Here is a 61702-nt window from a genome sequence, read left to right as displayed (position 1 = left end):
TTTCTCTCCATGTTGTCCCTGTTGATGTGCACGCACAATCTTTGCTGTTGCTCAGACTGACGGGCTCAGAGCGTCAGAGCGTCGGCACGTTGACGGATGGTTTCTTCACTACATCGTTTTAAATGACTCTAAAACAATCCTAAAGTTTGCACCTGATCCTCCTCCTCGTGTTCGCCATCCACTCCGCTCACTTGCTCTGCGCGTCTTTAAAGCACTTTGTCACTTGATGCACTACAGCACTGACCTCTGCCCCCTCCCGTCGGTCGCGTCTCGTCTCCGGTATCGTCGGAGTGCTCATGCAATGCAACTGAATGTGCTGTTGACAGAGTCTCAGTTTGGAGTGATTGTCCCCATCGGTTTCTGTGTATGTGACATTTTACTTTGTCATAAAAATTTGAGGGTTTATTTTTTATGTCCTTTCTTTGTCCTTTTTTATTTGAAAGTAAAGATGTATATTGCACTGTGTTGTACTGGCCAGTGTCCTAAAGTGAAAACATTCTTAATAAAATTTACTTGACTCGAGATGCACGCCTCTGTCTGGTGTTTCTTCTTCCAAACTGGTCATTAAAAAGTAATATTTCTTCCATATCTGTAGGTATTTTTGTGATCTTTGACTGTTCACGGTGGCTGAAGATCCATTAAATGTCTTAAAATGTCTATAAAAACAATTTTAATGTGTTTTCAAGGTTTGAAAAATGTTTGGATTTTGGATAAAGTGTTCAAAACTGCAATTATATTACTTTAAGTAGTTCACTTTTTAAATAAAAAATAAAATGAGTTGGATATTTTGGATATTTTAATTTCAATTAATCTGTTAGTCGTTTTCCTGATTAATCAATTAGTTGTTTGATCCAGAAAATGGTGAAAAATGTTGATCAGTGTTTCCAGGAGCCGGAGGTGAAGTCCTGTCTTGTTTTGTCCATGATATAAAAAATATATTCACCTTCAAGAAGCTGAAATCAGAGAATTTTGACATTTTTTTCCCTTAAAAAATGACTCAAAATGATCAATTAGTTATTGAAATAATAGCGATTAATCGATTCAAAGTCCTCTTACAGACAGGAGACACATTTAGAAACATGAAACTTTTCCTGTAGAATTCTATCACAGAACATCATTTTGGTTGATTATAGTCAGTAACATCTGATTTAATGTGATGAAGGTGTGAAATAATCACTTTGAGGATATGTATCATAATATAAAACAGTTCTTGGTAGAACCTCCTGAGCATAGAAAAATGTTCTCGGTAGAACCCTGTTTTGTTCTAGATAAAACCCTTGGAATATAAAAATGTTCTCGGTAGAACCCTGTTTTGTTCTGGATAAAACCCTTGGAATATAAAAATGTTCCCGGTAGAACCCTGTTTTGTTCTGGATAAAACCCTTGGAATATAAAAATGTTCTCGGTAGAACCCCCGGTTGAAAGAAAGAGCTGACACTTGCAATCCCAGTTCAAACTAGTAGTTTAGTTCAGGTCATGTGATTGTCTTTTCAGTGTTGTGTGTTTGTACTTTCTGTAGATTATTTTATGGTTAGAGACTCTCTTCACCTCCTTACATTCATGTTTTCAGTTTAATTCATTTCACATATAATTCACAATAAACAAGTAAAAGATGAATTTGACTGACAGGTTTGATATTATTATGAATATTCTGTAGATATCGTGACACTATTGTTAGAGTGAATTCTTTTTAGAGAACATCATGACAGTCCTGTTGTGAAAGAAACTATTTGCTTCTGCTGATAAAAACTGACCCAGATTCAGGAGGAGGCTGTGAGGAAGTTTGGTGTGGTTCAGTCTGGGTGTAGTCCCAGTGTGTGTGTGTGTGTGTGTGTGTGTGTGTGTGTGTGTGTTTGTGCTGAGCAGAGCTGTTTGCTGAATCCTCTTGGCTCTCTGTCCCTGTGCCCGCACACAGTGCTCGCTGGCAGCCGTGCGGATGGACGGGCAGGCCAGCGTGTGCCAACACAGCTGCCTATTGAGAGGCAGCGTTACGGACACAATGTGAGCGACAGACTTGCTGTATCAACAGCTTCACCTTTTCTGCTGTTGTGGCCAGAAATAAACCATAAATACCCCCCCTGTCCCTGCCCTCTAATGGCTCAACCCCACCAAACACCCAGTGGCACAGAAACAGAGGGACACGACCACTTCTAGCAGGCAAACCCAGGTAAAAAACCTCACTGTGGCCTAATAACAAGTCCAGTCTGATGGAGGTAGAAGGTGCTGCAGCCAGTGAAGACCCAGGTTTGGATGATTTTGGTCTCATGGATTGTAATGGAACCAGATAATGGGCTGATGAGGGTTAACTTTAAAGGATGAGGATGAAAGAACAGAATATTTTCAACCAGAGTTGACACAATCTGATTCAGTGGTGTAATATTGAGCTCTCCTCCTCCTGTGTGTGTATCTGTGCTCGTGTGTGTGTGTGCATGATGGATGGTGCTCTGTCTGTGCGTGTGCTGCTGCCAAAAAGTGGAGGAGACGTGGATCAGGAGGATGTCGGAGCAGCAGAGTGCCCCAGAGCAGCTGGCTGCTGGGAAGAGCCAGGGTGGAGCCGGAGCCACATACAAGGTACCAGAACAGAGAACCAGGACCGCTCACTGACTCCAACCAAATCACAGCAAATCTATCTATAATGACATTTAAAAACACTCTACAATAAAATTAAAAAAGATAAATGAAACGGTCGCCTCCACAGGGAGGTGTTCCAGACACGTCCAGCTGGGAGGAGACCACGGGGCAGACCGAGGACCAGGTGGAGGGATTGTATCTCCACCCTGGCCTGGGAACGTCTCAGGTTCCCCCAGTCAGAGCTGGTTAATGTAGCCGGGGAGAGGGATGTCTGAGGTTCCCTGCTGGAACTGATACCTCTGCAACCTGATTTTGGATGGAAATAAAATAACAACAAAATATCAGCAGAAATAACATAATACCATCTCATACACAAACAAAGGAACAAGATAGAAAATGTAAAACAAAAAAAATAAAAGTGAAAACTTGAAGACCCTCAAAAGCCTCAACACAGCATAAAAAAAACATACATACATTTCCATCTCGATAGTTTTGTTGTGATTTACAGAGTTTTGCAGATACTGGACTGGATCGCACATGAAATTTTGAATTTGAAGACCTGAACAGCAGCATTTCTTTCCAGATATTATTATTCAAGATAATCTACAGACCTTGTTGTGAGCAGAAAGACAGTAGTTCCTACATGAAACTGCTCACAGATGCTGCATTTCCTTAAAATATTTATGTAAATGATATGAACAGTTTTATAATGGAATAAATAAATTTATCACACTTTCCCCCAATATAGTGTAAATATAAATAATGGCAGTAACATCACGTTATCAAAGGAGCACGATCTGTTGGTTGTCCAATGGCGTTTGTTTGTCTTCTCAAATGAGTGACACAGTGACAGAGTAAAACTTTGTACCAACCTTTCCTTCCAACTCGTCATAAGTAACCCGACTCTGGTTAAGAGAGGAGTTAATGCTTCCTCACACAGACTTATTCAGATATTTACAGTCAAGGATTTTTTTTAAACAAATCATAAGGAGTGGAATAAAGTTTTGGAAGCCACTCCATTCAACAAACATTGATAAACGTACAAACAGGAAATGTGGGGTAAGAAAATTACACGTCATATCATTTATCAGATATTTTCAGGCATGACTCCTAATAATACAGTAAAGATAAAAAAGGAGGTGGAAAACTTTTTTTTAATTAAAGTTAAAAAGAAACAGCCCAGTTCTGCAAGAAAACTGCAGATCTGATAACTGTGGTTATGTGGTTTTTGGCTTTGGGGGCCCTTTGTAACCACATAGACTACATACAACAAGAAAGTGTGATATCTGCTCAGGAGTCATAAAATCTAATTAGACATTTCCATCCAAAGTCTCTTCACGTGTGCAAATTGGTGCACTTCCTCTGAAACTCACAAAGCTGAACCTTTCAATGAAAACATTTTTCACGGTGGAACGATGAGAGTGAATTAAGGAGGAACAATTTCTTTTTGAGGACTTAAAGAAAAAAGTATGATATTTTATGGTGCCACTCTGTTGTGTTGTGATTGATAAGACTATTTATCATTTTAAAAAATTAAGTTAATGCTCCTCTGACATGTGTGCAGGTCTACTTCATGTCCCTGCATGTTTGAATGGTCCTCTGTCTGATTTGTGAGATTTAAAGACACTTTTTGAAGCTTTTATCCGAAGTGACTCCTCACAGGTGAATTCCCGTATTTCTGCTGTGCGGTCCAGGTGGTGCTGTTTGAGTTCGAGAACTTCCAGGGCTGCAAGGCGGAGTTCTCTGCAGAGTGTAAAGATGTGACGGAGAAGGGACTGGAGAAGGTCGGATCTGTCATAGTCGAGTCAGGACCGTGAGTAACGCACAACTCACTCACACATTCATGTCTTTAAAGGCAAACAATGCAAAAAACACAATTTTGCTGACAAACTCTCCGTATTCTCCAACTGTAAGACAACTTTACCTGTACATCACATCCAAAGTGCTTTAAATACAACGGAAAAAACAAAGTGTAACATAAAGCAATCTAAAAAACATACATTTCATAATTTTTTTGGTCTTTAAATCAATATTACTGATTTCAGCTTCTTGAATTTGAATATTTTCTGGTTTCTTTCCTCCTCTCTGACAGTAAACTGAATATCTTTGAGTTGTGGACAAAACAAGACATTTGAGGACGTCACTTTGAGCTTTGATCACCATTTTTTGACATTTCATGGACCAAACAGCTGATCGATTAATTGAGAAAATAACTGATTAATTGCTGATGAAAATATTGTACCTTTCAGTTCATTCAGAAAACATGCTGTAGTAAGAAAATATGTTTTCAGCATATAGTTTGATCATGTTTGTGTGTCGTCTTGTCTCCTGTCAGCTGGGCGGGTTACGATCGTCACGGGTTCACCGGGGAGCAGTTCATCCTGGAGAAGGGCGAGTACCCACGCTGGGACACCTGGACCAACAGCCAGAACAGCTACTCCCTCCTGTCTCTAAGGCCACTCAAAGTGGTGAGTCAGACAGACAGACAGACAGACAGACAGACAGACAGACAGAACACACCCAGGTTATTATTGTCAAATTAAAGTAAGAAGGAACACTAGATGTCAAAAAACATTTTAGATAATTTATATTATTAATAATAAAAATAAAACCTGAAATAATTAGTTACTTTTAACTGTTGATGTCACGTCTCCAAATTTTCCTCAACCAAAAGTTGAAGGTGTTTTTTTTTTTTTATCTTTTTTTCTCATTTTAAGTCTAAAGTTTCCTGATTCAACAAACATCTCTGCCAGACGACAGACTTCCTCTTGGCTCCTTCCTGTCAAATTTTACTTTATATACCAATATAAATTTAACTTGATGCTCTGAGGACACAACAAATTCATTGACAACGAATATCAGGTTAGAGAATAAAACATCTGCTCAGTTTGATGCAACTTGTGTCATAATCCACCTCTGGTTTTCTATCTGAAAACAACAGATCCAGATCCGGATCCAGATCCAGATCCAGATCCAGATCCAGATAATGACGTCTCTGTGCACATCTAACATAACGACCAGCTCTGTTTCAAGTCCAGAACTAAACCTCCATGTTTATTAACCCAAAAAAATCTGTCAATACTAGAGATAATAATTAATCAATGATCAGTTAATCAGTTGTTAAGAATCTGATTGATCATTTAAAATTTAATCGATCTACTATCAAATAAACATCTGAAACATGAAGCTCTTTAAATGTTTGACAGGCTCCACTCTTAGAAATAAAGGTTCCAAAGGGGTTGAAGGATTGTTGAAATCCTTGAAGAACCCTCTCCTCAAGGGTTTGTCAAAGGTTCTTTGTACCATAATATAAAACAGTTCTCGATAGAACCCCCTTGGAACATAAAAATGTTCTCTGTAGAGCCTCCTGAGTGTGTTCTACATAAAACCATTGGTATATAAAAATGTTCTTGGTAGAACTCCCCGGTTGGATTCTTCTTAGCACCCTTAGAAAGGTAGAGAGGTTCTGGATAGAACCTCCAGGGAAGGTTCTAAGTGGAACCATTGCACCATGAAAGGATTCTCTGTAGAACCTCTCACAGGGGGTTCTAGGTGAAACCTTTCACAGATGGTTCTACATTTAACCCTTTATTTTGGGTTCTAGGTAGAACTGTTTTGAAAGAGTTTCAAGTGAACTTTCATATAAAGTTCTAACAGGAACCAAAAATGGTTCTCCTGCACAGGTGAGCTAAAGAAGATGATGTATAATTTTTTTTTAAATCAAGTTTTAGGAAAAATCTCAGAGTGTAAAGAACTTACCGCCATATTTATAAAAAAATTTATGTGATCAGAAGAGTGAAGATAAATAACAACACAGTTATGTGAACAGAACACAAAAGGAACCACCGCCACAAATCTTTGCATGAATCACAACAGTGTGGATGTAACAATAAATTATTATTGATTATGAAAATGATTTTTTACAGATTCTGAGGTCATGGCTGCTTCCTTTATTTTACTTTAGAGGGAAAACAGAAGAACTTTAAGTTAAAAGCAACTACAGATTTTATATGATTAAAAAATGTAAAAATGTTAAAAATTTCTTGGTGTTACATCTTTACACGACATAACATGGTGATACTTAGGTGTATCGATATTTTCTCACGTGTGTGTGTGTGTGTGTGTGTGTGTGTGTGTGTGTGTGTGTGTGTGTGTGTGTGTGTGTGTGTGTCTATCTGTGCTCTGCAGGACGGTGCTGATCACAAGCTCCAGTTGTATGAGAACCCTGGATTCACTGGGAGGAAGATGGAGATCGTTGATGATGACGTTCCCAGCTTGTGGGGTCACGGGTTCCAGGATCGTGTAGCGAGCGTCAAGGCTCTGAACGGAACGTAAGACCCTCCAAACATCAAACTTTTTATCCATGTGTCTTTTCTGATGTTAATCTGCTCTTAAAACTGTAGGAGTTACCAGCTGTGGCTTCAGCCTACACCTTTATCAGACTGCAGAAGTGTCTGAGTTATCTTATTTTACTTTATTATAATTATGTTAATTACATTAAATTACTTAATTATAATGTGTTTCACTGCAATATTTAGGTATCTGCATTTATTTACAGGAATTTGTAGATTTATAGGTGATGTTCTTATTTCTATTTGCAGGTTGAAACAAATTCTAAATTCTCATCATGTTTTTCCAAATTTATCTGCTCAACTCCATACAAATGCCTCTGTATCGTCTAACATTACTTTGAAGATGTTGTAACACAAGCCTGACACATTGTCTGTCCCCGTCCCTGCAGATGGGTGGGCTACATGTACCCCGGCTACAGAGGGCGCCAGTTTATCTTCGAGCAAGGAGACTTCAAGCACTGGAACGACTGGGAGGCCCCTGCCCCTCAGATCCAGTCAGTCCGACGTGTGCGGGACATGCAGTGGCACAAGAGGGGCTGTTTCATCGTCCCCGACCCCGCTCCTGCCCCCGCCCCCGGCCCCGGCCCCGACCCCGACCCCGCCCCGGCGCCCCCCGCCCCTCCTGCCACAGCTGGAGCCAGCTGAGCAGGATCCTCACCTCACCTGCCTCCTCCTCCCCCCCACGCTGCCCCCAGTGCCTTAACCTAACCACAGCAAACGCTGCTTGTGCCCACAGAGGAGTGCCATGTATGTTTCAGTGGCCAATAAAAGATGTTTGACCCAGAGTTTGTTGGTGATGTTCTACATGTGAGTCTGAGACACCAAAAAACTTTTACTGCTCATGTTTAGTCAGACATCTCCTCGTCATCAGGGTCACATGACAGTGAAATGATGTCATCCTGTATGTCTGCCTGCTATTAAAACAGAGTGTGCTGCATTCTCCTCTACAGTCATCATTGTGCATTTAATGATAATGATCCGTAGCATCAGGAGGAAATATTAACCACATTAGACTCAACTTATCTCAATATAAGTAAGAACTGGTGGAAGGAGTACAAAGTACTGTCACTCAGCTGCAAGTAAAAGTTGTGTTGGAAAAATACTTCAGTGAAAGTTGAAAGTATTTGTCTCAAAAACTACTCAGAGTTTTTGAGTCTAAATTCTGAATCTGTTCTGTTCTGCTCAGTTGTTAACGTCACCTCCATAAACTAGGGTTGATTTTTTTTTCATTTTCCCTGACAGGTAGTTGAAAATTCTAACATTTGATTAATCATTAATCATTTTAAGATAGGATAAGAATTATTTTCTAATTTTCACTTTTTCAGTTTTTTTCTTCTCATCTTAAGTTAAAGTTTCAGCTCCACCAGAAAAACACGACGTCAGCTGATGTGTGATTACTGCCATTTGTAGACTATTGATCAAATATCCATGAATACATTTTCAATTGGTTGAACTCTCAGTGGTGATTAATCAATTAATGATTAATCATTAACATCCACAGTCCAAACCTGTCCTGCTGCAGTGTTTAGTTTCTCATGGTTCTAATTGGTTCATTTGTGATCAGATGATGCTTACTGGCCACAAAAATGCAGATGAAAGGTTTGGATATTAATTCAAATTGTTCTCAGTACTCAATTATAATTTTATGTAAATTTAAGTCAAAGAACAGACTTGATCATTTGAAACTCTACAGTGAGTTTTTAACTGGTTATGAAAAAGTTTAATTCTGATGCCTTTATACAGAAAATCATTTCAGATGAAACGAGCCTGTTTACATTTTCACAGACAAACAGGATGTTAATCAGTTAAAATGAAGCAGGAGGAGAGTTTTATTTAGCTGTTTTTTTTTATTTTTGCTGTTATATTTTCTGGATATTTCAGTGGAAACAGAACTGCTTCTGTCCACAGAGGACTCTGCTTTAAATATGAGTCATCTGATGATGATGATGATGATGAGATCTGTGTTGCCCAAATCCAAATCACTTCCATCTGCAAACATGATTATCTTGTATGATGACATCAGATTAATCATGCAGGCTGTTATTTATTAGACGTTGATGTAATATTCAAAAACAGAAATCGAGGAGAAGACGTTTGTCCACAGTTTTCTCTGCAGCCATTTTGACATGAAACAGTAAAACAGGAGTCATTCATGACCAGGTTTACAAAACATCACATTGATTAAATCCAAAAGGATTATGTAATCTGGATTTAAAAAAAAAGATAACTGCATTCCATTACAGTTACAGATTAAAAAAAACCATAATCAGATTACAGATATATTAAAATTGTGATTATTAGTAAGATTACAATTTTAAAATGAAGAATGATATCCTACCATACACTGCACACACCACTAATGAAAAAATATTTCACTTCACCATTTTTGTCCTTAAATCAATGAATGAATGAATCAATCAATCAATCAATCAATCAGTTGTGCAAAACAAAGAAAGAAACAGCTGGACAAACTAATAAACCGACAACAAACATAAAACAAATCTGCAATGTTTAATCTATTATTAATCAACAGAATTCTCTGATTTCAGTTTCTTAAATGTGAATATTTTCTGGTTTCTTTCCTCTCTGACAGTAAACTGAATATTTTTAAGTTGTGGACAAAACAAGACATTTGAGGACGTCATCTTGGACTTTGATCAACATTTTTCAACATTTTCTGACATTTCATGGACCAAACATTTAATCAAATCACTGAAAAAATAACTGACCAATTAATCAATGATAAACAATAATCATTAACTGCAGCCCTAAAAACACTGTCAAGCCAAACAGTTTCACCGTGTTTTATATTTCGTTAATAAATAATTTAAAAAAATTATTCCAGTACAGTGACTAATTACCTATTTAAAAATGTAGTCAGTAATATAATCAGAATAATAAGTATCACTTGGGTTGCAGCTAATGATTATGTTCATCATTGATTAATCTGTCAAAATATTTCTCCATTAATCGATTGGTTGTTTGGTCCATAAAATGTCAGGAAATGGTGAAAAATATTGATCCATGATGATGTCCTCAACTCAAAAATACCTGCACATGTTCTGAATGTTGTCCTTCACTGTCTGTTGAACTTAAATTAAGTGTAATAAAGTGAAAAAATACTGAAACGTCACACATTATTTTCAGTAGCATGACTTTGATCACGGAAATTCATGATTCATTTAAATGATGAAGCTGCATTTGAACACACCACGAACAGTTCACTGAACCAGTGGAGGCTGGTGAATCTTTCTCCAGGGGGGTTATAATGAAAAACATCTTAAGGTATCGCACCAGTGTATTTTATTATACGAAAAGTACCTTTGAAAGCACCATGACTCCTGGTTCAGGTCGTGCTGAGTCGTGCTGAGTCGTGCTGAGTCATCCTATGTCACTCTTCGCTTTGCACAGCTCAAGAAACTTCACCAGGAGCTTCGTGCAGCCCAGCAGAGACGGAGACTTTCAAGTCAGCGCATTTATAGCAGATTAAAAACACTTTCGTCTCATCGTTGCAGCTCTGAAATCAATAATATAACTGAAACCTCTGAACCTGTGTCATTCTGAAAATCACATATCTCTCAATTTAGTTCATTTTCTAAATTTCACTTCATCATTATGATATCATAATATCATATTTAATATTGACCACTTTGAGGCTCCATAGGACGGGGTAGGTGCATTTTAAAAATCTTAAATAATACTCGCCTAAATGTATTAAAATCAGGTAGCAATTTGAGTGTCTGAACTACTGAGGCCATGTTATGAACATCACTTCATTATTACTGAACTATGAAGTATTTCCTTACTTTATTGTGAAAGAAGAGACAGCAGTTGTGTAACTTCTTTGGTTGGGTCTCACAGGTGTCTGCAGAGGAAGTGTCTTCAGGTGATGCTTCAAGATCATTTTTAACAAACTAGAAAATTAGGTGAATCTGCACAACATTAAACTTTGTCTTTGGTGAAACCAGGAGTTGGTTGAGCAGGGCGTCTGTTGCACACTGAACAACATCTACGACACTCTAAATACCAAGGTGACAAACATCGAGGCTTGTTACGTGATAAATGGCACTTTTCTTTGAATACAGGTGTCAGTCTGAATCTAAAGGGTCAGTTCTCTCATTCTCCACTCAACACATTGTCGGATGACCCACCTTCTCTACGCCCACCACATCCCACAGACCCCAGTGCAACTCGTCTTTATTTACAACCCTGAAAAATATAATACAAAAAAGTCACAGGCCGGCAACACATGCCACTTAATTGAGTTTATTGCAGAAAGTGCCCACCTGGTCAGATAAATGGCAAAAAAAAGTAATTATGCAGAACAAGCTTCTACAAAATGATGTTTAATTACATGTTTAATTACGTGCAGTTCATTACTCTCCAACACTGAAAACATTAAATATTCAAATAAAGCGCCTGTAATGCAAAATGGCACATAAATGCATAACGTCTACCTGGAGTTGGTCCCTGGGTGCTGTGCAGTAGCTGCCCAGTGATCTCAATAACACTGGTTAAATGCAGAGAATGAATTTGACTGAATAATTATACTTTGCATGATTGTATGATCACAGTTAAGTTGACCTTTATCTTTAACTTAAGACAGTCACTTAATTACATTATAAATCTTCTGTACCACAAAACACCTAATTCCATGTAAAATCTGCAGTTTCTATCACAGTTTGCATCTGTCCTATTTATATTATACGTAATACTGCCTAAATGTACACTTACAGTAAAAAATGACATTTGTCCATGTTCACAGAATATCTTTACTTCAGTAGAAGAAAAATTAGCTGCTGTTCCTTTGCAGGATTATTGAAAATATGAAGAAAATATGTCATATTGTTTTCTTTTGATTTTAAATGCGTCTTTCTGGACGGTTTCACCGCCAGCAGGAGACAGAAGGCAGGTATCAACAGCTCCGACTGACAAACACATGAAGGCTCTGGAGCTGCTCTCTCCCAAACAACAGAGACATTAAACTTTAACAATGTTTTTCTAGAAATGAAATATTAAACAAACGTCCATTTGTGTAAATATTCAGCAGTATTTGGGCTGTTATTCACATCTCTGCGGCTCAGTAAAACCCATCTTTTACAGTCCTTCTGTCCCTCTCTGGCTCTCATTGTAGGTGTGGGACTCTTGGCACTGTTTGTGCTGAATCATGTGGATATCGAACAATGACTGGCTGGACAAAACTGACAACTAATGAAATAACTTTGTGGGAGTGTGACACCCCGGGGTGGGGGCAGGCTGCACGGTGACCCCTCATTTCAGCGTGCTGGGCCTATGGCAGGACGCTCAGCAGGCCGGCTTGGACACTGTGGGTACTGTTGGCAGAGTTTCCACCCCTGGGCGTCCCATATATATTGAGCTCATCGTGCCATCACAAACACACTGGCACAGACAGGTACTGGTAAGAGCTTCATGTCCGCTACGTTTGATTTTATATCGTTTTTATCCGTGTTTATTCTCCTTTTACAGCTGTTTTAGGTTTAATCTATGAAAAACTGCATTTTGCATCGCTGTAATTCCATGTTCAGACTTCACAGACGTGTTGTAGAAGAAGAGGGGCTTTTGTATTTGTGTGTTTGAGAAAATAGAATAAATAATCTACGACTGTAGGATTTAAAGCAGTTTGACCTGCTCGTATTTTAAAATCATGTGGACATGCATAGATGTGTCCCAGAAATGAAATGTTTATGTCTGTTTTCAGTTTCATCCTTGCCGATCCATTCACTATGGCCACAGACCACCAGAACCCTGCAACCAAGCAGCAGCAGCCCGGTGCCAGTGCCTTTAAGGTGGGAGGAATATTAAATATCTGGATCCTTGTATCCTCCAAACATCAGATTGGCTCTCTTGAGCTCATCAACACTTGTCTTTTCTTTGGTCCACAGCTGGTCATCTATGAGCAGGAGAACTTCCAGGGACGCTGCCATGAGCTGACTGGTCCCTGTAACAACCTCCAGGAAGCAGGCGTGGAGAAAGTGGGCTCCATACTGGTGCTGTGTGGACCGTGAGTGTGGGTCAGAGACCGACAGATAAACAGAGCATGATTCAAACAGAGGGACAGTCACTCCATGAAAGAGTCTGGGCTGAGAAAAACAAATGAACATGTGCTACACAGATCACACCTCAGCTTTTTGTCCTCAGGGTTATTTAACTACATCTATGTGTGAAAAAACAATTTAGTTTACTGGCATTAAAATAAAAAAATGACTTTAACAAAACAACAAACAAAAGAATAAAAAAGAAATAGCTGAAAAATATACATTTATAATAATTCTGTCTGTAATTAGGGCTGCAACTAACGATTTCTTTCATTGTCGATTAATCTGTTGATTATTTTCTCATTTAATCGATTAGTTATCTGATCCTTAAACACAACGCAAAAATATTCAGTTTACTGTCAGAAGGGATTTTCACAGTGAATATTCTTAACCCAGAGCTACAGTTAGGCCTGGGCTAAGAGCTAAACAGGAATAACTTCACACACACGTTGTTGGCCCGTTAGCCCTGTTTCACTCTGCTCTTCCACTGGTCCTGGTTTAACTAACTGTTGGTGCAGCAACCGATGTTAATGTTGCAGGACTACTCCTTTAATCCTTAAGCCTCATTTCACACCTGAAGCTTTTAGCCCGGGGTTTAGTCGATTTTCAGGGGATGAGCCCACAAATTTGGGCTAACTCTGCACTGAAGCAAAGCTAGCAAGCGCTAGGCTGTATTTTCACACATCTACAAAATAACCAAAGTTTTATATCTTTAAATCTAACTCAGCTTTCATTTCTCACACAACACCCAACTGTCAGATGTCAGTTTATAGCTTCATGTCAACAGTTTCCACTGAAGATAACTTGTAGCCTGATGCTCTGTTGCCAGTAGTCTCAACATACCATTAGCCGGGGGCTAACAGCTCTCGTAGCATGGAGCTAAGTGCAGTGTTAAAAGCCCTATTGAGGAATCAAGAAAACAGACAATATTCATATTTTAGAAGATGAAATATGATATTTTTCTCTCAAAAAATTACTCAAACTGATTAAATGATTATAAAAATAGTTGGCGATTATTTGAGTGTTGACAAGTAATTGATTAATCCAGCAGTTCTCTGGCATTAGCTTCTTTTTAGGTGTCTTTGAAAACTACAGCTGATGTAAAACAAACAAACAAACAAAAAAACTGAATATATCACTGTACTTTTATTCATGTAATACTGGGGCGGCTGTGGTAGAGCTGGTCTCTGTGACCTCCGCAGGTTTGGCGGTTTGATCCCCGCCTCCTCCTGACCACATGTCCAAGTGTCCTCGGGTCAGACCCGTGTTCCCCGCCCACAGGGGATCCACAAGCAGAGCATTTTAAAGTTGCTGGTCCCGAGCACAGATAAATGGGGAGGGTTGTGCCAAATCAAATACGCAGATCCATCCATCAGGTGGGCGGGGCCTGGTCTGCCAGCGGGCAGATGATTGGCTGTGGTGACCCCTAACAGGAGCAGCTAAAAGACAAACATGACTTTTACTGGTGCAATAATAATTACATTCAATAATATATACATTATGAATTATATTTTAAAAATATTACACGTAATATTAATTCAAAACTTGATTTTATTTTTTGTAATTTTTTTTTTTTTTTTTTTTTTGTAGCGTTTCTCTTCATCTTCCCCTCAGTTTTTTGAGGCCCCCCAGAATCATGGGATTAATCAAGCAGTCTTTGCAGCTCTAATCTGAACCCTCCTCCTCTTCCTCCTCTTCCTCCTCTTCCTCCTCAGATGGGTGGGATACGAGCAGCCCAACTGTAAGGGGGAGCAGTATGTGTTTGAGAAGGGGGAGTATCCTCGCTGGGATTCCTGGACCAACAGCCGGCGTAGTGACACCATTGTTGCATTCCGCCCGATTAAAGTGGTAAGAAAGGAGATTTTCTTACTCCTACATAAATAATCCCATTTTAACAAATCGTCCATCGGGTTAATGATTCTCTCCTCCATCAGACGGCTGAGCATCAGGCCGGAAATGACACGATTTCAGGCCTGAAAGGCAGCAAGGCCATCAAATAATATTTGTTTGTTAATTTATCATGTGGTCATAAACTGCTCAGCAGTTTTCCAGTGGTTCACACCTGGCTGGAAATCAAGCCTGCTATTGGTTATTCATGCAGTTTTTAACTTGATGCTGCCCAATGAGAATTCAAAATCTCATCAAAAGAAAGTCTTAACAGGAAAGAGGCAGAGGAGAAAACAGCTGAATCAGCTGGGGCAGTGCAGGCGTGGGCTGGAAGTAACTAATTACAAATACTCTCATTACTATAATTTAGTAGTTTTTTGGATATTTGTACTTTTATGATTTTCAAGTCTGTACTTTTACTTGTAATCAAGTATGTATTACACTATGTAATCTACTTAGTTTCTTTTAAAATCATAAATAAGAACAAGTTGAATTAATTCCCAAACCTTACGACTGGATTTTTGTAGCCAATAAGGCGATTTGATCACAAACAGATCAATGAAAACCAGGATGAAAAAACCCAAAACACTGCTGCAGACACAGGTTTGGAATTGGCGTGTTAACAATTATTCACTGATTAACTGCCGTTAGGAATATGACCAATTAAAATGTATTAATTGATATTTAATCAATTGTCTGGAAATAAGAGTAATATCCTCACCTCATTTGTTGAATAAGGAAAAGGAAATGAAAATAATGAGCAGAACAGAAAAGAAGTAATTAAGACTGAAGATTTGATTGAATGCTGCTATTGATCATTCATTAAATGTCAACGATTAAATAGCAACTAATACAATTATACTTTTTACTTTTACTTGTAATTGAGTAATATTGCAGTGATGTAACAGTACTTCAGATATTCAGTACTCTTTCCATCACTGACATTAGGTACGCTGCTCTTAGACAAAATGTGCCCCTTTTCTCCAAAAAAACAGGAATTTTACCTTCTGACCGGGACGTCTGAAACTTTCTTGAGTATTATTTTCTCCGTGTACTCTTATGAGAGCATGGATGGGTCGAGAAGTTTTGGAAATGTGTTATAAAGTGGGAGAAATACGGGAAAATTGTGACCGCAGGAGGGAAACAAGAGAGAGCAGTGAAAAACAGGAAAACTGGGAGTGTTGGCAAGTATGGTATATAAAGATTATGATCGAGTGCTGCTCTGTTTGAAAAGAACCTTGAGATTACAAATAAGACTGACTTGACTTGACTTGACTCTCTCAGGACAGCCAGGAGCACAAGATTGTCCTTTATGAAAACCCCAGCTTCGCAGGGAAGAAGATAGAAATCATTGATGACGACGTCCCCAGCTTCCACGCACACGGCTACCAGGAGAAGGTCTCCTCTGTTCGGGTCCAGAGCGGCACGTGAGTCCAGCCTCCTGCATACGTTGTGTGGTACTTTGACTCCTACATGTCTTGCCTCTAACTGTCTCTCACCTGCACTCCTTCCCTCTGTGACGGTGCACCAGTTGGGTGGGATACCAGTATCCAGGCTACAGAGGCTACCAGTACCTGTTTGAAAAGGGGGAGTATAAGGACAACGCTGAGTTCGGGGCCGAGATTCCTCAAATCCAGTCGGTTCGGCGCATCAGAGACATGCAGTGGCATCAGAGGGGTGCTTTTCACCCTGTCAACTAAGCTTGTGACTCTTTCTTGTCATGAACCCTGACCTCAGCAGCCCCTGCTCCCTCCCAGCAGAAACCCCGTTTGTCCTTCATTTACACCAAACAGCATTTTGATATCTACTGCAGCTGCTGCAGTGGTGACAGTCTGTGAAGCAAAACTAATAAATCCTCATTGCTTACATTTGACTCGGTTGTGTATGTTTCACCCTCTGATCAGCAACGTCTCATAGGTCCACTGTGTCAGATTTATACAGATCTACCAGCAGAAATGGAATATAATATTCATAAATATGTTTTCATTACTGTATAATCATCTGCAAATAAGGATACCCGTGTTTTTGTTACCTTAGAATTGACCCTTCATATCTACATTGGGAGTGGGTCCTGTTCCTTGGAGGCTGCCATGTTGAACCGCCATGTTTCTACGGTAGCCCAGAACAGACAAACCAGAGCCAGTGTTTGATTCGTCTGTTCTGGGTTACTATAGAAACATGGTAGAGCAACATGGCAGGTTCAAGAAAGTATTAAATACACAATATGTAGATTCTGCCACTATACAGGGGTCTCTCACTTTAGAGTAATATAAGATGTAGTTTGATGACATCGTGAAGTAGTGTGGGATCATGGGAGTTGTTGTATTCATTGTTAAACAACCACCATTGCGGATGAAAATCTATCAGACATGATTCAGGCAGAAATCAGGACGAGGTGATGTATTAAAGTTTTATTCAAGTTATGTTTAGTCATGTTCCACTACTTCTGTCTTCACTTTATGTCTTACCTGATCTATCTCATGATTTTTTTTTTAAGTTCTAGCAACTAGCTTGCAGTGGCTAATAGGAAATGCTCTGTTACTTTAAATTATGAATTTCTCTGCAATTGATGATTGTTGGAAATGTTGGATAATGCAAGTGCACAACTTAAAATATAAACATATGATCAACATTTTTAGAAATTTTAATGTGGAAATGTTACACATTATATCTTTAAGGTGAAGTGGATACAGTGTTGGAGGTGGGCCGCTGTTCTTTCCTATGAAAGCTGCTCAGTGGTGCATCAAGTCAGTTAAAATGACCTGGATCTTCTGAATTGTAGAGCAAATTGCACTAGAAACTTCTGCAGCCAAGCTTGTTAATTTAAGGTTTATAGCACATAAGATTTAATGACGCAGCTCTTCTAGACTTTCCAAATGTTATTGGTCCAAATGGATCAAATCCTGATTGTCAAATGAATCATTTTATTGGGGTTATGACACTCAAAAAATGTATCCAACATTTTACGGCTGCTTCTTTCACATTGTAAGTTAATGGTCGAATGACACTATAATTACATGGTTTGGCTACTATATCAAAATGCCTCAAAGCCAGCTGTGTGGAAGAGGACCTGCTCCTGCAGATATAAAGGGTTTGCTCTAAAGTCATAAAAACACAACAGTTCATATTTCCAGGTGATCAGACACTAATGATCACATACTGATGAATATTATAATCAGTTTCTACAACATTCTGCCGATAAACAACCAAAATCTTACTCAAAAACCTTTCAGTGGTTTTATAATCGTGTCATAAAAACATTTCAGTGACACTGACCAACTTCGACCAATAGGTGGTGCTGTAGGGGTTCATACGGGTATCGTCACTTCCTGTTTCCCGGCGAAGAAGAGGTATCGCCTCATGATGAAACAACATGCTAACTCTACCTTATTTCGTCGCGGTAATTCTCATGTAGTTTAACAAAGAGAAGTTGAACTTGTAGTTTTTTTTCGCCGTGATCTTCCTCTCCACACTCTCAGCTCAGACGTCGGTTCGTCGGACACTTTGGTATGAAATGTTTCCTCATGTAAATGTGGCTCCTCTAGATCGTGTCTACATGGGAACCCTATTTGAGAAACTCTCGCGAGATTTATACACTTATTGTCTTCAGCTTGTACATTGTACAAAGTATTTATGTTTTATTGTCTGACAAAGCTGTGGTTTGGATGCGGAGGGGCTCAGGGACAAAAACACCTGGTCAGGGTTACGGACAGATCAATCTTACGGATAAAATGATCACTCTCGCGAGATCTTCCGCAGATTCTATCAAGACACGACTGATCAGGAGCTTAGCTTGGCTAGCTAGATTTAATATTGACCTTCTGGCTCTATTGAATTTGCTGTCGTTGGACTTTAATCATGTTGTGAAACCTGACAGCTAATTAACTGATGTTTTAGTGTGTTTTAATCATAACTAATCATTTCAAAAAGTTTTGTGCAAAGTTCTGGGATTGTCTGTATCAAGTTAAGATTGTTGGATTTTTAAACAGGAGTCAAACTCAAGTTAAATCCGAGGTTCAGTTTGAGAACAGGAAGTCAATTACATTCCTGTTAGACGATGATTAAAGACGTTAAATGAGTCATTTTGTTAAACTCTTTAGCCACAAAAACATACTAGTCCACCAATCTTACTGTAGCCTCGTATAAGTAAGTTATTTCCCTCTTATGTTGTTGAAGGAGTGATGTCCTTTTGTTAACAGGTCCTTTATTTCTCTGCAGTGGATTGTTTGATATTAGTAACCTTTAAAAATCAGATAATTTAGTCTGCAAATTGTACATAAGAGTCCTGGGGCCAAGAATAATATCTTTCCTATGTCTTGGAAATAATACTGACATTTTCACTTTATTCCCTGCATAACTTTGTTTCCATTAAATCTAATTTTCAACATTTTGGACTGTAGCAGTAGATCAGTGTCACGATATACAGTAGTATTAAAATTTAAACTTTTCATATCGTGTACATTTCGTCATCTACGGTGTTGAATTCTTCTAGTCATTACTTTGACTGAAATTGCAGTTGCAGTATGATTGGTAGAAATGATCAGTTTTGCATTACAGTTGTCATGTTCACTGAAAAAAAAACTATTAAAATTGTGATGATGTGATATTTACTGAGTTCTGAACCAAACAAACATGTTTTCTTTCCTCTGGAGAAAAACTGCAGTTTGGTTCTGACTCTGTGATTTGGATGTTGCACTTGGCCATAGTGTGACTTTATTGTGATTGTGAGTAACTGTGATGTTATATTAAAGGGTTAATTCAACCAAGAAAGCCCCTCTGTGTTAATTCCTTTAACGGCCATTGTAACTGATGATGATTGTGTAATACTGTGAAACTGTGATATTTTCTGAGAAAGTTATCACACTGTGAAAATCTAATATTGTAAACCTAATTTTGACTTTATTCTCAGAATGCTAAATTAAAAATAACTTTGGTCTCTCCTTTTTTCACACATCTGGCCTGAATGCTCTTCCATATCCTTGAATATTTAGAATTTTGTAATTTTTCTAGATAAACATACTGCATAATTAAACCCTAGTTGTAATCTTCATGTGCTGTGAAACTGAGACAAAGTATTTTTTTTTTCATTCAGTAAAGAAAAAATATATGTATTTTTCTACAGTTCTATAGGCTTGTCTTCATTTAAGACTTTGACTTGAAGATATTTGGGATCATTTCTGTAACTATTTAAACACTGTTGTCCTTTGAAAAAACAATTCTCCACTAGTCGAGATGCCTGTCCTGTGCAGCAGCTGCCTTGACAAGCGAGCGGTGCTGAAACGTCCGAAGACGGGCCACTCGCTGTGTAAGGGGTGCTTCTTCTGGGCCTTCGAGGAGGAGGTGCATCAGACCATCGTGGCAGCGAAGCTCTTCAAACACGGGGAGACGGTAGGAATCGCCGCCTCGGGTGGAAAAGACTCAACGGTGCTCGCACATGTGATGAAGCTCCTTAATGAGCGCTACAACTATGGCCTTGAACTGATGCTCCTCTCGGTGGATGAGGGGATCACTGGTTACCGTGACGACTCCTTGGAGACAGTAAAGAGGAATCAGCAGCAATATGAGCTGCCTCTGAAGATCGTGTCGTATGAGGAACTGTACGGATGGACTATGGATGCTATAGTGAAACAGGTGGGGCTGAAAAACAACTGCACCTTCTGTGGCGTGTTCAGACGGCAGGCGCTCGACAGAGGAGCCATCATGCTGAAGGTGGATAAGATCTGCACAGGTAACTCCACACCCAGATAACATTACAGCGTCGGTGTGAGAACGTGACGGAGTCTTCAAGGTTAACTCTGGCACTTTTGAACCTGGGCCCTGTTCTGACATATTTTGGGGTCTAAATGACTGATGGGGACAAAATGTTTTGGAACTGGTCCATCAAGAAGGCCTCATGACCACCTGTGATGCTTTGGTGACCCCTGGTGGGGTCAGGATCCCCATGTTGGAAACCAGTGACATAGAATATTAATTTGAGCCTGTCAGCAGCAAAAACAAGCACTTTTATTGGATGGGCACATTTGACCTCAAAGGGATAATTCACCCAAAAATGAAAATTCTGTCTTTATCTGCTCACCCTCATGCTGATTGAAGGTCAGGTTTAGGTTTTTAGTCCAACAAAAAACAGGTGAACAGCATTGCAGAATAGAAGAGAACAGAATAGAAACATAAAATCTCCATACTGCTCATCTGGTGTAATCCAAGTCTCCTAATTACTCACTTAAACCCCCAAATATGTGAACAAAGGTCCAGCTTTAAAAATACCAAAATGACCTTTTAATGTGAAAAACTAAATATTTTGCTAGACTTTTCTACAGTGTCTGATGTGTGTGTTGTTTCCTCACAGGTCACAATGCTGATGACGTGGCAGAGACAGTTTTGATGAACGTCTTGAGAGGGGACATCGCTCGTCTTCGCCGCTGCACCACCATCTCCACAGCCAGTGAAGGCGATGGGGTTGTGCCGCGATGCAAACCCCTCAAATACGCGTACGAGAAGGAGATAGTTCTGTACGCGTACTTTAAGAAGCTGGACTACTTTTCCACTGAGTGCATCTACTCTCCTAATGCTTACCGAGGCTATGCGAGGACGTTTCTAAAAGACCTGGAGAGCGTCAGGCCGAGCTCCATCATGGACGTCATCCACTCAGGGGAGAACCTGTCGGTGAGGGAGGGCGTGAAGATGCCGGTTCAGGGCACCTGCAACCGCTGCGGCTACATCTCCAGCCAGACTCTGTGCAAGTCATGTGTGCTGTTGGAGGGGCTGAACCGAGGTCTGCCAAAGCTGGGGATCGGAAAACACCACCGGCTGCACGATAAGATCCTCTCCCAGCAGCCTCTCACTGAGAGGGAAGAGAGGAAGCTCAAATCTGTAGACTTTTGACAATTATTATTATTATCCACTGTTTTATTTTACCGCAAGATGAAGATGATGAAATGAAATAAATTATGAAATTTTAGAATGAACCACATTTGTTGTGTTTTACATGGGAAGAGATCTTTCAAATTAGTCAATTATCTTGTTTTCATTTATCATCACTTGAATATTTACTGAAAGCTTATATTGAATATTTTTATTTAGTAAAACACTTTCTATGATAGTAATAAATAATAATGATTGACAGTTATTATTATTATTATTAATAGTAATAATAATCTGACCTTTGTTTATCATTATTCTAATTTTATTTTATTCACTTGTAATATCTTTTATTCTGGATCATACAACCGGATGTTGTGTGAATGTAATTCTGTCTAGCTTTATTAATATTAGTTGTAGTTTCTGACTGTGGCCACTGGAGGGCACCAACACTCTTGTTCCGAATATAATAATACTTTGATACAGGAATTAATACTTAATAATCAATAAATTAAATAAATAAATTGCTGCTTGGCTGTGGTCTGTGTAAGAAGTGTTTCATACTGCTTCATGTCATGTTTGAATTTAATATCATTTTTACACACTTCAATAAAGTTGGGTTTAAAAAAAAGGAAAAAAAAAAAAAGTCTTCCAGTTAGCTAACAGTATAGCCGAAGTTAACAGGAGTAGTCTACCTAGTTACAGGCGTAAGCTTACTCTCTTTCTGGATTGTTGCCCAGTAAAAAGGCTTTATTACGTTTCATCCATCTTTATACAAGCAAGTTGTTCAACACTATCAAGTCAGAAACGTTTACAAAGTGATACTTTAGCTAGAAATATTCAAATTAGAAAATCAAAACGGCTACTGTTTTAATTACTTTTATTTTGAATTACAGAACCGGACGTTGTGTTAATGTAATTCCGTCCAGCTTTATTAAAATGCACTTGTAGTTACAGACTGTGGCCACTGGAGGGCACCAAGTCTCTTGTTCAGAATATGATAATACTTTGATACAGGGATTAATGATTAATAAGTGATAAACGACAAGAAAATAATATTTTTTTCCATTTGTTTTTAATAGTATTAATAATAGAAAAATAAATTATAATAAAATCTCTAATATAAAATCATAAAGATACGTCCGGTTCTATCTTTCAAATTAAAGGTAATTTAAAAGCCGCAGCGGGTTTGATTGTGTGATTTGAATATTCTTAGTTTAAGGATCACTTTGTAATCAGGTCTTGTGTCTGTGTCTGTATGTTAAATCTGTAACTCCGTGTTCTGGCCGCTAGGTGTCGCTCATCATCATCATCATCATCACAGAGCGTCAGTCCTGCGGCGCGCGCTCTGGTAAAGTACACATGCACACATTGAAGCGCGTTCACGAGAGCTGCGAGAGTCCAACTTCAGACAGCAGCAGCAGGTCAGAGGAGAAGTTCTGAAAGGAAAACTGAGAGTTTATAATCAGTGCTGAAGCTCAACAAACACCAGACTGTCCCAGACTGAAGACGGACACACAACATGGACGATTTAGGTGAGTCCTGACGCCGTTTTTAAACCGCCGCTGTGTGTTTTTACAGCCATCAGAGAGGAGCAGGGAGCAGGGTGGAGGAGTTAACTGTTAACGACCTGATTTTAACGTTAAAAAACAACCGTTCTGAACCACCTTCATGTATGAAACTGTGTGTTTTCTGTCTGAAATGTTACATCACAGTCACGGCGTGTATTTTCACATTAGAGCCGTTTTGTTTGAGCCTCATAAACATCGTAGTAAGTTAGCGGCTGGACATCGCTAGCCTTTAGTTTAACACCTCGTCCTGTTAAACTGTCCTGTGTGCAGTCAGTCAGTGTGTCTCATATTAATGTGTTAAATAAACTGCTGTAGATGAATTTGTTCGCCGAAGGGAGGAGACACTTGTGTGACATTTTGACATGGAGGAGCTTTAACCTTACTTTAACTTAAACTTTGTGCCCTCAGGCTCCTCATTCCAGCTTTGAAGTGTTGGAGTCAACAGGCCTCCTCATTCAGATCTCTGTGAGCTCTGCTCCCGTTATAACGTCTCTACTGGGCCGGGCAATATATCTGATATATCGCGATATGAGACTGGATATCGTGATAGATTTGGCACATTGTTATACTGTGTGATGTGTCATTTCCAGGTTTTAAAGGCAGCATTCAGTAAAGTGATGAAATGTTCTGAACTTTTCCTGTTTGCCTTTACCCACTTAGTCATTATATACCAAATAAAATGATGTTTAATAAATATTCTAAGATAATTGACGTTAAAAGAATCCTCACCAGCAGAACAGAAAAATCTAATTAGTAATGCAACCATTTGTCTCTGAGATATCACCTAATATCACTGAGAAAAACTCCAGTTGGAAGCACCGAACTTCCCTGCAAAAGGCAGAAACAACATGACACTACTAAAATAGATGTACAGTTGATTCAGATTCCATTAAACAAAAAAGACCCGAGTTTTTACATTTTTCCTGTTTACCGATCAGCTGAGCTGAAAGTGCAGCTGCAGCCAACATGTGAGTTTGACTGAGAGGGAGACAGAGAGGGGGAGAGACAGGTAGAAGGACTACTGACCCTTCACTAAGCACCGCCCTCCTTAGTTACTGTTGCTATGCCTGACAAACTTTACATTTTCCCTTTTTTCTCATTTATGCAGTTTATGATGGTAACGGTGGCAGATTTAACATTGAAATTGGAAGTAATTGTTGAAGAGGTCTGTGATTCATTAGAGACGTAAACAAAAACAGATTTTCATTTCCAGCTGACGACGGTGGATTTTGTTACTAAAATAAAGACTCACAAGCAGATTTCATAAGAGTAGCTGGCTGGTGTGAGCTAATGCTAATGCTAACTCAACTTGAGTCAGCTGAGAGTCTCCAGCTGATGTTTTAATGTTTCCATCTGACACGTTTTAAAACCAGAACCCTGTGAAAGTGTTTATGTAAAGTTAGCTAACAGCTGCGTACATGATGTAACATTAATGCTAACAGACTGAGGCTAAAGCTAGCTTACATCTCAGCAAACATTGGTCAGATGGTGAAATACAGCAGGTGTATCTACATGATAGAAGACAGAAATACACTCAGCCAGACCGTGATCACAGAAGACACGTAACAACACACAACAAACGCAGATGCAGTGGTGGAGGTGAAGTTACTGCAGCTAGTATTAGTATTAGTTAGCCACACATGCTAATGTTTGCAGTTTATGTTAGAGCAGATGAAGCCAGAGTTTAATCCATCCCCCCACACATTTGATCTTGTGTTTCACGTAATTGAGAGACTTAGAAAAAAAGAGAGAAATACAAAGCTTGACAGCCATACCTAATTCATACCTATGATTGGACAGTTGCTGTTTGGAGGCGGGGCTTAGTGAAGGGTCAATTGCACACGGTCTTTGTGGGAGTCAAATATTCTGATCTCTGATTTGTCATTTGACCCACCAGTTGTAACTTAACTGGACAGATCTGTGCATCACCGTGTTTTCTTCTGGATGAGTTGAAGCAGAGCTGCAGCTGCACACTTCTTCTTTCTCTGGTGTTTGACAGCAAAAGGTCGCTCTTGTGAGCGTTTATGCTGTCTCTGTCATGTCCAGATGAATTGTACCTCTGGTACCTCTGGTACTGAGTACCATCATGTCTTCACAATGTTGACATCGACTTTACCTTCTCTCCACTATAATGTAGCTTCATGACCCTCAGCTTGTGGTGCTCAGACCACCAAAATAATACATCTGAAAACTCAACAGCTATGTTTCTTTCCAGAAATCACGACCCAGTTACTCAAAATAATTCACAGAACTTATTTTGAACAGTTTCATGTAGGAACTACTTTCTTTCTGCAGCAGAATCTGCTGGAACTACTTTATTTCTAATAGAAAGGAAGCACTCACACAAAGGTCTGTGGATTATCTCGAGTTACCAAGTCATGTTTTTGGAATATTATTAATAATAAAAATCTTTATTTAGCAAATAAAAAATATAAAATATAAAATTTTTAGAGACATTATTTTTGAATATTTCGTAGCTTTGAGCATCACAGGCTGAGTACCGTTTAGTTCGATTACATATGAGAGGAGGCAGACATCTCTACAGCCGATATCTCTGACACTCTGCAGCTCACACCAAAACCAGCTTTACAGCCCAGAGGAAAAATCTGTATTTTTGAGTTTCATACCCATATAGACTGTTTTTTAAAGAACAATTTGAAAATGTGAATGCCAGTTGTCAGTACATAAAACCAATGATCTATTGATCTTTACAAATCAATACTTGATAGTGTAACAACGGCGAAGTCATCAGTGCGATAAACTGAAGTGTATGGTGGATTTTGAGAACTGTGACTTCCCTAATACTGCCTGTGTTGAGCTCCATGCTGTCTTATCAGCTCCATCTATTTTTTGTGCCTCACTAACCAATCACCTCTTCAGTTCATCGGCCCTTGACCTTTGACACTGAACCTCTGAACTTCTAATTTTGTTGTTATAGTTTCAGCAGCTGGTCAGTTTGCTATATTTACTTTGCTAATTCAGAATAAACAGGTTGTGTCAGGAATCTGTATTTATTGTCCTGTTGTTCTGAAGCAGACAGGCAGCGGAGAGACGATGGGCCACATTTTGGGTTTGGCTTTCTGTGAGAAAACCTCCAGGGCACGTTAGCTGCTCGGCCTGCCATGGGCCACTGAAAGGGTTGATTGTTGGTTGAGAGGCAGCCTGCAGTCAGGCTGAGGGAGGGGACGAGGCTGCTGAGGAATGTCGAACATCACTGTGTGTCAGGGTCCAAGGCCAAATACTCTCTGGGTCATGACTCGCCTCCTACCGCTGCTGTGAGTCCTGAACACGCCGCCGCCAGAGGGAGGGCTGTCCGTTTCTGTCCGTCCTCCTCAAACACGGCTCCTCTGGTCACTGTAGACACCTGGAGATTGTTAAAAATGTCTTTTTGTCGTCTGGTGGCTCGACGATCACAGAGCTGTGAAGTTAACTGGGTTAAAGGGATAGTTCGGACTAAGCGTTTTACCTCGGTGGCGGTTTGGCGTTCCCACCAGCACATCGTTTCTGTTTTGCAGGCCACACATTCCTGAGAATTTGGGTAAAAATGTATTTTGAGGGCGTTTTAATTTTTACTCTTCAATTATGCTGGAAAATATATTTAAAAAATAAATAAATACACCTCTCTTGATCAAAATATACATTTTTAAACCATAATTGTTATTTAGCTTTAATGTAGAAGGGCTGCAGAGTCAGTACAGCTGATAACAGTATAATTTTAATTAATTTGTAGAAAAATAGAAAGTTTACCAGTGCTTGAGCAATTTTCTCACCTCTTTTAAACCAGGAAGTGAGACGAAGGTCCTAGCAAACCCGTTTTATGCCTGATTAAATCATGTTTTTTCAAAAGTCTGACAGAGTTGATGGAAACGAGAGACACAACTTTAAAAAGCCAACCTTTTTATTAAAAAATCACTTTAAAACAAAGATGATCATAAGATTATAACAGCACATTTTTATACCTCTGTTATCAGTAGGTATTGTTAGTTTTAGATTTTAAAGGCTTTTAACTCAGTTTTTAAATTGTTTGAAGTTATGAATTCTTGTCTGGGACAAAGCTGTTTAGAAATTTAGAATAAATAAATAAATAAAAGCAAACCAAAATATTTTAGAAATTACATAAATTTCATATAAATAATCTATGTGTGTAGAAATCCTTAAAACTTTTTTACAGCAGCTCCGTCGCTTAGTGCCACACATACAACCACACTTCAAATAATCTGAACTGTTCCTTTAAACCTTTCTGCTCACATTGTTCGATAAACCCGTCCCACGTTCCTCCCTAAATATTTGTAAATGCTTTACTGTACCCCCCAGCTAACACCCCCCCCCCCCCCCCCCCCAGCCCCTCGTTCTGAGGCTCATTGATGACTGACAGGTCAACATGGAGGTGTCTGGAAACCCGATCAGGCTCCTCTCTTTGTATATTGATCTGCCCACACTGCTGGACGCTCGAGGAAGGGGATTCCCTCAGCGCAGCGCGAGCAGTTCTCCAGTGTGTTCCTCTGAGTCATAGTGTCTCTGATCAGTCTTTTACAGTCCAGCCCAGGTGGCAGCCAGGCCCGGCCTCGCTCTCGTTACCGATGTAGCCACAGGGACGAGTCCTCAGCCAGATGTGGCTCTTAAAGCACATGTGGCACACCGTCCTGTCCTCTGGCTCCTGTGTGTCATGTTTGCGTGGTATGATGAAGCTAGACTCGCCCTCTGTGAAATCCTCAGGACTGTGTGAGATTCAGGCAGACTGACCTCAGTGGGCTGTCGATGCCCTGCTCCATGTCTGCAGGTTAACACTGAACATGCTGGATTAGTAGAGATTGTGCTGCAGGGTCAGGCCTGAATTGAGACGAACATTTGACTCTCCATTTGGTTGTAAATCAGCTGTTGGCAGATTACCAATTAATCAAATCCTGGGCTGGAATATTGATGCAGGAAAGGGGCCACGGGGCCCCAAAACCCCAGGTTCATTGGGTGGTAATTTGTTGCTGTTTGTTTGTTGTGTGTCTGTCAGCAGGATGACAGAAAAGCTACTGGCCCGATTTTAATGAAACCCTGTGGAAGGGTGTGCCATGGACCGAGGAAGATCCCATTGAAATGAGATGAATCAGAGCAGCCTAGCAGCCACTGGTTGTCGAACAGGAGGCTTTGATCCTCCATAATGTTGAAATGACTAGTTACAAATCAGCAAGACGGCATTCACATGAATGAACGCTGATAAGACTGGGCTTAAGTCTGGTTGGTGCAACTGAGGTGAAATCCATTCTAAAGACTGGTCTTAACAAGACTGACTCTGCAGTTAGGACCAGGCTTAATGAAGACCAGTTGGTGCAACCCACCCCTGTAGACAAACTTAATGTAATCTTAAGGCCTATTTACGTTCGGCTGAGTGAGTAAAACACTGAAGAGTCTGTGATCATCTGAGAAGAAACACTAAGCAGACAGCAGACGGGCCTCATCTCGGCTCTGTTTTGCAGACTCTCTGAGGCTCATGTGTTTCTAGAGGAGGTGAAACAGACAGATGCACCTGCTAAACATGCCTCCTGTAAACACACAGCTGTGCGTCGGATGCACTGTAACAGTATCAGCTGATCACCGTGCAGAGGAAGGTCTGTTTCTCCAGGCAGGAGGAAGAGTTGTAGAAGCAGCGTGCTCTTAAATGTTTACAGTGTTTACACAGCATACCAGAAGATCTTTGAAGGTCTTCGTGGTTTCTGTGTCCCAGTGTGGCGGGCGGCGGCACACAGTTAGTGTTACCAGACTAGCTATCATCACCCCATGAGAGCTGTGAGGTTAGTGCATACCAGCCCTAACCAGCTAGAGGGAAGCTCCTGACTGTAAATCAGTCCTGTTCCCGGCCTCCACGCCCATCCTGTTCTGGGTCTGGGGAAGAGAGAGCTGCATGGCTGAGCTCATCGCTCAGGCAACAGACCCTGCCCCACATCCTCAGGAAACCCAGCAGAAAACAATGAGCAGAGTCAGAGCTGCTGGAGGCCACGAAACAGTGGTGGAGTGAGCAGCTGTGGGCCTTCGGGCTGTAATCCTGCTCACAGGACAGACTTTTCCTCCTGCCTTCCTCCGTTTCGTTACCATCCTGTCCTCTGGCCTTGTAACTTGGCTCACAGAGCAGTGCTGATTATTTTCCTGACAGGTCTGAGTGATGTAGCAGGAATCTGCTGGAGTCTTCTAATGTTACTCATAGGGCTGAATTATTTTGAAAAGTTTTTTTTACTGATATTGCACTTGCAATATTATTTGCAATATTAGAGGGAATGATACTTTTTTCATCATTATTCTCATCTCAATCAAAAAACTTATTAAAGGTCTGCTTTCTGCAGCGATCTGTACCAAACAATGTAGAATTGCAATGATCTGATTAATTGATTAGTTGTCAGCTATTTAATTCTCAGATTTCAGCTTCTTAAATGTGAATATTTTCAGTTTATTTACTCTTCTCTGACACGATGCTGTGTGTTGAACCTTAGTGTCTTACTGATAATGACTGAAATGTGTCCATATCACTAAGTCTATTAAAACTTGTCAAATAGCAAATGCTGGTATTAAACAGTTATACATATTTAATCACAGGGCCTGATTTAACGCAGCAATGATTAGTCGATAAACAGATAAATGGCAACTATTTAAATATTCCATTAACAATTTAAACCATTTTTCAAGCAAAAAAGTCAAACATTTTATAGCTACAACTTCTCAAATTTGAGAACCTGCTGTTTTTATTTATCTTAGCATTAAAGTAAATTGAGTATATTTGTGTTTTAGGGATGCAACTAACAGTTATTTTCATTATTGATTAATCTGCCAGTTATTTTCCTTATTTGTTTATTTAATTAAGATGTTCAGAGCCCAAAGTGGTATCATTAAATGTCTTCTTTTGTCCAACCAACAGTCCAGAACCCAAACACTGCTGACATTTTTCAGTTATTTTCCAAGAAGAACTGAACTGATGTCAGACACGCGGCCGTCTACAAACCAATCATTTGTGAGTGTAGGGAGAAGCGGCTTGCGTAGGTGATGATGACGGGACGTCTGGTCGTGTGGGCTGTAGTTCACATACTGAAACCAAAACTGATCAAATTCAACAAAAACATGAACCTCTGTCCTTGGGTTTTGGATTATTGGTTGGACAAAGAAGCGATTTAAATCTGTCAGTTTCAGGAGATTATGATGAGCTTTTTTCTTCTTCTCTTTGACTCAAGGATTTAGATGATAAATAATCAATAAATCATGGCACCTCTGACTGAATCTATGAAGATTTAGCTGTTTAATGGCTCTTCTATAGGATGGTTTGATGTTTTCAGTCAAAGAGGGACAAGACAGCCTTTCTTTGAGGGTCTTCCTGTCTCACCCCGTCTTGTGGCACAAAGGGCCACTCAGTGACATACGTCCTCACACATGCGTGGATATGAATGTGTCCTCAGTGACTGGGTGTTACATCAGTCTGTAGACTTTCCCCTGGCTGTCATCTGATTTACTGCTCTGTGGGGAAGTGCTTTTATTTTGGTGCAGCCTTCTCTCGAGGGGCGTGTCATCTTTCGGATATGGGGCTGCTTGGCAGGGTATTTTTAGGTGTGTTTATTTTGAAGTGATCACCCTGAGATGCTTCTGTCTTATGCTGTTACACTCTTTCATCCTTTGTCTGTGCAGCCTGTGTGTATTCTGCTGTAGATTCAGGTGTCAGACTTGACTTTTATGGGAATATTTCTCTGTTGGCTCATCATTTAATCTGTTTTATCCCAGTCACTCAAACTCTCTGTCCGTCCCTGGTCTTCGCAGCCTGTCTTGCTGGTATCTCAGCCCCGCCCCCTCTCCCCGGGCCCCTGCCTGTCTTGTTTGATATAAATATCGTGTCGGGTTGGCCTGAAGGGGTAGGGTTTCGGTGTGGGCCTGTGGCCAGTTCTGCTCTCTTTCTCCCTGGCTATAAACAGGTGAGCTGTGGACTCTGTGGACCCATCACTGCTGCCCACATGTTAATAGAACAGATTAGACAGAACCCCCACCCCCCCCACCCTGAACTGTACTCCCCGGCCGGCCGCTCTGTGGGAAATGGGCAGTAAAAACATTGACATCTCTCTTATCCTGGAATTCCAGGCATGCTGCAGTTAGTGGAACGGCTCCTGTAATTGTCAACACATTATTTTCATTTTCTGGACTGACAGATGGTGTTTTGTATTCGAACACATTCCTGCCTCCCTAAAATCCTGTGGTATCAGAAGAACGTGTGTTCTGCTTGAGTAGATTTTATTACAGAACATCATTTTGATTCCAGTTGAGACAGGTTGGACGTTAAAGGACCAGGCCGCCCCAAAAACAAAAATACATGTTTTTCTTCTGGTCTCTAGTGCTGCTTATCCATCTGGATATTTTTTGCAGAGTTATCAGCTGTAGAAATATGTGTCTTCTCACCAGTATAATGTAACTAAATGACACTCAGCTTGAGGTGATCAAAGAGCCAAAAATTATGTTTAAAAAAACTCAACCGTCTTGTCTTATTCCAGAAATCTTGTCAGTATATCATTTGGTCATACAGACATCATATAGTTATTCATAATCACCAGTACCTGATCTGATGACTGGAGGGTGGGCAGTGAAATTTTAGTCGAGTCGAGTAATGAAACAGTCGTCTCACTAATAGTTCAAATTATAAACCAGCTCAAAATTTACTGTTACCAACATAAACCCATATGTTCTGAACAGACACATTACAGCCAGCAGTGGATCACAAAACTAAGTTTACTACTTATACTATACTTTATTATAGTACACATTATAGATACACACATTATATACACTCTTAAATACCATAATTCTACGCTCTGTTGTCTCACTTAAAATCCCGCCCTTTGGTTTTTTGATTGGTTACACATCAGCAGCGACAGTAAAACTGTTTTCCACTCTGGTTAATGTTTAGTCTGCAGATCACGTACGTGTCGAACCGTCGGGGGCCGACCTCTACGGACCACGGGCCAACTGCAATCTGTCGCACCCCTGTTACAAACACAAAAAGAAACATTTGCATTTTGAAACATAAAAAAGCAAACGTAAATAAATATTCAGTTCGGTGCAGCTCAAGGCCAAGGCATCATGGGAAATGTGGTTTTGTCACCATATTCCCCCACCATAATACAATTCTCTGATAAAGTTTGAGAGAGGAGAAATGGTATGTCAGTTATTAGAGATAATCAGAGGGGCCAGCAGACATTCACAAAGGGCAACACACTCCGTCTAGGCTGCAAAATGGAGATAAATATATTTATATTAATTTTAGAAAGACTGAAGGTCGGAATTGGCCAATATTGGAATCAACAGATCAAAAAAAAAAAATTGCAATCGGTGCATTTACAGAGAACGTAAAGTCAAAGGCTGTGTGTCTGTGCTCAACGCGACAATATCACTTAATAATTCACAATCTAAATCATATCCATAGCATCAACTATTATAGCAGAGTTTTGGTGAGCGGTCGGATAGAGAACGGAGATGAAGAGTGTCAGATCAAATCATAGAAAAGAGACAGAAAAAGAGTTTGCAGTGAAGGATTTGAAATTCACTCATCACTCGTGCTGATTAACGGCGCTTAGCAGGTGGACATCCAGCTGCAACAGACACATCTGTCACTGCACAACAGGGTGCAGATTACTCAAAATCACTTTCATATCAGCGCAGGAAAAATAAGATAAGCCACGCACCTTGTTGCGAGCGGTTTCATGTAGGAACTATTTTCTTTCTACCAAACTACACCTGCCAGCCGTATCACCACATGGACAGGCCTCTCATCCATGAGTAGATGCACTCTGTACTCACGCTGCTAGCGCTGCTTACAGCAGCCTCGCTGTGTGACAGGCTCACAGACCACAGCGGACATCAGCACCGGGTGAACAATGTTGTTTACCCCCCGACACTGTGATCCTTTTAGGTCTGAAAAGATGAAGCATTTTGTGAGTTGCTGTCATGTTTTGACGGATAATGTTGTTCACATTATGTGGTGCAAAGCGCCACACATTTAAGCAGCATTTAAAATATGATTTAGCTAGTGTAGACTATGTAGTGTAGAGCAATTCATAAGCTGTGCTCAGTTTTAACTGCCTGAGTGTTTTCTCATTGTTGTTTGCGTTTAATCAACAGGAAGATCCCTAATGCACACTTCCTTCTACTAGAGCTGGCAGATATAGAAAGAAAATAGTTCCTATATGAAACTGCTCACAACAACATTTGTGAATTATGTTTAGAAACTAGGTTATGATTTCTGGGAAGAGACACTGCATTTGAGTTTTTTTAAATGTGTTGTGAGTGTCATCTAGTTCCATTATATTGAAGAGAAGCAGGCAGCTCTGCAGCTGATATCTCCAAAATCTGTGTTTTTGATTTTGGGTTGAACTGTTCTTTTAAATGATGTTTCCCTGGATTAGAGCGACTGTATGCACCCTTCCCAGAGCCACCTTCTCCGTGTCCCCGCCTGATTACTTTCTTTCTCTGTAGCGGACACAGGAATGTGTGGAATTCCCCGCGCACCTTCACTCCAATCTGATAAACACTGCAGGACTGTGGCATGGGGGGGGGGGGGGGGGCTCACAGGCAGGACAGTACATGTACCCACTGCCACAAGAATGTGTACAGTATCCACATTAACATGAGTTGTTTGTTGAGTGTAATGGAGATTAGTTACCACAGTGTGACCACAGATGTTCCCCTGACAGAAAGTTAAGTCTGTCTGTTGTTAAATGAGTTCATGTTGAATTATTAGTCCCAGTCGTTCTCTGTTTGATGACAGCTTTATTCCCCCAGTTCTTGCTCACAATGCACTATTGAGTCAGGATGCTGTTAGAGCGGAGTTGGACTTTGTCCATTGTGGCTCCTGCCCCCTGTCTGGAATGGAAAAGATTAGCCTGTTACTTGGCTTACAGTGCATGTTTGCATTCTTAATGCTTCAAACTCTTCATGGACCAAACTGAGACTGACAAAGCTTGTTGTCTGTGCTCGGGACAGACACGATGCTGCCCTCCTCTGGCAACGGAGGGACGTGAGAACATTTCAGCCTTTCTCCTTTTTTGACCTGCAGCAAAGAGATGCAGTTAATAGTCACTGAGGACGCTGTGTGTGTGTGTGTGTGTGTGTGTGTGTGTGTGTGTGTAATACAGGCTTTTTAGTCAAAGGCTACAAAAAGGATGTGAGCTGGAAAGTTTGTATTCATATTTTCTGATGCTTAAAGGGATAATCCACCCCGAAATGAAAATTCAGTCATTATCTCCTCCCCCTCATGACGACTGAAGGTTGGGTTTATTTTGTTAGTCTGAAAAACTCTGCTGGAGTTTCACAGGAGAACAGTGTCGCAGAACCTCCCAAACGTTGTAAGTGAATGGTGACCCGTTTTCAAATATAAAAAACAATTGGGGGAAAAAAAAAACGTAATATGCCTCCATACAGCTTGTCTGGCATAATCCAAGTCTACTTAAGTCCTGACATGCCGTTTGCACGCAGTCGCAACACAAACACACACAGTTCAGACTGAATGTGAACGTGACTCCAAGCTAAAGATCTACAGTGAAGATTCAGACTAAAAACATGGTGGAAATAATTTCAGGGCTGGAAACCAGATACTAGCTTTTGGTTACCAAAACTGAAAATATGGTTGCCATTTTTACTCACCTTATATTCCGAGTAATTAAGGAACTTTACAGTTTTACGGCAGCTCAATGACCTAATGAAAATGTGACATAAGATTAGGTTTAAGAGTTTTATTACAGTTTCTGAATTTGTGTTTTATCTGATTTGAATCTTATATGTTATCAGTTCACATGATCAGTAGAGCTGCAACTAAAAAAAAACATTTTGAAACATATATTAAATTTATTAAGTTGATTAAGTCTTTTTTTTATAGAAAAGAGTTTCCTGATTTCAGCTTCTCAAATGTTTTCTGGTTTCTTTCCTCCTCTCTGACAGTAAACTGAATATCTTTAGGTTGTGGACAAAACAAGACATTTGAGGACGATCAATGGAGAAAATGATCGGCAGACTTATCAATATTGGAAATGATTGTTAGTTGTGGCCCTAGTGTGTAGGACAACTAATAAATGGCTGAAAGCAGCACATAGATATTGATCGTGACCCTAATTGTCACTGGGACTGTTCAGTTCTTTCACAAATAAAAGCATTTAAAAATCTTCCTCATCTGAAACATGATTTCTGTGGATGTGAACAACCGTCGCAGGAAACACGAGGCCTAGTTTGATTTGAATGAATCTGTGTGTAAAGATCCCCTGTGGAGATGATGATGATGATGACGATGATGATGATGATGATCTGTGTCTCGGTCACACATGTGTAGTATCAGCAGGTGGGACGAGGTCTAATGAGTCCAGAGATCTCGTTATAGAGGAAGTCTGGCTGTCCTCTCTGTCCACAGAAAGAACTTTCTAGGAATACACAACCATAATTAGCAAGTTCTGAGGTATTTATTCTTTTCTCTGATGACTTTTAAAACCTCAATATAAATTCCACATGTTTTTTTTTTTTTCCCTATGACTCACCTTTGTCCCAAAAGCAGTGGAGGTATTTTTCTCTATGGAGTCTTTGTTTTATGAGTGACAAAGTCAACTTCAGTAAGACCTTGTTTAGCATGTCAGCACCAGGTGCAGATTATTTTGAGCTGGTCATGATATTTTAGCACATTTGCACAGACATGGGCTACTCACTGAGCTTCATGCTTTAAATAGGCCGGTGCTCCCATGTGGTTTATGTCAAACTTCATGACTTCAACATTCAGCTTCTGGGAAGGACCTCCCTTTGGACTGAAGACTCTGATGAAGACTCTGATGAAGACTCTGATGAAGAGGTGTAGAGGTGTGTGAGAGTCTCACCACTGTCGCACTTTCTCTGTAAACTGTTTGCAGTTTTAAATACGATTTAACATAAGAGACTTACGTCTGCACGTAAAGTTACGAGGCTGTTGGGTGTATTGATTTTCTGAATTCATACCTGAGTATGAGAATTCATCAGTACGCCTGATTTTTTTATCAAAATCTCAATATGGCTTCCTGCAACTTTAAAATCATTTGATGTGGATTATTTGATTAAGACAAAATGTGTGCCAAAAATAAATATTATATACTCAGAGAATCATATATTCTGCCTTTTTGATTCAATTTGTGAAACTGAAAGGTCGTTTCAATCGATTTTCAATATTGAATCTGAGCCATGTTACCATGGTAATAATCAGTGCCACCAACTGATCAGTAGAACCCAACAACAAAAAAAGAGGAAAACGTGGCTCAGAAGTTTTTGGTTTGTTAACATTGTGTTGGAGAAAATGATTTCTTTTCATCATGTACCATATTTTCTATCTTTTCTGAACATCTTTGATTCTCTTCTCTCTGGTGGGATTAACAATGTTCACTCTTAATACTGTTTTTTTTTTTCATATCAGATTTTTTTTTTTGTATTGTTACACGTTCGCTCAACTTTCTAAGTGAAATGTGAAATTCCTCCAGTAGACACGGATTCTCTGCTGGAGTAAACAGAGCTGAGCGGTTGGATGTCGTCACTCGGTCGACCATTTTTCTTTTATTCTGAAAAAGGTCTTAATTTACCCAGATTTCATTCATACTTAAGATAGTCAAAAACTAAACTGCTTTGTGCACCCGAAGAATTTAGACATCTGTCTGAAGTCTGACTTAAATCTAAGTGATAATCAAAGTCTATCTTTGTGAAAACAGACCCTGATGTTCTTCACCACTGATTTAGAAGAATGAAATAACAGGAGTAAAAAATAATCTTATCCTTAATAAGTGCTGTGTGATCAGATTTATACTGATGCAAAGACTTGTTCTTGTGGATTTCAGAACGTTAACATAAATATTCTTTGAGTTTAGAGTCTACATTTTCATCCAAGCAAAGAAACTTTAAAGTGTTAAATTTGAGAATGAAGTTTGGTGTAATGTTTGAATGAGAACTTTTAACAGACTGAACCAAAGAAGAGAAAGATGACTTTGACATAATCAGTGCACTTTGTAAAAAAAAAAAAAAATGTTCTGGGTGGATCACTGGAGAAATAAAATCAAATCTGAAGGAGAAACAGTGTTTGTTATGAAGAGAAAGTGTTACTGACAGCGTGTCAGACCACTCCCCACAGCCGACTGTCAGCCTCCCATCACTGCGTGTTGCTCACACTGTCTTTGTCTGGACTGCTGTCTGTGCTTCACATGCACACAGACAGTATCTCTGTCTGGAGGATATTACAGATTCAACAGGTGGAACAAATAATGTGAGTACAGATACTGGCTTTCTAACAAAAAACTAACTGATTTAAATGTTTGTATTGCTGGATTACTGGGGACTCTTTGTTTCATTCATTTTCATTTCATTCATTGTTTTTTTGTTAAATTAATGTTGACACAGATCAGGAGAAACATATCCAGTTTATTACAAACTTGATTATTCAGATATTTTGTTCATTTTGTTTTTTATATGGATGATATGAAGGCAGTGTCTGTGTCAGTTTCACTGATGTCCTTCTGAGTATTCAGTGATGATCCACGTGTCTGTGTAGGGCGGGTAATAAAAAAAACAATTATCCATATCGACAGATATGAAACTTTATGACAGGTTTTTCAGATATATTGTCCAGGCCTCTGTCTGTGTACTCAAAAGCTCAGCATTCTTTTTTTTAGTTTTTAATATTTATCTTGCTGCTGACACCTAGTATGATTAATGTAACGCTGTGTGAAAGAATGGTGACGAATTTTAAGTAGATTTATTTCAGATAACAGAAAAATGCATCATCAGTTATATTTATTTTATTTGCAGACTTGTGTTGTTTCTTGAAATAACCTCCAGTGAATAGAAGTTTTCATGCGTGAACAGATCTCGACTTCACAGCGACATTTTATATTTGTGTAGTTTGTATTTTGGAGGAGGCCTGGTTGTCTGTTGGACCGTCTGTTCAGTCGGACAGTTTTCTTCTCGTGTTCTGAGTTTGAAGCACGGTGATTTCATGAAACAGACAGTGACCGCTCTCAGCCTGGTCTGTAGTGTAACAGTATGCAGCCGGTGAGTGCGGTCTATTCTGGACAGGCTGAGGATGGATGGATCGTGTGATGTAAGAGTCTATTTTGTTCCTGCGTTCCACTGAACACTCAGCAGGGTAACCGTGTACCCCCTCAACCCTGGGAACACTTTCTGTCTGTCTGCTGCTTTGTGCTCCTCGGATGGTCCCATGTCCCGAGCGTTCGGCGTGTTTATGAACTTTTAACAACATGGACGCCACAAAGAGTAGTGTAGAGTTGTTGTTGTTGTACTTGTTGTAGCGTCTGTGTGGTGGTTGAGTGTCCCAGTGAAGATTTATGTTGCTTAAACACTTTGAAGCTTTGCTGCACTAAAACAGTCCCTACAACCGCTAAAATATGCCTTGACTGACTGGTTATCAGGATTAATGCTAATAATACAATAACATTTCTAACTAATCTAAGTCAGGAGTTATCACACGTTTCCATGCCAATATCCTCAAATAGCTTTATGGTCAGGGCCTTCCCTTTTCAACATGTCTTTGAAAAACCCTGTTGACTGTCTATTGGCCCTGGAAAACACTTCAATACTAATGTGGTGTTTAAAGGTTTGAAAAGTGCTTGAAACTGCTTGAAATTGCATTGCATTACTTTAAATGGTCCAGTCTTTAGATAAAGAAATAAAAGAAATGATGTATCTGCTCAGTCAGGCTGTATAGCAGGTCAACAGGGCTGCAATTAATCATTGTTTTCATTTTGATTAATCTGTTGATCATATTGCTGATTAATCCATTAGTTGTTTGGTCCATAAAATGTCAGAAGATATAGTATAATGTCAGAACAAGCAGATGCATAGTGAGAAAAAATAAATAATATATCAGATTTAGATGCATTTAGAATCTTTTTATAAGCGCATCATAACCCTCTCAGTTGGAATCAAATCATGATTTGCCTAGAGATTTCCAACGCTACAACCTAATAGCATATAACATGACAAATTAAATGTGAGCAAAAAGTTGACATGAAATATATGAAGTAATAAAAAGTTTCTTACAGTAATCAAACACTCACTTTCATCTGCCATTTGTATGCATGAATGATGTCAACAACTTGGCAAGTTATATTTCTGAGGAGTAGTTAAGATGAATTTTCCCAGCCAGTGAGTCATTTTTCCAATTATTCCGACTGCACGTGAATGCAACATAAGACCATGAAATGACAGATGAAGCTCTCAGACAGGTAGCTGTCATTGTGGTTATATTTGTAGTGTGGACTTGGGAGAAAGTATGTTGGGGATTTCAGGGGGATGTTTCATGGAGGCCTGATGGGTTTAGGTATGAAGTTGTGTTCACTGATGTCACACAGTGTTGGTCACTTGGCTGAACCTCATTGGTGGATGATCTGCACTGAGGAGAATCTTTTTTTGGTGACAGGCTGGAATGAGAGACGGTGACTCGCTGCCATTGTCTGTTTACAGCCGGACACCACCGTCAGTCGTCTCCTCAGAGCTCCCAGCAGCCCCAGTAAAGAATTCATTGGTCTCCTGCCCAGTCATGTCTCCACAAACACTTCAGGAATTTGACTCTGATGTATTTACTCCAGTGACATGAAGAATTACTGTGTTTGATTTTGATGAAGATTGTTAGTAAGATGGAAGTAAAACACGGACGAATCAACACACAAGTCATCACTGTGACGTTTAGTAAAACTTTAACTATCAAATCTTTCAGACGCTTTGCTTGCGGACCTGGAATCTACTACGTCCCACATCTCGAAGCGTCCTGTGTTCTTGTCTGACGAGACGCCCTACTCCATCCCCACCGGAGGACACTCCTACCAGGATGTGTCAGTCCCGCCTCCAGTCCCTCCTCCACCCTCAGCTGAGGCTCTGAACGGGTCCCTGATCGACCAGCCGGACTCCCATCACTCCTCTCAGCAGGTACGTCTCTGCAACCAGAATATCAGATCTTTATATAAAGTCATTTCATATCCAGGTCATGATAATGAATAAGTAGTTTATATAAAATGACCACATGGGGAGGCCTGATTCTTATTACATTTTACACTTAACTTAAAACAATCTAGGTCTGCAACAATTAATCAATTATTAATCAATTATTACATTTATCTGCAACTATTTTGATAATTGATTAATTGGTTTGAGTAATCTTTTTAAGAAGAAAAGGCAAGATTTTCTGATTCCAGTTTCTTAAATGTGAATGTTTTCTGGTTTCTTAACTCCTCTCAGACAGTAAACTGAATATCTTTGTGTTGTGGGTAAAACAAGACGTGAGAAACGCTGATCGACACTTTTTACCATTTTATGACATTTTAAAACAAACAACTATGAACTGATTAATCTGGAAAATAATAGACTGATTAATCAACTATGAAAATAATTGTTGGTTGCAGTCCTAAAACAGTTTTTGAAGATGTTACTTGCAACCACAGCTGGTATCTCCCTCCATCTGTATCATCCTTTGCCATATGGTTCAGATGCAGGCAAAATAATAGACTAATAATTAACTTAATTCATGTAGCGCCCTCCTAAAACAGGGTTTACGAGATACTTTACAGGATAAAATCAACAAACAACTCAACATGCTAATTATAACACAGAAAGAACAATGGCACCTTCAATAAACAATATACAGAATAAGTAATAAAAGACAAAATACAGTAATAAAACAAATAAAAATAACAACTAAAATATTAAAACCAGTTGGTGTAGAAAAGGTAATGTAGGAGATCACAGGAATGCCAAACTATAGAGGTTTGCTTTACACAAAGACTTAAAGCTTAAAAACACTGTTGCCTTAATGTTTGAGTTTAGATTTGGGAACCACCACGAGTGGAACATTTGAGGAACTCAGAACCTGTTCTGGCACATGGAGCATTAAAAGGTCTGAAATGTATCTGTTCCAAGTTTACAGGCAGCCAGTGTAAGGATGCTGGGAGTAATGCGCTCCTGGTTCCTGGTTCCTGGTTCCTGGTTCCTGTCAGAAATCCTGGTGGTTGTATTTTGTATGAGTTACAGTGAGGAGACAGATTTGTCATTTTAGTCATTCATGCTTTCATCTTTCTCCACAAACAGAGACAGATGACAACATGCATGACTGTTACAAGGTTTTAAATTGTTTAAATTTAGATTTTTTTCCAAGCTGAAAGAAGCATGATTTTATATGGCTGTTCAAAATAGGGTCGCTGTCAAGTAAAACACCAAGTTTTCTACATTTGTAGAGTAATAAGCCTGTTATATGAACTCCCAGATTTTTTTATACATGGTAAAAGAGGTTTGTGGAGTTTGAGTCTGTTGTGGGGATCAGTCTGTGGCAGAATGAATGTCTGTCTGTCCAGATGGATGTCGGTTGCTTTCTCAGTTTGTCTCACTGATGTCTCACTCTGCAGTCTTTAGGTTCAGCCCAGAAGAGCTCCTGGTCCAGGGACAGTAGCAGCTCTCCGTTGTCTCACATTGAAGAGGACCACGTATACAGGTAACCAGCCGCACACCTGAAATGTTTGTGTGTAAAGTTTAGAGTATCATCCGTCCTGCAGCTGCTGTTCTCAGTTGTCTCTGTCTGTCTCCTCCTCAGTTTTCCAAACAAACAGAAGTCGTCCGACTCGTCCACAGCAGCCATGACCTCTGCCCTGGGCAGTAACCTTTCTGAGCTCGACAGGCTGCTGCTGGAGCTCAATGCAGTCCAGCAGAGCTCCCCGTCATTCCCCACCACAGGTACACACACAGCCTCGAGTTTGTATTAAAGATGCACCGGTTAGTCGGCCAATTTTCAGCTTTGTGACTGGCTGATGAAAGAGCCACACAGCCATGTTAAATGGTGCTGGTCGCAGTCACACACATGCAAACATGCAAACACGTTCTTGCTGTGGAAGTTCTTCTCTGTGAGTGAAGAAAACACAAAGCTCACAATTTGTAACACCTGCAAGGACAAACTGAGCTGTGTAGGAACAACCTCTGTAACATGGGGGATCAATAAGACACTTAAAACACCATTTTGGTAAGATTAGATAAAATAAGATAAATTTTATTGATCCCACACTGGGAAATTCGTGTTACAGCAGCTCAAACAAAAGTACAGGTAGAAAAAGGATAAAATAAAAAATAAAATACAAATATTTAAAATGGAATTTTAAGATACAAAGTATGAAATTGAACAAACTGTACACTCAAGACTTTATACACCATATACACCTTTCACTTCAACAGATATATTGATTGGATATATGGACAGATATATGACTATGTATGGATAACAGCAGGATAATTACACACATGTTGCAATACACACACAGTGTGTAGCATTATATTAAGAGAAAATGATGTAGAAGTGTTGCTTTGTAAAGGTTAATTGCACTGGAAAATGGATTGGATTGCACAGAATATAAGCAGCAAAAATGAGTGAAAAGACTAGGGCTGCGATTATTTTTACTGATATTGTATTATGATGCAATATTAGAGGGGATGATAATTTTTACATCATTATTCTCATTGAAAAACATTTAAGGTCTGATTTCTGCTGTGATTTAAATTACTTAGTAACTGCCTTGATAATTGATCTTCTTTTTTCTTTTTTTAAAAGAAAATCGTACAAATTCTCTGATTCCAGCTTCTTAAATGTGAATATTTTCTGGTTTCTTTGCTCCTCTCTGACAGTAAACTGAATATCTTTGTCTTGTGGGTAAAACAAGACATTTGAGGACGTCATCTTGGACTTTTGGAAACACTGATCAACATTTTCTCATGTTTTATGGACCAAACAAGAAATCGATTAATCCTAAAAGTGATTGACAGATTAACTGATATTGAAAATAATCATTAGTTGCAGCCCTACAAAGATGGACACGTCTGCAGCACCACAACAGTTTTATAAAAAAGATCAAATATGTGCACTTTGAAAAATGCCCTAGATTATATTGTGATTTTGATAACATTTCTATTAAATGCTCATCCGTTGTAAAGACCGAAGCAGAGAGAAAGAAAGTTGGAATTGGCAGGTCAGACTTTAAAAGAAACTTGCACCTTTAGTTTATGGTCAGGAGACTCAGTTGTCGTGTCCTGTGTCCACAGAAGAGGCAGCTCCACCCTTACCGTCCTGCAGCATCACCCACTACGAGAACGGCAGCGGCCCTGACATCATGGTGAGCCCGCCCCCCCAGGAGAAACCAAAGAGGAACGGGACGAGGCTGGACGAGGCGCGACCCACCGTGGAGAGTCTGCTGGATGAGCTGGAGGGCTCAGTGCCTTCGCCCAGGTACTCGCTGTCGCTCCACTGCAACTTCAGATATATTAACATGAATAACACCAGCCTCCATGATGCTCATTAAGTTTTTCTTCTTCTTCTGGTCTGGACAACGAGAAGCTAATAACAAAAACATGAACCAGGGATCCACCAAGTGCAGCTCGTCTTTCACTGTCCATGTTGGAAATGAATGAATAACCTTATCCTTCGAAGTGAACTTTAATAATAATTTTGTTACCTTTTATTTAACCAAATTTATGAAGTTTTAAATAGAATATTAACAAAAAGCCGTGTTTTATGGAGGGACTGTTTATTGGACCATTTGACAGCTAAGACCCAGATGGGAAACGTTAGGAGAGAGAGGCAGATTTGACAAAAGTCCCCGTCTGGAACTGAACCGGCGACGTAGTTACTGATGTGGGACTGACACACTAAACAGTTTTCTGCCAAGAGAGAGTCGAGGGAAACTAAGGGAACAATAGATAGTTTGACTTCCACTGTTTGCTTCAATGTTTGAATGTTAATATAAATCTTGTTTTGTTTTTTTGTTTTTTTATTTTTCAGCCCCACGTCTCACCACAGTGATTTGGACACACCGTCTCAGCAACAGGCCAGAATCTCAGCTTCCTGTGCCACCAGAGAGCTGGATGAGCTGATGGCGTCTCTGTCTGACTTCAAGGTACAAACCAGCACAAGGACGAAACACTGAGGCTTCACTTTATCAGCTGTCATTTTCCTGATCGTTTCTCTGTCCTCTTCCTCTTATCTTCCTTCTGCTCCTCTGTCTTCCAGCCCAGCTCTCTGGGCTCTCTGCTGGACCCTGCAGGAGTGTCTCCTCATCCTCCTGTCTCCTCCTCCTCCATCACCCCTGTGGCCTCTTCTTTCCTTTCCCACCCATCTGCCTGCGTCTCTCCTGTCCTCTGTCTGCCCGCCGGTTTTGAGCTGCACATAGATGAGGACGGAGGAGACGGCAGCCTGTCCCATCTGAACCGTCCCCTTCCGCACAGTCCTCTGTCCTCACTGTCTGCAGCCTCTGACCTGGACCTGGACCCGATGATAGATGTCTCTGCTTCCATGCTGTCCTCCCAAACTAAGACACTGCTTGTTCTCTCTCAGTCCGCGTCCTCTAACTCCAACCTGATGACAAACAGTCCAAGTCTGTCCAACTCCACCACCACCCCCTCACTGACCTCAGTTAACACCGTCCTGGACCACAAGTCCTCAAAGTCCCCCAGTCCGTCTGTAGAAAGAATCTCACCCTTGAATAAACTCTCATGTCCTCCTGAGACGATGAGCAAACCGTCTTCTTCTTTTCATGACCTGGATTTGAGTTTCTCCACCTCTCCACCTCCGTCCAAAACCCTCACCCCTCCTCTCTCAGCTCCAAAGACTCCATCCCCCCTCCCTGCTGCTCTGTCTGTCTCTCCTCCTGCACAAAAAACATCCTCACCGTCTCCTGTCTCTCCTCTGATGGTCCCCTCTCCTCCGGCCAGACCGCTGCTAGAGTCCACACCGTCAGCCCCGTCCTTGTCCGTCCAGCAGCCCCCGGTGGCGGAGCCGTCCCTGGACGAGGCTCTGGACAAACTGTTAGCGATGAGTTTCACGCAGAATCACACCATGGAGGAGCCGCGGCTGCAGGCGGAGGCTCAGAGTCTGGGCAGAGGAGAGCAGGAGGTGCAGGAGGAGCTCGTCCTCCCCATGGACAGAAACAGCATCCAGCCCGACACCTTCACCAGCACCACCAACACCATTACAGACGAGTCTGTGGATGGGGGCACTGACGGGAATGGAGACCTGGACTGGGCTGACGAGGAGCTGTCCATGTCCTTCCATGACGGACTGGACGGCACCATGACGCCCTACACAGAGAGGCCGTACACAGACGGCAGCATGACCCCGCTGACAGAGGCCAGCTGGATGGATGAGTCCATGACCCCGTCCTCCTGCCCCGGGACCCCAGACGTGGCCCTGGACCTGCCCCTGCTGCAGACGCCCAATATAGACAGAGTCTCTGCATCAGGACACGTATGTGTGTCTACTCCTGCCTGAGACACACCGCCTCGCTCTGCTCACAGTTTGACTCGTTTGTTGCTTTTATGTGACCAGCTGCCTTCTGCTTTGAGGGTTTTTCTCGTGGCTTATTGAAAAACTGAAACATGATACCAGATATTTATCTACTAGTTTGCTCACTAGTATAAACACCATGTCCTTTTAACACAGATATATAGAAGTAGAACTAAAGCAGTTCATCAGTTGATTGATCAGCTGATAGTAGGGCTGCATGATTTGGTAGAAAAGTCATATTGTGATTATTTTGATTGAAATTGCGATTGCAGTACGATTAGTGGAAATGATCAGTTTTAATTTTCATGCACACTGAAAACAAAACTAGATGTGATATTATATATTGAGTTCTGTACCAATCAAACGCTCTCAAGAGGAGGAGAGAACAAGAGGACAGATCCTCTCAGCAGCACCACAGTACCTCATTATAATGCTGCATTTGGCCATATTATGATTTTACTGCAGCTGTGCTGAATTGTGCAGTCCTACCAAGCAGCCTGTTCTTTCTTGCATGTCTATACATTCTGTTTAGACGTGATGTTTTTGTGAAGTTGCATATAAAGATGACGTTAGATCAGGGATCTCAAAGTTTTGGAGAGCCAGCATATGATTGAGGGCCACACAGGAGAACCATGAACGTGTTGTCAGATTTGTGATTGATGCATGTATTTCGTGTCATGCTCCGGAGTCACACAAAACATTTCCGAGGGCCACCAATGGCCCATGGGCCCCACTTTAAAGACCCCTGGGCTACACTAATATTATTAGTGTTATACTGTTTGATTCCAGTTGTGGCTGCGTAGGATTGTTTCTGACATTTCCAGTAACTCCAGAGCATCATAGTGCAGCTGTTAAGTCAAAATTTCTTGAAAAAGAGTTGACAGGGTGCTTTAATTTTACTGTTCAGTCCACAGACGAGACAGAAGAAAACAGTGTTATGTTTCAATTTGCAAAATACGATAATGACAGAAATACAGTCAGACAGAAGCCAGTGGTGTAGAAGCTTGGAAAGAGTTGTTGCTTTGATGCTGCACTTACAAGTAACTCACTGATAATCTGCACCAGCACAGTAACCAGCCTGTGAACCACAGTCCTCTGGACCTGTTGCACCAGTTTTGTGTGAAGAACTCTAATGCAGCCTGTTGCTGTGGTTCTTTGAGTGACTGGGAACTGTGGGGGAGGGGCTTCATAGGGAGGTGTGGCACTGTTTGAAGCATGCATGTGTGACTCTCAGCTCACTGACCTCTGCATCCAGTGTGACTCACCTGCTGAAAGCTGCGTGATGTTTGCTGTGGACGTTTGATCAGCTGCTCACCATCGTTCCGCCTCACTGTAGCTCAAATCAGTGATCAGACGCACGAAGGAGACGCCCAACGTGCACCCGATGTACCGCGACGGTCACCTGCGCAGGAAGATGGGACCCGTCATCGTGAACAAGAACAGTTCTCAGGACCGCCTTATCGAGGAGCTGCAGGGGAAGTTTGGAATCGCCCGCTCGGAGCGCCGACGGAAGCACCCTGATGATTGGCTGACGGAGGGTGTCATCGTCATGTCCAAACCACAGCGTATCCGTGGCGATAGTGCCGCTAGTGATGTTGACAAGGTTGGCATGAGCGTGCTCAGCAGTTTCCCCAAATATTATTTTTATTTCTTTTTAGTTTTCTTCACGTTCTCCTCCTCTGTGTTCTTCCTGTCTGTTTTCTCTCCTCCTCCTCAGATCATTATTCCCCCCGACTCACCCGTCCCTGTGAGGAAGGTGCTCCCACCTCTCTCTCCCCCCGCCCCTCGCCGCCCTCCTGTCATAGAAGAACCTAAGCGACCTCTCCCAGCACAGCAGCCTCCTCCCCCAGTACCTCCTCCCCCAGTACCACCTCCTCCTCCCCCACCTCCCTCCCCTCCTCCACACCCCTCCCACTTGAAGGAGTCGGTTCCTGTTCTACCTCGACAGATTATTAAAGCTTCACCTCCACCCGCCCCGATTCAGGAACCTCCCGCCCCCAAACCAGAGCCCCCTCCTCCCGTTCTTAAAACCCCGACCCGACCTCCACCACTGGAGCCGGTGACTCCACCCAAAGTGCTGGTGTCTGTTGGCTGCCAGACAGAGTACGACCCAATCTTCCCTCCGATGCAGGCACGATCCCCGTCTCCTGTCCTGTCTGTTCTTCACACTTAACACTGACTTCATTCTGTTATATTTCTGTCTATCAGCCGCATCTTCAACTGTTGTCATCATCGCACCGTTTCAGATTATGGCCCAGGGGAAAGGTGGCGTTCCCGGTGGCCCTCCGACGCAGGTCAACAAGCTGGACAACATGCTCGGCAGTCTGCAGTCCGACCTGAACAAACTGGGTGTGCAGACGGTGGCTAAAGGAGTCTGTGGAGCCTGCTGTAAACCGATTGTAGGACAGGTGAGATGATTTGTTAAGATAATACATCTGTCATGTTAAAGGTCAGGAGTTCTCGTTTTCCCGGGGAAAAGAAAATGCCATGTCTATAAATCTAGCAAGTCACCTGCCCAGCTGGGCGAGAGGTAAAAAAGACTTGAACGATTAAATTGTTTTAAAAAACGAGTAATGGTTTAAATAATTTTTCATGCAAAAATGTCAGAAAATGCTGTGGAGCTTTCCTGCTTTTCTCCGTTTGTTATCATATCACATTGAATGTAGTGTTTAACTTACTTTCTCCTACTTTCTACTACTTCAGCTACAAAGAACATTTCCTGAAAATTCTAAAAACAGCACGGAAACTGCACAGTAAATTCAAAATGGCCGACGATTTGTTGGGTTTAGGGTTTAGAGACTTTTTTGTGTAGCTTGACCTGATACATATACCTACTGATTTCCGTCATCATATGTGAAATGTACCACGAGGGCCACTTTGTTGAAAATTTACAGGGGTACAATTGAATAATCTTTGATGCACAAGACCCATAAAATATACATTTTTTTCACCACTTCTGACACAGATGCTCAGTTTCTTCAATTTTTGAAATTGTTTAGCCCCTAAAAATTTCAAGAGTGTCCTCACACTACTAAAACACTAAAGATACATGGTCATTGTAATTCTAATCATTTTTATACTTTGTGTACAAAATGCAGTGTCCTCTTGTGTTTGCGTAGGTGGTGACTGCGATGGGCCGCACGTGGCACCCTGAACACTTTGTGTGCACACACTGTCAGGAGGAGATCGGCTCCAGGAACTTTTTTGAGCGTGAAGGACAGCCGTACTGTGAGAAAGATTACCACAACCTGTTCTCCCCACGCTGCTACTACTGCAACGGGCCCATACTGGATGTGAGTCACTGCTGTGTTTCCACGTTTGGTCACATCTGTTTTTCATTACGGTCGACCGACAGTAAGTGTTGTTGTGTCTCTTCAGAAAGTTGTGACGGCGCTGGATCGGACCTGGCACCCTGAACACTTCTTCTGCGCTCAGTGTGGATCCTTCTTTGGCCCAGAAGGTACTGAGTTATTATTTTTATACAAACTGTTCATTCATCGCAGTGCAAACGTTGGTTTGTGTTTATCTTAACTGATCTTTTGTCTGTTTCTTTTATCTCTGACAAGGTTTCCATGAAAAGGATGGGAAAGCCTACTGCAGGAAGGATTACTTTGACATGTTTGCACCAAAATGTGGCGGCTGTGCCAGAGCCATTTTGGAGAACTACATCTCAGCGCTGAGCAGCCTCTGGCATCCCGAGTGTTTTGTCTGCAGGGTCTGTACAGTTTCAGTATAATACCTCGATAAGATTTATATCCTTTATTTAACCAAGTTAAAGTCTCGTTGTGATGGGGAATAGAGTGACCAACTGTCAAACACGACAAACAAGAGAGCACAATATCCAGTTCATATCCAGTACAAGGTCGGGGACAAAAATAAATTCCCCCAATCAACTCGTGACTAGTTTGAGTACATTATTCCAATAAAGGGCAGCATATTTATTTTCTGCCTTCTTCTGTTCTGTCCTAACTCTGACGACCAACATGTAGAATATTGTGAAAGCTGACGGTTGTATTGGTTTTGGTTTATTACATGTTTTCACAGATAAGAAGGAACCAGCCCAAACAAAGATTCATATATATAAAAGACAACCAATGAGAAGCTTTGTAGACAAACAGAAAAGGCCATAGAGAGTACAGTGATGTATGAGATTTCCACAGACAGTAATAAAACATAAAGCAGAGTGATGCTCAGTGTCGTAACGTCTTCAGGTGCTGCTCAGGTGTTTTCAAAAAGAGCAGGTCACTGTAATCCAGTAAAGGTAAAAAAAAGTTGCTGAAATCAAGTGTCTCCTTGTCTGAAGGGAGAAACAGAATTTATTCCTAAACAGGAAGCTTAATTTAAGCAGAATTTCCACTGCAGGAATTTTCCCCAAGGATTAGGGGCCTTTGGAGGAACTCTGTGTTTCCACCACAGGAACCAGGGTCTAAATTCAGTTCCAGAGAGGCCCTGCTCAGGGCATAGTGCTTTCTAAGAGTACAGGAAATGTGGGGTAGAACCTGCAGTACTGAACATTTCTGGTCAAGTACTTGCAGCTTTTTATTTCAGCCAACATTTTTTAAAAAATCTGCAGTTGCAAACCACAGATGGACCGACAACAAAGTCCAGATCTCTCTGAGCGTTTATGCTGATGAAGAAATCCAGCAGTAATTGGAAACTGTGACCTACAATGATAACGTGCAAATATCTCCTGCAAGTTAAACGGGTCGAACATTGTTTACACCAGGAAACGGTGCCAGAAGAAGCTTTTATTAAAGTAAGAGTACTACTGCAGTAACAGAAGCAGCTCAGACTGGCAGACTGGCCAATGGTTTGAGCATCTGGATGAGTTGCTGGTTCATACGTCAGCTGAGTAATTTGCCTAATCTTTGCAGGTCTTCCAGCAGTGGAAACATGGGCTTAAGGAACATATTTGTTTCTCTGGAGTAAAAGTTCTGGGTATTTAGCAGTAGATTACCTGCATCATTGCATGAAAATACACGATAATGACAGCATCTTCCTCTGCTCTCTGTCGTGTCTGTTTACAGGAGTGTTTCACCCCGTTTGTGAATGGAAGTTTCTTTGAGCACGACGGTCAGCCCTACTGTGAAGTTCACTACCACGAGCGCCGTGGCTCCCTCTGCTCCGGCTGTCAGAAGCCCATCACGGGACGCTGCATCACAGCTATGTCCAAGAAGTTCCACCCGGAGCACTTTGTGTGTGCCTTCTGCCTGAAACAGCTCAACAAAGGAACCTTTAAAGAACAGAACGACAAACCCTACTGCCATGGCTGCTTCATCAAGCTCTTCAGTTAGAGCCTCTAACAGTCCACAGTATGTATGTGTGGGTCAGAGGCGTCTAAAGCTTCTTTAGCACAGACAGGGTGGGAGTGGGATTCATTGCGTTTGTATTAAAGAGGGTCGTGTGTATTCTGACGATGACATGGAAGTGTGGGTGGATCAGGTATGTGCATGAGGTCGAAGCAATATATTTAGTCACGTTTCCATCGGTGGAAAACAAAGTTTAAAAAGAACTCAGTTTTGTAAGAAGTTTTTACAATCACTTGAGGTGTTTTTTTTGTCTGAGTTAACGCTCAGTGGGAGAGAGAAACACTTTTTCTGAATAAGTTCTGATGTAGTGAAGTCACATGACTGATCAGCTGTTTTTGCTCTGAGAGAAGAAGAAACTGTTTCTGCTGTCAACATTGACTGTCCAATGAAAGAAAAATTTCTTCTCGTCCAATTTGAAAAGAATCTTAAAAGACCTCTCCTGATTCTCCTCATCGATGGCCAAGGTGACGGGTTTGTTTCTTCTTCTTTGAGATCTACTGGCAGGTCGCAAACAACTGTTTTTGTTTTCAACCTCTACTTCTACTCTGTTTATTAACGTAGCTTACACCGACAGCGAGTTTATTCGCTCCAAACCAGCTGATGAAAACCTGCCTGATTTGCTTTTTTCCCGCTTGATAATTTATCCTTCTGAAATCCCGCCCCTTTTTCACTCTGTGCTCCAGTAACAGTGAATGAGCTTGGTACCTCGGTCAACTTCCTCCTTTCCTGTTTTCTATACTTTGAAATGCTCTGTGCTCAGCACTTCACTTCAGTTCCAACAACCTGACACAGAAGAAAATAAAATACATGATTTGAGACCTAATTTTATATATTTAGAGATTCTTTTAATTATTGAAATCTGGCTGGGTGAATAATAATACATGTTTCTGTGATGTTAAAAAACTCATAGCACACATTTACTGTCGCTTTACACAATGTTTAAGGTAGCTAATGTTTGCAAAACTTGCTAAGTTTGCTAATTAACACTAAAATGTGGTTTTCTTTTCAGCATCGACGAGCTGAGCACAGAGCATATTTAAGTACAGGAAAAGAGAAAGTTGTTACTGGAGCACAGAGGAACGTGGGAAGATCTTAGGAAGGTCAGTTAGATGGAAACACGGTTACTGTCACTGCCAGATTTAAGTCCTTAAAATTTGTTGTTTAGAAAAATGTCTCTGTCCTCTCATAGTCCCAGACAGATGCACACATGGCAGCTTCAGACATGGTGGACACCTGTTAGTTCTGTTTATTCTACTTTCTGGATTCTGCTTGGAGGACGTGTTCCACTCGTGCATTAGATCAGTGCATGGAAACGTCTGCAGACCTCGTCCACGCAGTCACAACAAATTCAGAGTCTGAGTACACGCTCTGATAACAACATTTGCATCTCATGGAAACTCGTGCACTCATGACAGCAGAAAGAACAACACCAGCTTCAGCTTTGACAGCTGACAGCAGATTTAATCAAAATTCAGAGATTAGGAAAATCTTGAGCTCAAAAAAACATCAAAAAGTGACAAGTTTGTTTTTTTCAAATTAACATCGATATATTAAGTTTTCATTATAATCCCATGAAATGTGTTGGATTATTTTCAACAGGCAAAGAGAAGTTGTTATTTTTAATTCTCAAATATTTCAGATCTCTTCTAGTTTTATGCTGAACACTGTAGAAGTCCATGAAATAGTCTGTGACATTGACGTTGTTGCTCACTGGTTGAGCCTCTGTGTCCTTTTAGAAACAATAAACCTACAGCAGGAAGCAGGTGACCTGCTGTTTTTTTAACTGTACAATATGAACTGTTTTTACCACAGATAAACATGGAAGGCTTTTAGATCATTTTTTTCCCAGTGACTGAAAGTCAGACAGAGCAGATGGATAAATCCAGGATATCTCAGCATTCATGAAAACTTAGTACGAGTGAAATTAATTGTAGTGTCTTTTGATTTTTATATATGCAGTCACTCATTCAACCCCAGAAAGTAAATTTAAAAACTGTCAGTATGGATACCAGAATCTAACAGAGATGACTTTCTTCTGTAAAAGAATTAAGAATTAAATTAATTAATTTTACACACCTCTGTATTTTATCCAAAGCCAGACATCATGGATGGATGAAGGTCTTCAGTCTTCACTTTCACTCACATACAGCGTGTCTGATCAAACCAGCCAGATCATTCCTCATCTTTTCACAGAAGAAAAGAGAAAACAATCTGTTTGTTGTCTCGCACAGTGAAGTTGAACCACACACACACACACACACACACACACAGATATTGGGAGTATACTGTTAGGGGTCTACTGTCTCTGACTCTACCGTTACTGTTTCTGAGAACGTCCTGACAAGTATTTTGTAAATATCCAGTGCAGCTACGTTGTAAAGCGAAGCGCTGGCTGCTCAGTGTGAACATGTTTAATAACCACTTATTCAGAGAGGGGGGGGGCAGGTAGGAAGGTTGATGTCATTACTGTACTGAGAACTAATGAATGTTATTCACTATTTTGAAAGAAGAAGTACATAATGGAAGAAAATATGTCAGATTTGCTGTGATATTCCAATAACTCTATTCAACTGTGGATTAACAACTTTGTATTTCAGCATCAGCATTTATTTCAGCAGTAACAGGCTGTCTGTGCCGTTGTATCGGTATAATGGGATATGAAAGGCCTTTTGCCAGTATGATGCGTAAAAAAAGATTCTGTAATGATTCTAGAATGAAAAACTTTCTCCTGACAAAAAGTGTGGCAAAATAATGACTTACGCTCGCAAAATAATGGAAAACTACTAAACAGTGGCTTAAAATGACAAAATGATCAGGTAGTGTGACAGCAGTGAGTTAGTGTGGCAAAATGATGAGAAATTAGAAGTTGATATTTTGAGAGATTCTCTGTTTCTTACAGGATCTTTTTTTTTTTTTGGTCACATTGGCAGGAAGAGGCCGACGTGTGTAACACCGCTGGTTAATTCAGTAAAATACTGATAACAGGTAATTATTCCACAGTGATGTTTTCATGTTCTGAGTGTGTGAGTCCAGTGAACAGTGCAGGAGCCTGGAGGTCTGTCAGACTCAATGGAAGGACTGAGATGACTGAGGAGCATCTACTGTATAAGCACCAGGTCACTTCTGTTCATGGTGAATCATGACCTGCAGCACATCTTCATGTAACGGGCCTTTTTTTTTTTTTCGTCTTGTTCAGGGAATTCTAGAGCCTTAAATCTTCTTTTCTCACTCTGTTTAAGATCTCGTGTAACAGTTCAATTTTCAAATCAGTTTAGTCAAGTTCTATTTAACCAAAGCCATACTTTCTTTGAGTTGTTTTTGTGTCTTTTCACTTTTTTTTTTTTCCTCTTTTCACTTGGAATGTCAATAATAGTTATGAATGGTGAGATTCATCCTCAACTCTAGTTGTGATTACGCAAATAAATTCTGTTTTGGTATCAAAATGTGGTCTAGGGTGTATTTGTGATGTGCTTCCACTCCTTCATCCTCTTACTACTCAAATTTTAAAGAAGAGGAGTGAAGATTAGTTTATTTTGAATGCATAAAGAAATACAAGGAGGAACTCTGAGGTATCTGTAGTTTGAGTAATCCTCAAACTGAGGATCCCAGCAGTGGACTGAAGAGATGAGACCTTTTTTATTGTAATTTCAGACTTTATTAGACAATAAAACATTTAACAAGTTTATCATTCCAACAACAATAACAAGGTTCTGTACATTGGAGGTTATGCACAGATTAAAAAAAAACATTAGGAAATATATCTAATAATTTAAATAACATTAACAACCAAACATGCTAAATTAAATGAAATTGCAAATGTAACAATCAAATAATTGATTTATTTTGTTTTTTGGCTGTTTTGGTCCTCATTTTTTTCCAGTCTAAAGAAATATACAAATGAAACAAATACAGAAGCAGGTTTACTAATTTTAGCTGTCTGTATTATTTCTCTTCTGCATTTATTATTAATTTTTATACTTGGAAATTATCTGAATTCCCTGCGTATAATTCCGGTTGAGTAGTTTTTAATTATTTGTTTGTTTAGTCATTCAGAAAATAAATAAAATGTTCCGATAGAAAAAGAACATACTTTACAGAATCTGTAGGTTTTTATCGTCAGTTCACGACTTTTACCAGCTGATGGCAGTAATGCAACATTCATGTCTTACAACCACCAGAAGACTTAAAGAAGAAGGAGAAGAAGCGTGACGTCGTTCCCTGCTGTGATTGGACAAAGTACCACGTGATTAAGTCGTCACACCCGGAAGAATGACATATTTATTTGTTACTACATTTCGGGTAAGTCGAGCTCTTTTCTTCAGTTTATTATTTTTCTACAACACGTCGCGTCTGTTTGTAAAAGTTTAATAAACCCTGAAGTCCTGTTTGCTGAACTTCTGTTAGATCTGAACCAAACTCCGTTCAGAAAATCAACGTTTTTGTGTCCTTGTTTATCAGAGAGCGAATCTTATTGAATCAGTCACGCTACATTTTCAATATTTGAAAGGTTCTTCAATTCGGCATAAATACATGAAGTTTATCAAAGAATTATCAACGAATTTCTGCGAGGAACGTTTTAAGTTTGAAATCGGCTGCTTGTGTTTTCTGATGAAAAACCGCTCAAACTTAAAAGTTTGAAGGAAAAACAGGAAACAGTTTTTATATGAATGAACGCTGCTGTTTGAATTACAGACCTTTAGTCAGTTAAACAGAAGACTGAGATGATTAATCTGCTGATTATTATGACAACAATTAATCGATGATCAATTGAGCGTCCTTAAGTATTTGATCAAGCAAATAAAATGTAATCGATCTATTAAGTAAAGATCTGAAATATAACAGATTTTTTAATGAGTGTGCTCCACATTTGATCAGATATTTAATCACATCTATTTATTATGTAGGTCTTTATATTAGAGGCAGACTGATATATCAGCCTGATATTGGCCTGTCACAACTATATCAGTCTATATTTATTGATTATTTATATACATTTTATTTGTTAGCTTCATAAACAGCATTTTATGAATAAACAATGAACTGAGTTACTGTGATTTTATTAGAAGCAAACATCACGTTTTGTCGGTGGCTTCTTCACTCTGTAGCCAAATCTTTATGTTTTTCTTATAACAATTAATCCATTAATTTATGGTTAATGTTAACACTGATTGTTTAAGATAAGTGCTTAGAATTTGTAACCCTAGTTGTGTCCCACATCACTTTTTTAGTTTCAAAAACGGATTAATTTCATTTTCATTTTTCACTGCATCAAAGGGAACATTAGCTGTTTGTCGCTGCCTGATGACGTGTCCCGATTGTCGGACTGATATAAGATGTAACTGATCATTGAAATTAGGCGTTTTAATGAGACTTTTTTAGTTATTTGATCTGATGAGATATAAAAACAAGTAAGCTTTTAGCAGAACCACTGGTTCCACTAGAGACACTCTTTGGATTCGACCCACTGGGTGAGAATAGTTGGTCTATAAAATGTTGAAAAAATCCATTTACTGACATTAACTGTCAGAATTGGAAGATATTTTTTTATATTTTCTTCTTGAAAAATTACTAAAAAGATTGATTTCTTATCAAAATAGTTGCCAATTAATTTATTTTGATTGACTAATTGTTGTAGCTAGGGTTGCAACTAATGATTCCTGTCGTTGTTGATTAATCTGTGGATTATTTTCCTGATTAATCAATTAATTAATGCTGTCAAAATCTTGTCAAAGAGGTCCAAACATGTCCATCTGTGTGCTGCATACTCAGACCTATTTTTCAAGTCTTTCCTGTAATGTAGTCTTTTTCATTATCGATCAATATACTAATCAATTTGTAAAATGTCCACAGGACGTCCTCAGAAACCAGAAAATGTCCATTTGAGAGCGACGACTTTTTCTTAAAAAATGACTAATCAGTTATCAAAATAGTTGGCAGTTAATTTAACAATCAATTAATTGATTGATCATTGCAGCTCTAAGTGTTTTATTTATGAAGAAATAATAGATATCAGAGAAAGGAGAAGGTTGTTGTGGCGTCCTGGTTGTCAGTGTCTCATCAGTGATGTATAAAATAATAGTTGAGAGTTTTGACAGAAATGTTTTTGACACACGATTGATCGTCCTTCGTCCGTCTCTCTGACTGTCAGGTGTCTTAATGCTACGAGGACACAAGCTGGACCAACATGGCTTCCTACTTTGATGAACACGACTGTGAGCCCACCAACCCTGAGGAACAGTATCGTCAGAACGCTCTGCTGGAACTGGCCAGGTGACGCCGCTCAACACACACCTGACTCATTGTGGTTAACAGTGTGCAGGGCTCTGATTGGCTGCTGGTGTCTGTGTGTAGGTCTTTAATGCAGGGTCTGGACTTGATGGACTCGGGGGCCTTCGACCTGTCAGACTGGGACCAGAGACTTCCTCCTCCAGCTGCCAAAACAGCTGTTCAGACCCTCACCGTGGTCGTCATCTCTCCGGAACAAGCAGGTGACAGTCGAGCCGCCATTTTTTACTGACAGCCAACATTTTTCTCACGTTTTGTTGTAAAACTGTTGTTCAGTCAGTCTGGATTCTGTCTGTCGCTCTTGTGATTTCTGAGCAGTGATGGTAAACATGATGATATTTTACATGATGAAACTGGACTGAAATTCACAAAACAGAGGAAAACTGTGTATTTTTGGGGTTAATTGTCCCTTTAAATGTAGTAAACTTACATCTTTTGGAAATTTTAGGAATTTGATCCTAAACCTCCCAACTTCTGCTTGTATCTGTGTTACGAAACTCTAATTTATTTTACCTTTTAAATATTTTAATTTATCAAATTATCTTCCCTAATTAGAACATTTTAATGTCTTTTATTGGCCAGTTGTTGACTTTTCTTTGTGAGTGTGTCTCGTTGTGTTTGTTCTTCTTTTATAAAAGATCTCTTGAGTATAAATGTAGAGGGAGAAGTGATGCTCACAGCGAGGCTGAGGGATCGTTGTTTGTAGTTTGTGCCTGAGTGACTTTTTTCTTCAGTTGCTCCAGTGAAACCTGTCATTATCATCAGTCAGAGCTCCTGTGTGAACGTGAAGCAGTCTGATGCAGGAAAAGAGAAAGCGTATTTTACAAACCTTTCCTGGATTAATGACATTAGAGGGATATAATGTGACCTTCTCTCCTTGCAGACAAAGGTCTCAAGTGTCCTGTGTGTTTGCTGGAGTTTGAGGAACAGGAAACGGTTCGAGAAATGCCCTGCAAACACCTTTTCCACTCAGGATGTATTCTGCCATGGCTCGGCAAGGTAAAGCTCACACATTCATAATTCAGAATTTAATTTACCATCAGATGTGTGAAGGAAACGTTTGACTCAGAGTTCTTTTTAAATCTGTAGACAAACTCCTGTCCGCTCTGCAGACTTGAATTACCAACCGACAATCCAGAGTACGAGGAGTTTAAAAAGGACAAGGTGAGTGAGTTCAACTGATCCTCGTTTTCTAACCACATTTTAAACACGACGTCCTCCTTTATTATTGTTATTATTATTATTTTCTCTTATTAATATTTATTTTCTGCCCTGCAGGAGAGAAGGAAGCAGAGGGAGCACCGGCTGGAGGATCTACACGGAGCCATGTACACATGACACGACGGCGCTGGGGTGACATTTTATTGAATATTATGAGAAAAAAAACAATGAACGTCTCAGGAAATGCAAAATGCTGCATTCATGTCATTTCATACAGAATCCAAATCCAAGCATTTGGATGGGAAATAAGTTCAAAAATAAGATGTCAGCCTCATATTTGAGTCAGAATTATCAGGAACTCTGCAGAATATCTGCAGATCAATTTAAATAAAATCAAGGTAACAATTTAAGCTTAATTTTTAAGTTGCTTTCCTTCTTTCCATTCCTTTGACGTGGTGTGAATGCAGCATCAGGTTCGTGAACATTGAATTGAAAATGTTTTTAAGTTGGATAAATGCTCTTTTCTTGCTGTTGTTAGGAGAAATATGTTTTAAGATCAGTTTGCTGTTGACAGCGGCGCTGAAGCTTTTCAGTTCAGCCTCTTTATTCCTTTTTTATATAAATTTATGAGCTTTCAATGCACAAAAAACACATCTCTATTTGATAATAATTATTTAAAGACAGGAAGGAAATATGTTGATATAAGTGCACACTTCATTAAGTCTGGGTTCTCATTAATGACTGATTAAAACTGAAGCAGCACAGACAGAGATCCTCACTTTCAGTTAAACTCAGATCATTTCTGTAACTGTCTGTTAGTCCCTGTTGGGTAAATTGTTTAAACTCCACACTCTGCAGATTTGTAGTCTGTGAGCCAAAGCAGAGAGGATTTATTTTTTCAGACTGGACAGAAGACATTATATAGTTTTATTCATCCTCATGCTGACCTTCATGCGTGGTGGAGTTGCCCTTTAATTTGTCCCATGATGTTGTCTTGATGTTTGAGGAAGAAGCTTCCCTCTTCTGACCAAAAAACAGATAAACCTTTAGAAACATCACCAGTGTGAACTGGTTTTCATGCTTCAGTATCACATGACACTCCCACATCACCAACAGAGTTTTACTGCTTCCACATGTTTGCTGTTGGTTCTTTGAATTGTGGCTGTTTGAGGCACTGATCCATAGTCAGTGTATCACCTGCAGTAGATGGTGGTCGACACACTCCAGCCTGGAGAAGCAGCAGGAGAACCGGTGCAGGAAGTCAAGCAGCGTAAAGCTGTAGTCAGCAACACAGTGTAATGTAGACACCTGAAAAATCAGTATCAGTTTAAGTAAAATCTATATTTGGAATATTTTTACAGCTCGATCTTGATGCAGACAGATTCTTCTGATATCAGCAAATATCCTCCAAACCATTTTACCTCAGAGAACACAGGAGTTGTTGGTCTACAGCTGCTTCGATTTGTTAGTTAGAAAAAAAAATACAACTCCACGTAGATTATAAACCCATGACTCATTAAAAATGGGTTAAGAAATGTGCATAATAATATGATGTACAATGTGAAGGTGCCTACATATGTATGTCTATGGTGCTGATCACCATCTACTGCAGGCAATACACTGACTAACAATACACTGACTGGCAAAGTACGTCATAAAACCACACTTCATATAATCCAGACGATCCTTTTCACTCAGTACTCGATCTTCCACCAACACTGTCTAAACACGTCAGACATTCTTTATGTCCTCTGCACAAAAAATGTTTGTATTTCTGCTTGCAAATGAATAAATAACTTTCTTTTTCTATAAAGAAACAACCATCCAAAGACTCCATTAACCACATGTTCAGGTTGGTAAGTTCTGAATGAATACGATGTGAAACAAGACACTGCAAAACGTCTGCTAATAATTTATCATTTTTATTTCATATTTGAATATAAATCTCTGTCAAATGAAAATACCTAAATGATAGACAAATCATACATATTTACAGAATTTATAAAAGCAAACAAAATAATCTGTGTTGACTTGTTTTCAGGGACTTGTTCGGACTCCTCCGTCACCATCTCTTACATACATTTAAAATCCAGGAAATTAGACTAATACATTTTTTATAGACGTTTCTGTTTCTGTGTTGTTGTTGCTAGGGTTCAGGACGTGTGCGGGTCAGGCAGCCTTTAGTAACATGAACACAGATACTGTGTGACAGAAGGAAAAGAAAACAGGCTGTAAATCCACCTTGAAGTTTTGGCCTGTGGACAGTGGTGTTGTTATGGTGTAAAAGGATAAAGCAAACCCTGATGTGAGGGCTCAGACAAGCTGCCATTTGTAGTCACACCTGTGACTCGGTTACAGTTTGGTGAAATCGGCTACAGCTGAACACAAGACAGACAAAAATAAAGAAACGATGTGGACATGTTCCCCCGGCACACAACACAGAGGGATAAGGCTAAAACAGTGCACTCACACCGACTCATACACCTGCTGCCGACACACAGAAAATCAACCAAACTCCAGTGGATTCCAGTCATTTTTGGCAAGATCAGAAAGAAACAGAAGTTAAATAATTTCCACAAAAAGTAAAGAAAACTGACCCGACACGTGACGTGTAACAGTGGATCCACTCTGACACTCGTCATGACAGATCCTCGTGTGTTAAGCTGTGGATCGCTGAGACACCGCCGCCTTAAATACTTTCCTCAACCTGAAAACATTTTTTTTGGAAGCCCTGAGAGACAAAACAAAATTCCAGTGATCCATTTTCTAAGTCTGATCTAAATAATTTTCTATCCTGTGTTTATGACTTCAGACGAGGTGAAAAAATGTTTTGACAAGTGGGAAAAACCTGTCAGGTGAAATTTCTACTTTTTCATCTGTGAAAACAAGTGAAAGTTTTGTGAGCGCATATGTGCAGATTTTTAAAGTGGATAAAAATAACTAAAATGTGCGATTGCCTGCTTTCCTGTTGCCAGTAGATGATTTGCTTTTTTCTTTTTTTTTTTTCTCTGATGTATCACGTTCGACGTCACAAACTAGAAAGACCAATGACGATGTTACGGTGGTTACTTTTTCATATTTTTACTTCAGTCTCGCTTTTGAACTCAACAATGTTTGAGCTCTGCTTGAACTGACATGGATGGTTTTTGTTGCTGACATGACAAAGATTAGCAGAAGTGATCGACAGGACGATAAATACCTTTGACGACTTCAGAGTCATCTGACTTTAGAGGGAATATCAGTTGTAGCCGTCATAATGTCAGACTTTCGCTACATGATTATTGTGGACAAAACGATATTATCACGATGTCTACAGAAAAGTTTA

At 40.1% G+C, this 61702-nt stretch overlaps 5 protein-coding genes across 7 annotated transcripts; all 5 read left to right on the top strand.

The window, feature by feature from the left end:
• The first annotated feature begins 1961 nt into the window (after window positions 1-1961).
• LOC146319768 (beta-crystallin B3-like) lies at window positions 1962-7626 on the top strand. Of its 2 annotated transcripts, XM_084729406.1 has the most exons (6): window positions 1962-2167; window positions 2474-2571; window positions 4266-4384; window positions 4907-5039; window positions 6760-6902; window positions 7313-7624. In XM_084729406.1, the coding sequence occupies exons 2-6, from the start codon at window positions 2497-2499 to the stop codon at window positions 7566-7568; spliced, it is 726 nt and encodes a 241-aa protein (XP_084585532.1). In that variant the 5' UTR covers window positions 1962-2167; window positions 2474-2496; the 3' UTR covers window positions 7569-7624. The 2 variants fall into 2 exon arrangements, with proteins under 2 accessions (XP_084585532.1, XP_084585531.1); XM_084729405.1 differs by having other exon boundaries at window positions 1962-2571; window positions 7313-7626.
• A 5016-nt stretch (window positions 7627-12642) lies between these two features.
• On the top strand, window positions 12643-16732 carry crybb2 (crystallin, beta B2). Its single transcript, XM_084727809.1, has 5 exons — window positions 12643-12730; window positions 12827-12945; window positions 14695-14827; window positions 16151-16293; window positions 16398-16732. Exons 1-5 carry the CDS (start codon window positions 12668-12670, stop codon window positions 16564-16566), a joined length of 627 nt encoding a protein of 208 aa, XP_084583935.1. The 5' UTR covers window positions 12643-12667; the 3' UTR covers window positions 16567-16732.
• Window positions 16733-20016: 3284 nt separating this feature from the next.
• On the top strand, window positions 20017-21831 carry ctu1 (cytosolic thiouridylase subunit 1 homolog (S. pombe)). Its single transcript, XM_084727808.1, has 2 exons — window positions 20017-20594; window positions 21213-21831. The coding sequence occupies exons 1-2, from the start codon at window positions 20099-20101 to the stop codon at window positions 21746-21748; spliced, it is 1032 nt and encodes a 343-aa protein (XP_084583934.1). The 5' UTR covers window positions 20017-20098; the 3' UTR covers window positions 21749-21831.
• Window positions 21832-23099: 1268 nt separating this feature from the next.
• pxnb (paxillin b) lies at window positions 23100-52064 on the top strand. Of its 2 annotated transcripts, XM_084727806.1 has the most exons (14): window positions 23100-23259; window positions 40031-40239; window positions 41709-41794; window positions 41894-42033; window positions 43387-43570; window positions 44123-44237; window positions 44351-45583; window positions 46959-47225; window positions 47340-47753; window positions 47869-48030; window positions 48742-48915; window positions 49001-49082; window positions 49189-49337; window positions 50650-52064. In XM_084727806.1, exons 1-14 carry the CDS (start codon window positions 23247-23249, stop codon window positions 50914-50916), a joined length of 3495 nt encoding a protein of 1164 aa, XP_084583932.1. In that variant the 5' UTR covers window positions 23100-23246; the 3' UTR covers window positions 50917-52064. The 2 variants fall into 2 exon arrangements, with proteins under 2 accessions (XP_084583932.1, XP_084583933.1); XM_084727807.1 differs by lacking the exons at window positions 44351-45583; window positions 46959-47225; window positions 47340-47753 and having other exon boundaries at window positions 23101-23259.
• Window positions 52065-55106: 3042 nt separating this feature from the next.
• On the top strand, window positions 55107-58793 carry rnf181 (ring finger protein 181). The gene is made up of 6 exons (XM_084727805.1): window positions 55107-55230; window positions 57080-57201; window positions 57283-57419; window positions 58100-58215; window positions 58306-58380; window positions 58495-58793. The coding sequence occupies exons 2-6, from the start codon at window positions 57116-57118 to the stop codon at window positions 58552-58554; spliced, it is 474 nt and encodes a 157-aa protein (XP_084583931.1). The 5' UTR covers window positions 55107-55230; window positions 57080-57115; the 3' UTR covers window positions 58555-58793.
• The last annotated feature ends 2909 nt before the right edge of the window (window positions 58794-61702 follow it).

The sequence above is a fragment of the Lutjanus erythropterus genome, chromosome 10 (genome assembly GCF_056507025.1).
Source record: "Lutjanus erythropterus isolate fLutEry1 chromosome 10, fLutEry1.hap2, whole genome shotgun sequence".
Lineage (NCBI taxonomy): Eukaryota > Metazoa > Chordata > Actinopteri > Lutjaniformes > Lutjanidae > Lutjanus > Lutjanus erythropterus.
Note: the sequence above shows the minus strand (reverse complement) of the source record. Positions and strands in the feature narration are given on the sequence as shown.

What these genes read in the sequence shown, in the direction of transcription:
- rnf181 (XM_084727805.1), top strand. Translation starts at nt 57,116, where the DNA reads ATGGCTTCCTACTTTGATGAACACGACTGTGAGCCCACCAACCCTGAG. An exon ending in GCTCTGCTGGAACTGGCCAG is followed by an intron (nt 57,202 to 57,282) that starts GTGACGCCGCTC and finishes GTCTGTGTGTAG; the next exon opens with GTCTTTAATGCAGGGTCTGG. An exon ending in CATCTCTCCGGAACAAGCAG is followed by an intron (nt 57,420 to 58,099) that starts GTGACAGTCGAG and finishes CTCTCCTTGCAG; the next exon opens with ACAAAGGTCTCAAGTGTCCT.
- LOC146319768 (XM_084729405.1), top strand. Translation starts at nt 2,437, where the DNA reads ATGGTGCTCTGTCTGTGCGTGTGCTGCTGCCAAAAAGTGGAGGAGACG. An exon ending in GTCATAGTCGAGTCAGGACC is followed by an intron (nt 4,385 to 4,906) that starts GTGAGTAACGCA and finishes GTCTCCTGTCAG; the next exon opens with CTGGGCGGGTTACGATCGTC. An exon ending in GTCAAGGCTCTGAACGGAAC is followed by an intron (nt 6,903 to 7,312) that starts GTAAGACCCTCC and finishes CCGTCCCTGCAG; the next exon opens with ATGGGTGGGCTACATGTACC.
- ctu1 (XM_084727808.1), top strand. Translation starts at nt 20,099, where the DNA reads ATGCCTGTCCTGTGCAGCAGCTGCCTTGACAAGCGAGCGGTGCTGAAA. An exon ending in GGTGGATAAGATCTGCACAG is followed by an intron (nt 20,595 to 21,212) that starts GTAACTCCACAC and finishes GTTTCCTCACAG; the next exon opens with GTCACAATGCTGATGACGTG.
- crybb2 (XM_084727809.1), top strand. Translation starts at nt 12,668, where the DNA reads ATGGCCACAGACCACCAGAACCCTGCAACCAAGCAGCAGCAGCCCGGT. An exon ending in CCGGTGCCAGTGCCTTTAAG is followed by an intron (nt 12,731 to 12,826) that starts GTGGGAGGAATA and finishes TTTGGTCCACAG; the next exon opens with CTGGTCATCTATGAGCAGGA. An exon ending in GTTCGGGTCCAGAGCGGCAC is followed by an intron (nt 16,294 to 16,397) that starts GTGAGTCCAGCC and finishes ACGGTGCACCAG; the next exon opens with TTGGGTGGGATACCAGTATC.
- pxnb (XM_084727806.1), top strand. An exon ending in GAAGAGGACCACGTATACAG is followed by an intron (nt 41,795 to 41,893) that starts GTAACCAGCCGC and finishes TCTCCTCCTCAG; the next exon opens with TTTTCCAAACAAACAGAAGT. An exon ending in CCGAGTGTTTTGTCTGCAGG is followed by an intron (nt 49,338 to 50,649) that starts GTCTGTACAGTT and finishes GTCTGTTTACAG; the next exon opens with GAGTGTTTCACCCCGTTTGT.